General features: G+C 48.0%; 1 protein-coding gene across 1 annotated transcript; it reads left to right on the top strand.

Moving 5' to 3' along the window:
• The first annotated feature begins 29,535 nt into the window (after positions 1 to 29,535).
• Positions 29,536 to 53,133, top strand: METRN (meteorin, glial cell differentiation regulator). Its single transcript, XM_007069693.4, has 4 exons — positions 29,536 to 29,969; positions 39,103 to 39,530; positions 46,723 to 46,782; positions 49,293 to 53,133. Exons 1-4 carry the CDS (start codon positions 29,881 to 29,883, stop codon positions 49,607 to 49,609), a joined length of 894 nt encoding a protein of 297 aa, XP_007069755.3. The 5' UTR covers positions 29,536 to 29,880; the 3' UTR covers positions 49,610 to 53,133.
• The last annotated feature ends 18,647 nt before the right edge of the window (positions 53,134 to 71,780 follow it).

Below are 71,780 nucleotides of genomic sequence, written 5' to 3'. Positions count from 1 at the left end.
TGCAAGGGTGGGGGTCTGGAGGCAGGGGTTGAGGTTCAGTGGGGTGGGGGTATAGGTATAGAGGGCTAGGAGGGTTCTGGATGTACCTAGTGAGACTTGGCAGGAGTGTCTGGGTATGGGAGGCCCGGATGCATGGGGGTTGGGTGAATGGGGGAGCAGCTCCCGTACAGTGACCCCTCCCTCACAATTAAGGAGCGATGTGGGCAGGGAGCGGGAGGATGCTGAGCTTCCTGCAGTTTCTGGGGGTGGGTCTGACACAGCCCCAGACACTTCAGGGGAAGAGGAAGTCTTGTCCCCTCCTGCCTCCAACCCAGCCGGCACTAGCAGCTGATCCCAACTCATGGTAGGAGCCACTGGCTGAGGTGTCCCCAGCCCTGCGGTGATTTACCTCTCCGCCGGCTGCTCCGGGAGCCTGAAACAATGTATCTGCTCTGCTAAGGAGTGGTGCATGACTGATCTTGCAGCTTCCCTTTGCTTCCCTGTCAGAAAGTCTTTTTTTTTTTTGCAGGAAAGCAAATAAATCTGCAGGGGACATGAATTCTGTGTATGCACAGTGGCGCATAATTCCCCCAGGAGTAATATCAGTCTGTGTGATCCTGCACATGTCATTATCCCGAGCTTGTATGTTATGCTCTTTCACACTCCCCTCCCAGGCACGCGAAGATCCCACTGGCATAAGTTCCTAAATAGGAGCCTGATCTAAAACCCACCAAAGTCAATGGAAAGACTCCCACTGCTTTGGATCAGGCTCTACTTGCTTGGCACAAACTTACTTCTCTGTGGTGAAAGATTTGCTGAAAGCCACCACTTCCCAAGCATATCCAGGGCCTGTCCCCAGGCACCAGCACTGCAGCCTCCTGGCACTGACAGGAGCTGGCTAGCACTTCACAGGCCTGACCAAGGCATCTGTTGCTTAACAGGGGTCAAGAGACATCACCCACAGGAAGTGTGTGAATCATTTCCCACTTCATCACCTCTCAGTATTTAGCCCTTTCAAAATACATCTTACTCTTTGATCCCCTAGGGAGGCAGCTTTGTCATGGGTTCGGTCACAGAGACCCCCTTGGGACTGTCACCTGATGTGCTGAAACTACCTCTGATCCCATTTTCCACTGCCAGCTTGGGACTCCAGAACCCTGTCTTGTTGAGCCAGACATGCTAGTCTGCTACAACACAGACCAAGGTCTGGTCCATGCCCCCAGAGCTGCAGACTTTAACCAAAAACTGCTCAGCAAGTCACCTATCTCCAGCACCCAGACACCCAGCTCCCAATGGGATCCAAACCCCAAATAAATCCATTTTACTCTGCATAAAGCGTATACAGGGTAAACTCATAAATTGTCCATCCTCTATAACACTGATAGAGAGATATGCACAGTTGTTTGCTCCCTCCAGGTATTAATCACTTACTCTGTGATTTTATTAAGTATGAAAAGTAGGATTTAAGTGGTTTCAAGTAATAACAGACAGAACAAAGTAAGTTACCAAGCAAAATAAAACAAAACACACAAGTCTAAACTTAATACATTTAAGAAACTGAATACAGGTGAATCTTACCCTCAGAGATGTTCCAATAAGCTTCTTTCACAGACTAGACTCCTTAGTATGGGCCCCAATCCTCTCCCCTGGCGCAGTTCTTGTTAGTCTCAGCTCAGGTGGTAAGTAGGGGATTTCTCATGACAGGCAGCCCCCTTTGTTCTGTTCCACCCCCTTTTATAGCTTTGGCACAAGGCAGGAATCTTTTGTCTCTCTGGGTCCCAACCCCTCCTTCTAAATGGAAAAGCACCAGGTTTAATACGGATTCCAGTACCAGGTGAGATGGTAAGACCTTATTTTCCATTCTTTCAGGGCTGGCCTGCACATACCCAGGAAGGTTTGCAAGTAAATAGAGCGATTCACAACCAATTGTCCCAGTTAATGGGAGCCATCAAGATTCCAAGCCACCATTAATGGCCCACAATTTGCGTAGTTACAATAGGACTTCAGAGTAATACTTCATATTTCTAGTTTCAGATACAAGAATGATACATTCATACAAACACTCAGTAGATTATAAACTTTGTAATGATACCTTACAAGAGACCTTTTGCATAAAGCATATTCCAGTTATGCTTATGAGTGTAAATACAATGTATTTCCATAAAACATATGGAGTGCAACGTCACAAGCTTGGCCTAGTCTGCTCTGCACAGATACGGGGGTGAGAAGCTCCTGAGGCTAATCTTGGCTCTACTGCTGACTTGTGCGGTGATCTTGGGCAAATTACCCTCCCTGCCTCAGGTCCCACCCCTGTAAAATGGCGATAGTAATAGTTATTTGTCAGCCTCAAGGGGGTGTTGTGAGGGTTACGTTAGTGAACATGTGTAACATAGGGCATGGACTGTCTTCCTGTTCTGTGTGTGTACAGCGCCAGCACAATTGGGTCCTGGGCCAAGACTAGGGCTCCTGAACACTACTGCAAAATAAATCATCATTTTTTATTTAAAGCACTGACTATTATTATATTACCAGCTAAACCCACATCCCTGCATGTGAGAGACCCAATACAAAATATAGTCACATGGTAGGTGAGGTGGCACTGGTGTATCACATTAAATGACATAGGCTGTACTGAGTCAGCCCACTGGTGACATCCTGGTCCCACTGATGTCAATGGCAAAACACTTGTTGATCTCAATGGCATCAGAATTTCACCCATAGGTCTGTCTACTTTGGTATCCAGACTTGGACAGGGGCCAGTAGCTGATGCTTTGGAGGCCAATCATACAATGCTGTACATGGAAGGAATCTCCCTAGGAACCCCCCAGGAAATCCTGACTTACAAAATGAGGCAATGTATCTAACTGTATGGGGCAAATGTCAAAGCAGGACACCACAGTTGTGCAGTGCAGGCATTTCTGACCCTGTCAGCCTGGGCCACGGCAGGCTATTAGCTAGATACCGGCACAGCACATGAAAAGGTTTAGGGAGAACCCTGTTGCAGATGAATCAGACTGTCAGCCGCATTTGCGAGAGAGGAAGAGCAGGTGTATAATAGAGCAGGGTAGTCATGAGTGAAGTGGGCTCTGCCACAAAATGCTTTTCTATGGCATGCACCATTAGTGTCTGAGCACCTCCTAGACCACGAGTGGGCAAACTATGGTCCAAGCCATTTGAAGTCGGCCCGCAAGCTCCCGCTGGGGAGTGGGATCTGGGGCTTGCCCCGCACCGGCGCTCCAGCCAGGGCACAGGGTCGGGGGCCGCACCACGTGGCTTGGCCCCGCTCCAGCCGGGGTGCAGGGTTGGGGGCTGCACCACGCAGCTCCCAGAAGCTGCGGCATGAGGTGCGGCATGGCTCCGCTCTAGCTCCTAAGTGCTCCAATGGGAGCTGCAGGAGCAGTGCCTGCAGATGGGGCAGTGTGCAGAGCCTCCTGGCTGCACCTCCACATACAAGCTGGAGAAGGGACATGCTGCTGCTTCCGGGAGCCGCTTGAGGTAAGTGCCACTCGGACCCTGCACCCCTGAGCCTCTCCCCAACCGCCTGTCCCAGCCCTGATCCCCATCCTGCTCTCCAAACCCTTTGATCCCAACCCAGAGTGCCTTCCTGCACCCCAAACCTCTGATCCCCAGCCCCACCCCAGAGCCCGCACCCCCCAACTAGAGCCCTCACCCCCTCCTGCACCCCAAAGCCAATTTTGTGAGCATTCATGGCCCCCCATACAATTCCTATTCCCCGCTGTGGCCCTCAGGCCAAAAAGTTTGCCCATCCTAGACACTACCAACCCCCCTCCATGGGAGGGGAGTCAATGTGGTTTTCCTGATTGTACAGATTTGTAAACGGAGGCAACAGGGCTGGATTGGGCAATTGCCACAGACCCTGAGTGAAGGGCAGTGCCCAGCTGCACCAGCCACCCCAGAAACCAACATTCTACTGAGGCTATGTCTACACTATAGACACTACAGCAGCACAGCTATGACACTGCAGCCGTGCCCCCATAATGTAGGCATTCGCTGCAGTGACAGAAGGGGTTTCCCCATGGCTGTAGTCAGTCCATCCCTCTGAGGCTAACACTACCCGGCTGCAGCTGAGCCACTGTAGGTTCTTCCTACAGCGATGGGAGGGTGTCTCCCTCTGCCATAGCAAGTCCACCTCCCCAGGAGGTGGGAGCTACATCAGTGGAAGAATTCTTCCATCAATCTAGTGCTGTCTACATGTGGACTTAACGTGGCTTAACTACATCTCTCATTTTTCACACCCCCTGAGCAACAGAGCTAAGTTTTAGGTGTACACCAGGCATCAGAGAGCCCCCTAGCACAGCAGACATGGATAACTTCCCCCTCTTCCCCAGCTCAGCTATGCTGGCTGCTGTTAAGGCTCTACACACAACCACATGCATACACTGCTCTCTCCTACCTTGTGTGTGGCTCATGCAGGGGAGTTCGTTTCACTTCCTTGCTCAGGCAAGTCCCATGTGTCATAGATTGGCCTTCGCTGACCTGCCCAAGGTGACATAGGAAATTTAGATCAGAGCCAAGAATTGAAGCCTGGTCTCCTGCAGGCCTTTGCCTTAACCACAAGACTCCCCTTCTTCCCCCAAGAGCCCTAAGAGCACATGTTCTCCTAAACCACAAGGAAGACAAAACTCAGTGGCGTACAAGGTGGGTGGCTTTACTGCAGATGGGCGACACCTGGCTTAGTCCTGTGTACAAAGTCTTAAATCCTTCCAGGCTGCAGGAGATGCACTGAAGAAATTCAGGTAACAGGCCAAAAATAAAGCTAATCTTAGGTCCCAAAAGTCAGATCAGGACCTAGATCCAGATTTCAAACACACTAAAATTGGATCCAGACTTTTGCTTCAAGCCATTAAAAAGCAGGTGATTTGCAAAATTCAGTTCTAGGTTTGGCTTCTGAGCCACTCAATTGTGATGATTAGATCTGCTGGTCTGGTTTGAATCTTCTCTAGTCAAAACCATGAAGCGAGTTTGACGTGAAAGGGGTATTTTAGCAGATCTGCCCAAGGCAAACTGAAGGGAGACAGGCTGAGATCCTAAGTACAGTAAGCCAGTATTAGGGGGACACAGGCCAGGTTTACACCAGAAACTTTGGCTGGCATATTAATGCCTGTTAAGGGTGATTTTTTACAACTTTTCGATACCGGCAGAAGCCCTCGCGTAGATGTAGTTATACCAGCATGAAAGCTGCATCTACTGATATAGCTGTACCAGCAAACCTCTTCTAGTAGATATTAGCTCAGATACTCTGACGGTGGGGTGTCATAAATATAAAAGGAAGGGTAACCACCTTTCTGTATACAGAACTATAAAATCCCTCCTGGCCAGAGGCAAAACCCTTTCACCTGTAAAGGGTTAAGAAGCTAAGATAACCTTCCTGGCACCTGACCAAAATGACCAATGAGGAGACAAGATACTTTCAAAGCGGGGGGGGGGGGGGGAACAAAGGGTCTGTCTGTCTGTGTGATGCTTTTGCAGGGAACAGATCAGGAATGCTCTTCATAACTCCTTAAGTTAGTAAGTAATCTAGCTAGAAATGCGTTAGATTTCCTTTTGTTTAATGGCTGGTAAAATAGCTGTGCTGAATGGAATGTATATTCCTGTTTTTGTGTCTTTTTGTAACTTAAGGTTTTGCCTAGAGGGATTCTCTATGTTTTAAATCTGATTACCCTGTAAGGTATTTACCATCCTGATTTTTACAGAGGCGATTCTTTTACTTTTTCTTTAATTAAAATTCTTCTTTTAAGAACCTGATTGCTTTTTCATTGTTCTTAAGATCCAAGGGTTTGGGTCTGTGTTCACCTATGCAAATTGGTGAGGATTTTATCAAGCATTCCCCAGGAAACAGGGTATAGGGCTTGAGGGGATATTTTGGGGGAAGACGTCTCCAAGTGGGCTCTTTCCCTGTTCTTTGTTTAACACGCTTGGTGGTGGCAGCATATGGTTCAAGGACAAGGCAAAGTTTGTACCTTGAGGAAGTTTTTAACCTAAGCTGGTAAGAATAAGCTTAGGGGGTCTTTCATGCAGGTCCCCACATCTGTACCCTACAGTTCAGAGTGGAGAAGGAACCTTGACAGGGGTTTTAGTCTGTACAATTATGGATGTTGAGGGGAGGGGAGTTAGACTAAAAGGAACAGTCTTTATCTTGATTTTCTTGCATGATTAAAAGTCTGGTTTGGGGGTATCCATCTGAACCATCTGGAGCTTCTTTACAAAAGCACAAGTAATAAATGGCATTTGGGGTTTGGGAAGGAATGATTAGGTTCTTTACTAGTTTGCTGGAGCTCTATGTGGCTATATCATTGCTGCCTCAGTAGTATTCATCCCACTGGGCTTTAGGCAGTGAGTAATATTGTTCTGAGATGAATTGTTCTCTGCCATATAGATTCTTTAAAGGGATATGCACATGGAGCGAGGGGGGGCCTGATTCTCAGTTACATTTAGGGTGATCAGATGTCCCAATTTGGTAGGGACAGTCCCAATATTTGGGGCTTTGTCTTATATAGGCAGGTATTACCCCTCACCCCGCGTCCTGATTTTTCACACTTGCTGTCTAGTCACCCTAGTTACATTAAGGCCCTTTTATGGCACTCTAGCAGCATAAAGGAGCCATCAACTGGGCTAAGAATACTACCTGTGCAGAAGGCTTCCCCAGCCAGTGCAGAGCTGTCATGGCGTGCTATTATGACCCTGCTTCTGGACCCCTGGTGTAAGGGGTAGATGGAGGGTGTGGCTGGAGTGCTCTGTGCTATGATGATTATCTGCTTTCCAGGGCCACCGAGGCAGAGAATAAGTTAGAGCAGCCTCAGGGATGATTTAACTTATACCAAGAGCCAGGCAGTCTCCTGCTAAGCCCCAAACTTGGCCGTGTTCATTTCGACAACATGAAGAGTTGAATTAGTCAGCTCAAGAGAGACTGTCCTACCTAGGGAACTGCCAAATCCATGCCATCAGGCCGACTCCATCAGCATGACTCCTCTGTTACAGGATATCTCCTCTGGCCTACAGATTGTTCCCATGGCTGTATTCAGGTTGCAGCCAATGATTTTTTAGTATTCATTTATCATGTAACGTGACAATTAATATGTTATATTACATACATTCATTGTATGTTAATTAGAGTTGATTTGTAGAACTATATATAGGGTCCTGCACTTAGGACGGAAGAACCCAATGCACCGCTACAGACTAGGGACCAAATGGCTAGGCAGCAGTTCTGCAGAAAAGGACCTAGGGTGACAGTGGACGAGAAGCTGGATATGAGTCAACAGTGTGCCCTTGTTGCCAAGAAGGCCAATGGCATTTTGGGATGTATAAGTAGGGGCATAGCCAGCAGATCGAGGGACGTGATCGTTCCCCTCTATTCGACATTGGTGAGGCCTCATCTGGAGTACTGTGTCCAGTTTTGGGCCCCACACTACAAGAAGGATGTGGATAAATTGGAGAGAGTCCAGCGAAGAGCAACAAAAATGATTAGGGGTCTGGAACACATGACTTATGAGGAGAGGCTGAGGGAACTGGGATTGTTTAGTCTGCAGAAGAGAAGAATGAGGGGGGATTTGATAGCTGCTTTCAACTACCTGAGAGGTGGTTCCAAAGAGGATGGTTCTCGACTATTCTCAGTGGTAGAAGAGGACAGGACAAGGAGTAATGGTCTCAAGTTGCAGTGGCGGAGGTTTAGGTTGGATATTAGGAAAAACTTTTTCACTAGGAGCGTGGTGAAACACTGGAATACGTTACCTAGGGAGGTGGTAGAATCTCCTTCCTTAGAAGTTTTTAAGGTCAGGCTTGACAAAGCCCTGACTGGGATGATTTAATTAGGGATTGATCCTGCTTTGAGCAAGGGGTTGGACTAGATGACCTCCTGAGGTCCCTTCCAACCCTGATATTCTATGATTCTATGATTAATCAGGATTTACAGGAACCAAGTATTAGACATAAGTAAGACAAGCTGAAATGCAAGACCTGTAGTCCAAAGCCTGCAAGACTTTAGCTTAGCTATTTTAGGCCTTGGAGACAAGAAATGATGGCGCAAGACAATGACCAAGAAATAACCCAAGAGTTAATGCCTCTTTTCCATTATTCGGTAACGTTGCAAAAGTATAGCTGGGAAGATTAAAATTAAATCATTAAATTCTGTAACAAATACAGTCTCTAACACATGCCCTCACCGCTGAAAGGTGGTACATCAATATTGACCAGAACTTACCCAGCCTATAAAATTTGGGGTCCCTTGTGTTTCCAAGGGACAAAGCAATAAAAAGAAGAGAGGGTTGACACTTTCATGTACATGCACAGAATATAGGTATAGATAAACTCACAGTATAAAAAGGGATGCCCAGAGCAGAAAATTGGGCTTCCTACGGGAAACTCCAGCAGGAGCCACTCTTGTATTGATGGTCAATCCATGAAAGGGCCAACAGACTAACACCATCTAGGAGGATGTGAGTATGTCTGTAGGTATAACTAGTTCATTATATGTGTCTATAAGAACTGTATATGCTGTAACATTTATAGCTTTGTTGGTAACTTTAATAAAACTTTTAAAAGATAGATGCTCTTGTAATTGTATGTGTTATTTGCCTATGGTTTCATGAGTTCCTATGAACTCTAAATCTAGAGCTAACTGAGGGGATTCTGTTGAACTTGAGACTGTAGCCGCCAGAGTCGAATTAACATTAAATAAAATAAAAGGCTACAGGGTCCTAGCATGACTGGTGTCTCTAGAAAAACACAGGCCAAAGCAGAACCAGCAAGACTGAGGAAGACATGCTGATGAGCCAAATGGAGACCAACAAATTGGAGGAGGCATGGGAGTAGCAGATAAAATACAGCCCTACATCCTGGGTTAGCCTGAGTGACACTGTGCCTTTGAAAAGGTTGTAGCTTTGCTGTTTCAATATGTAACCAAATTCTATGGGGAGGGAATGGTTGGCTGAGTTGGCCCATGTGTTGTAATGAAGGCAGAAGTCAGGCACACATGGAAGCTGATGCTCTGCCTATATGGTGTGCATAGGAGCTCAGAGTCCCTGTACCAAAAAAGGACAAGGCTTTGGGGACACACTAGTGTCATGTTGATAAAGAATCACCAAGGACATAGCTGCTAGGTGGCATACCACTGACTTCAAAGGAGTGACACTAGGTGTCAATCCAGAATCAAGTCAAAATCTGGCCCTCAGCGATTAGAGCAGAAGACTGCCTGGGTTCTATTGCCAACTCTCCCACTGCTGTTTAACTTTAAGCAAGTCATTCTAAACATGTTGTGCCTCAGTTTACCCTATTGCAAAATGGGTTCCCATGTACTCTTTCTCCCAGAAATGTTGTGAGGCTTAATTCATTAGAGTGCTTTGAGAGGTTCAGATGAAAGGTGCTTTGTGAGATTTAAAATATTAGTTCTATCATCCAAACAGAGTGTGTGTGAAAAGTAGAATTAATTGTTGTTGTTGCTGTCAGATATGCTAAGATAAGACATAAGCTGCAATATAAAAGTAGGATACTGTATGGGCAAAACAGGAGGAGGAATATTTTACAAGGGGCATTTGTGAGTGGTCCCTAATAACAGTAATACCTAGCTCTAATATAGCAGACAGAAGTGGCTTGCCCAAACTCATACAGCATGTCAGTGGCAGAGGCTAGAATAGAACCTAGAGCCCCAGCACTGTGCTCTACCTACTGACTTCCCAGAGGAAAAATAAACCACTTCCCAATCTTCCCTAAGGTTGGACATTTGTGGTTAATCAATTTCCCTCTGGAACAGAGATTCAAAATGTTTTCCAAAGCAGCAGCACAGAGGTAAATGAAAACAACAAATACCCAACTACCAGCCTATCTGGGCTGCTTTCCTGATCACAACCCTCTGAGGATATTCACAGCTCATGTGCATCTCAAGTCACTGGGAAACGGGAAACGGGAGAAGGTGGGAGTTTGCTTTCACTTGGGCATGAAGTGCTGGAAAAGCATTTGACTGTGCTGAGTGGAGCGTTGCTCTTCAGGTTCAAGGCGCTGGCAACAAGGGGCTGATCCGGATCATTCGTTTGCTGCAAGAGGGACACAATGGTGGAACCCCAAAGTTCCACTGCTGCTGGCAATGCAGTCAGAGTAGTTGGCAAGAGACGAGTAAAGCCCAGGGAGGCCCTGAATTGCCTGTGGCAGCAGCTTGCTGTAAAAGAGCTTGAAAGACACTTCCTAGTGATCTACTGCATCCCTCTCCCCAAGGTTACCCATGCTCCCCACTACGTCTCCTCTTGTAATTCTTTTCCATCCACCATCACCGTCTTTATTGTCCCTACTAACGCAGAGGTAGGTTGCAGCAGGGCACTGAGAAGAAGGGATCAGAGTCAAGGAGTCAGGGTTCACAGGGTCAAGATCAATATGGGGTGCTCAGAGCTCCTCCTCACAGCTTGTTATCATAAATGACTGCCAGTCTCGCTTAAGATCAAAGCGCTCCATCTTCACAGAAAGCAACCAGCAGGAGATTCATACAGCCCCCTTCCTCTCATTGCCCTTGGGCCAGCCTGCCAAGTTTGTACAGTTGTGTGGTTTTCTCACCCTTTGTGACAATAACATAAAATGCCTTTCAAAAGGCACAACAATAGTACTTTAAAAGGATTTACCAGTGCCACAGATTTCTCTTTCCAGCATCTAAATGCCTTGAGAGGGGCTCAGGAGAAGCAGAACTATTTCAGCAGCAGCGACTATCTCCCCTATCGTATGCACACTAATTATATACATACAGAGCCAGCCAATGCCATTGGGGAAACCCTGCATGGAACAGTTTCTTTCAAGCCCACATCAGAAAAATAATACATCTCTCAGTGTATTGTTCTGAGCATTGTTAAAGATCTCCTGTGTATCTAACATAGCAAGCCCAACATGGGCATACGCTATTTCAAAATAGGTCGATGGTGATTTGAATGTACAGTAGAACCTCAGAGTTACGAACACCAGAGTTACAAACCGACCAGTCAACCACATTCCTCATTTGGAACTGGAAGTACACAATCAGGCAGCAGCGCAGAGAAAAAAAGAAGAAGCAAATACAGTACAGTACTGTGTTAAACATAAACTACTAAAAAAATAAAGGGAAAGTTTAAAAAAAAAGATTTGACAAAGTAAGGAAACAATTTCTGTGCTTGTTTAATTTAAATTAAGATGATTAAAAGGAGCATTTTTCTTCTGCATAGTAAAATTTCAAAGCTGTATTAAGTCAATTGTAAACTTTTCAAAGAACCATAACGTTTAGTCCAAAGGTATGAACATTTCAGAGTTACGAACAACCTCCATTCCCGAGACATTCCTAACTCAGAGGTTCTACTGTATAGTACTTATGTCCATCACTGCCCTCCACCAGGTGGAAGTAGAACTGCTTAGCTATGGGTCATACATCCATGAGCTGCACAAAGGAAGCCATCTGCGGTCCACTAGAACAGTATGTGGTGACGTGTAGGAGGGGCACGAAGGGTCACATGCCCCTTTTCAGATGCCTTGGAGGGGGCTGGGAGGAGTCACATGGGGGTCATGTGGGGAGGTCATGTGTCCCCCCCTTTAGCTGGTGCCCCCCTTTGTGTCCCTCCCATGAGTTGCCATTTCTTCAGTGCCATCTACTAGCACATATCTATTCACTGTCTACAGACAGACATCTCTCTTTCCTAGAGAACTGTCATAACAGTACGCTGGAGTAAGCCACTGAGCTCCTGCAGTTTTAACTGTTTGGTTATTACTTTCTTTAGCTTTGATTTAATTACAGCACTAGATGCAATGTTGATCTCTAATTGGTATTTTCTTCTCTTAAAAAGCTTGGCCTTTACTTCCTCCACCCCAATATGAGTTATTCCTTAGATGGATGCTTCTTCTGATTTGAATTTGACAGCAGCTATTCTGCAATGTTTTTGATTTACTGTTTTTAACATCAGTCATGAAATTTTAATATAAAATGGCTAGGCAGGTGGTGAGTGGGGACTGAGGCTGCTGATATATTTATCTTGAAAATGTGAGTTTGTGTGTGTAGCAACCTGCTGTGAACTTAGATGGAGGAGCACGGTTTGCAGAAAGGAAGTGTTTGGAGGGTGCACCAGGAAGTCAGTCTGTGTGCACATGGCTTGAATACCAGTTGCAGCAACTCTGTAAATATTTCTCTTAAGAGTGAGCCAATTTAGTGTTACAAGCATGGAGTCCTCATGTTGTTACCCAGAGCACACTTTATGGACAAACTAGCTGGTATATGCAAAAAGTGTCTTTGGTGTTCTGTTGCCCAGTCCAGCATCCCATTTGTTGAATTTGGGCTTGAACTTGGATTGCAAGCTGTTTTAGGTGGCAGAGATGATCCTTTAACTATGTGTGGTAGGGCACCTAGGGCAATGGGAGCCTGAGCTATTTGTGTGCCTCCATGATACAAATCCTTTCTGAGACCTACTGTCACGGGGTACTCCACTCACCACTTGTCTGGTGCCTTCTCCGAGTCACTCTGGGGATTAGCTCTCAAGGTCAACGCCCCTTCCTGTAGTCACACACCATCTCTCTCAGGTCTGCAGCTCGTCTCTCATCGCAGGAACTGCAGCATCCTCTTCATGACTCTCACTCCTCCAGCAAGTGTTCCCCCTTCTGAGGTATATCAAAGTCTTTCGTTCAGCAGCCCTAGGCAGTCTTCCCATTCACTGCGTCAGGTGCAACTCCTTCAGTGGCTGGTAAGGGCCCGGCTTGCACTATACTCTGGGTCAAGTCCAGGGACCCTCCACCCAGCAGTTCTGGGCTTCCTCCCCCATCCTTCACTGCTCCTTTCCTGGACTGCTCCTTCTTCCCAGGGAGTAACTGCTGCCTGTGTCTGGTGCCTGCTTCCTGGCTTCATAGGCCCCGCCTGTTCCTACCCAGCTGAGCCTGCTTGCCATCAATTCCCTGCTCCTTGCATCTCCCTCCATGTGCAGCCTGTGGAGTTAATAGGCCTACCTAGTCCCTTAACCCCTTCCAGTCCTGGGTGGGTGGACACCCCAACACATCTATAAATAAAAGAAAAGTATGCAGAAAATGTGTAATTCATATGTGTTTTATAGGGATGGTGTTTTGTTTCAATTAAGCTTTATTACAGAGAGACTGATGCCTTATTATTTTTATTTATGCTGTAGTATTGCTGAGGAGCCCCAGCCACAAACACGGACTCCATTGTAATAGGCTGTACAAACTGTACAAACACAGAACCAAAAAAGACAGTTCCTTCCCCCAAGGAGATTGCAATCTAAGCAGAAGACAAGAGCCACCAGGTGGGTGCAGGCAGACAGGGGAGCACAAAGAAGCAATCAGACAGTACTGGCCAGCGTGAAAGGCTGCGGTCTGAGCACCCCAGCAGCGCTGGCCCATGTTGTCAGTGGCCACCAGTGTGGTGCTCTGCTCTTGCTCGACGCGGATATCAGTCGGCTGCGTGTGTGCGTTTTTTTCCCTCTGTGTGCTGCCCTGGCTCTGCAGATCGCTGGCCCAGCAGGCCCCGAGAGAACCCCCAATGACCACAGATTCCAGTAAGGTACGAAGGCACCTCGGCCAGGTTTATTGTCGAAGAGAAACACGGTCTCTAGCTCCCCGGATTATATATCTACGGTTTGGTGCTAGTCCCTAGGTGCTCCCTGACAATGGACACCACTCAGTCAGTGGCGGGACTTTCCACTGCCCCCGAGGCTGGAGAGAGCACCCCCCCAGGGATGTATTCTTCTACACAGCTACAAACAAGTTACACAACGTTCCTGACGTACTGAGGTGCAACCCCTTTACCTAACAATGCCCCACCCTTCTACGCAGTGAGGTGCCGCATCTCACCTTGTGCATGTTGGTTCGAACAAAACAACTCTACTCTTCACACTGGCCTTTTGCCCCTGCCCCTGGTTACCTGTGGGGACGGTGTAAGAATGTTCTTGTGCCATTTGTGTACGGCTCTGGAATCCAATACACTTTAGATATGTGTTTGTGCAACATCAGCCCTTTCCTTGCCAGCTTCTGTGAGCAGGGCCTGCCTCTGGCTCGCAGCTTAACTTTGCTTTATGTCAGCAAAGTCTTGACCATTCCTTTAGTTCAGGCCTTAGGCCTCATACCGGGCCTCTGATGCCAGGGTTGGTGTTTCAGGGCCTCATCTTACTACAGCCAGCATGACAGGCAGTGGTCTGAGCGCACGAGCAGTGCTGGCCAGCATGACAGGCAGTGGTCTGAGCGCACCAGCAGTGCTGGCCAGCATGACAGGCAGTGGTCTAGGCACACCAGCAGTGCTGGCCAGCATGACAGGCAGTGGTCTGAGCGCACGAGCAGTGCTGGCCAGCATGACAGGCAGTGGTCTGAGCGCACCAGCAGTGCTGGCCAGCATGACAGGCAGTGGTCTGAGCGCACCAGCAGTGCTGGCCAGCATGACAGGCAGTGGTCTGAGCGCACCAGCAGTGCTGGCCAGCATGACAGGCAGTGGTTTGAGCGCACCAGCAGTGCTGGCCAGCATGACAGGCAGTGGTCTGAGCGCACCAGCAGTGCTGGCCAGCATGACAGGCAGTGGTCTGAGCGCACCAGCAGTGCTGGCCAGCATGACAGGCAGTGGTCTGAGCGCACCAGCAGTGCTGGCCAGCATGACAGGCAGTGGTCTGAGCGCACGAGCAGTGCTGGCCAGCATGACAGGCAGTGGTCTGAGCGCACCAGCAGTGCTGGCCAGCATGACAGGCAGTGGTCTGAGCGCACCAGCAGTGCTGGCCAGCATGACAGGCAGTGGTCTGAGCGCACCAGCAGTGCTGGCCAGCATGACAGGCAGTGGTCTGAGCGCACCAGCAGTGCTGGCCAGCATGACAGGCAGTGGTCTGAGCGCACCAGCAGTGCTGGCCAGCATGACAGGCAGTGGTCTGAGCGCACCAGCAGTGCTGGCCAGCATGACAGGCAGTGGTCTGAGCGCACCAGCAGTGCTGGCCAGCATGACAGGCAGTGGTCTGAGCGCACCAGCAGCGCTGGCCAGCATGACAGGCAGTGGTCTGAGCGCACCAGCAGTGCTGGCCAGCATGACAGGCAGTGGTCTGAGCGCACCAGCAGTGCTGGCCAGCATGACAGGCAGTGGTCTGAGCGCACCAGCAGTGCTGGCCAGCATGACAGGCAGTGGTCTGAGCGCACCAGCAGTGCTGGCCAGCATGACAGGCAGTGGTCTGAGCGCACCAGCAGTGCTGGCCAGCATGACAGGCAGTGGTCTGAGCGCACCAGCAGTGCTGGCCAGCATGACAGGCAGTGGTCTAGGCACACCAGCAGTGCTGGCCAGCATGACAGGCAGTGGTCTAGGCGCACCAGCAGTGCTGGCCAGCATGACAGGCAGTGGTCTAGGCGCACCAGCAGTGCTGGCCAGCATGACAGGCAGTGGTCTAGGCGCACCAGCAGTGCTGGCCAGCATGACAGGCAGTGGTCTAGGCGCACCAGCAGTGCTGGCCAGCATGACAGGCAGTGGTCTGAGCGCACCAGCAGTGCTGGCCAGCATGACAGGCAGTGGTCTAGGCGCACCAGCAGCGCTGGCCAGCATGACAGGCAGTGGTCTAGGCGCACCAGCAGCGCTGGCCAGCATGACAGGCAGTGGTCTGAGCGCACCAGCAGCGCTGGCCAGCATGACAGGCAGTGGTCTGAGCGCACCAGCAGCGCTGGCCAGCATGACAGGCAGTGGTCTGAGCGCACCAGCAGCGCTGGCCAGCATGACAGGCAGTGGTCTGAGCGCACCAGCAGTGCTGGCCAGCATGACAGGCAGTGGTCTAGGCGCACCAGCAGTGCTGGCCAGCATGACAGGCAGTGGTCTGAGCGCACCAGCAGTGCTGGCCAGCATGACAGGCAGTGGTCTGAGCGCACCAGCAGCGCTGGCCAGCATGACAGGCAGTGGTCTGAGCGCACCAGCAGCGCTGGCCAGCATGACAGGCAGTGGTCTAGGCGCACCAGCAGCGCTGGCCAGCATGACAGGCAGTGGTCTAGGCGCACCAGCAGCGCTGGCCAGCATGACAGGCAGTGGTCTAGGCGCACCAGCAGCGCTGGCCAGCATGACAGGAAGTGGTCTAGGCGCACCAGCAGCGCTGGCCAGCATGACAGGCAGTGGTCTGAGCACACCAGCAGCCTAAGTAATGGCAGGTTTTTTGTAGGCATCACAGTAAAGGTGAATCTTAAGGAGGGATTTGAAGAAGCACAATGAGGTCGCTCTGTGGGCGTTTATGGAGCGCTCCTCCCAGCTTAGCACAGGTTGACTGCTGGCTGGCCTGCTGTGCTGTCCCAGTCATCAGCATCCACACCCCATAGGCTTTGCCACATACTGCCCACATGTCGTGCTCCTCACTGACATACCCAAGCACTGCTATTCTCTCTGTAGTGTTGCCACCCTACAGCCGAGCATGCTGTAAAAGCCTCAGTCCTGCTGGTGACGGGAGCAGAAGCAGGCCCCTTATAGCTATATATGAAAGCCTCTGCTTCATCAAAGAGATACCAGCCCATGGGACTTTCTGGTGCTCTGGGGTTGCACAGGAGCAAATGGCACCTCTCCTCCACTAGAGCCCTAGCAGGGTGAGCGGTGGCGTGCAGCACACAGACAGAAGCATAGCATTGTCCTGCACTACTTCAACTCACATCCCACATCTGCTAACTCAGCTTTGTCAACACCCCCATAGCTAATCTGCTCTGCAAGGGAGGGGGCGTGGAGCAGTTTGATTCTGGGGAGGGGCAATAGAACCTCTGAGACCAGCTGGAAGGGAAAGTGAGAAAATGTGTCCTTCTGCTGCCATGAATGGAGCCAAAATTAGTCCCATCTGTGCTGAGTTTTCATGAGCAGTGCTGGCTCCTCTTACAGATCCATCTGTGTCTTCTTCCTGCCCCACCCACCCCCGGTGCTGGGCTGGTCCATTGTTTCTCGTTGAATCTCGCACACTTCGTTCTCCATTAAAGAATTTTCCCAATTAGCGAGACCCATGGGAAACTGGAATAAGAAGAAAGTTAAAAGGTGTCATTTCTGCATCACTGGGCTCTGGACTACTGGGGGCTTGGTGATCAGAGCTGCATATGGCTTGCCATGCTCAGAGAAAAGAACATAAGAATGGCCATATTGGGTCAGACCAATGGTCCATCTAGCCCAATATCCTGTCTCCCGACAGTGGCCAGTGCTAGGTGCCCCAGAGGGAATGAAAAGAACGGGGCAATGATTGAGTGATCCATCCCTTGTCGTCCAGTCCCAGCTTCTGGCAGTTAGGGACACCCAGAGCATGGGGTTGTGTCCCTGACCACTTGGCTACTAGTCATTCCCTTTCAAACACGCAGGAGGTCCAGCTAGCCGCCATGTTTCTGGGGCAAGAAACAACAGAGCCATTGTTAATGATGTTGACGTTGTAGAGCTCCTAATTAGGTTTCAAACTTAACACCCGGTTAAGATGAACTGTGGAATTTCACACCTCCAGCTACGGTTTGTGGCTGACAGCAAACTCAGAAGTGCTTCCATTCACATCCAGGCTTTCCAGCACCAGTAGGGCTAGGAACTCAGCTTGCAGGCTCGTGGGAATGGTTTAGAGGGCATGATGGCTAGATCCCACTTGGTGGCAGTGCCCAGGTGGTGTTATCATCTGATGGCAGCACAGTGGGTGGCCTGGATGACATGAGTTGGTAAGTCTCCTTCTAGGTCCCAATGGGCAGGCAGCCACGTCACAGCCACCACAATAGCTCGTTGGCTCCATAGAGGGGGCAAAGGAATGAATGGGCTGCAGGGACTGAACTCCCCACCTTCTCTCCCTCTGAATCTTGCTGGCAGGGCTGCAGAGAGTGCTTGCTGGTACTACCCCTCTTCTGAGAGAAAGGAGGGCTCTTTAGTCACCAAGTCTTCTCTCACCCCCAGCACTAAATCCACTTTTTAGATCTGTCAGAGAAGATATGGATCAGGACAAAGCCTGAGGCTGCTTCAGCTCTGAGTTCATGCTGCCAACTTCAGAGTGCTCCCTGCATTGGGAAGGGCCTGGTGTGTAGCTGCCATCACTGCAGAATGTGTGCTGAGAGCTCTCTCGGGAACTGAGTAACCACATTCCTAGGCAGGCTGTGAGTTGAGACTGTGTGGCTGCCAACTTGGAATTTCCCTGCTATGCAGTGGAACCAAACCTATTTACAAGGATCTAGTGCTCAAAACAACACCACTTCATATTTCCAGAGTGAAGCAGCCAGGCCTTCCACAATAAGAGCCTGTCTAGCTCTGGCAGAACTGAGGCTGTGTCTAATGCAAACACCACAGGACCACAGGAACATTTGGAATCAGGATCTGGGCTTCACAGCTCAGACCCCTCTAAACAAAACCACAAGAAAGTATCAACTCAGCTGGTACCATTACAAACACAATTCTATCTAGCTAAAGTTCTCATCTGACCCCAACTGCCAGAGCATCCAAGCAAGCTTGCAATACTTAATATATTCATCCTCACAACACCCCCTGAGGCAGAACAGTGCTTTTATCCCCATTGTACAGATGAAGAACTGAGTCACAGAGACATTAAGTGACTTACCCAAGGAAGTCTGGGATAGAGCAGGGAATTGAACCCAAGTCTCTCAGGCTAGCACCACAACTGATCTGTTCTCATAGAGCAGGAATAGGGCTGTCCTGTATAAGGTGCACATACCCCTCCTCCAGTGGACACTCAGCAGGCTGTTGTTTGGAGCCCACTTCATCAATCCCTGGATGCCCTTTAAGCCTCCTGAGTGTGAACAGCATCCAGGCACTGACCCCGGCTGGGGTCTTTAGGCACACTCTTGGAGTGCAGATCCTCTGTCTGACAGCTGAACAAACACAGCCCAGCTACCAAGCCCCTGAGACCAGTGCTGACCCAGTAGCTTAAAAACACATCTTCCTGCAGAGTTTGACCTTGTGGGCACTGCGGGGTTACAGTTCCACTGTTCAGAGGCACATGGAAGCAAAGCAGACACACAGATATTGCATAGGATTCTAAACAACATTACTCTTTACTTAAGTAGGACAAGAAATACACAGATCTACACAAAATAATAAAAACATCTACATACCTTTCCCTGCCTCAGTTTCCTCACCACTCTGGAGAGTGCTCTGGGCTTTGGCAGAGCCCTCCGAGCAGTCCAGGACCCCCCTGCAGCACATGGCTTCTATTCCGAATCATGCCATATCTCTCTTTCTCTGACCTCTATTGTCAGTCCCCTTCTACTCTCCTGCCCAGGCTTCCACTGTTTCTGCTTGTGGTCACTTGTGCTCCTTACAATGGCTGCTGAGGGACCCTCTAATCTATAACCATACACCCCCTTTGTCAAGCGACGTTCTGTTCACTCTCAGCAGGTGATCAAAATCCCTCACCGGGTGATCTGTTGCTTGGTTACCAGCCCAGACTGGTTCTTCTGGGCAGCGGCAGCTCTATGTCCAAGGGTGCTTCTGTTTGAATAGAAGATGATCAAGATTTAACAACCCTTCAATGTTAGACCCAGGCCCCCATACCTTGGAATTTCAGTCCAACATGGAGATGAAAGGACAACAGCGAATGCAGCAAACCATCCAAAATGGAGTTTGCAGCCTGGCACAGAGCCATACAGAGTGTTCATAATCTCACTCATAATTCATACATTGTACATAGACAGATCCCCACATCATCTCATAGGATTTGCTGCTCCAGATCAAAGCAGTGCCTCTATTGATCCATTTACAAAGTGCTCAGTCATGCCAACCTCTATATATAGGAGGGAGGGTATTTTTAGCTAGATATATTCATCATTGTTCTTCTTAGTCCCACCAAAAAGCTCTCCCAGTCCAATGCATTTCAAGGAAAAGAAAGGCCTTGTCTCTGTTTTTTTCTCCCCAGATGTTCCCATTTGTAGCTTTCTGATGTTGGCAGGTGTATCTCTGGTCCATCTAGTCTGGTATCATACCTGGTATTCCTGAGGAAAGCTGGAGAAAAAAACAACAACCAATGAACCTAATTAATCCCTGCTGTAACTCTATAGACTTCTACAGGATTACACCAGTGATGCATTTGCCTCAATGCACCTGTGCATGTGGAGGACCATGTCCTTCATGACCCCCTTTATTTATCCCCTGAAACATGAACTTAGACCCAGATCCTCAGATGTATTTAGGCTCCTAAATTTCATTGAAATCAATGAAAGTTAGGAACCTAAATAACCTTGAGGAGTCTTTTTAACTCCCTGCCACAGCATTTGACTCAATGACCTCCTGCAGCAGTGAGTTGCACACACCACGCAGTGTATGAAGGACTTCCTTATATCTCTTTTAAATGCACCTGCCATTATTTTCTCTGAGTGACTCTCTTGTGACTCTCTCTCATTACTGCTTAACTCCAGGACCTTTTCTCCTATGTGCCCATATTTACCCCCAGGTCTCCTTGTGGTACCTTGCTTAGGTGAAGCCAGCCATCTTGCTCTTAGCCTATGACCAGGCTGTTGCTCTTCATTTGACCAGAAGACAAGAATAAAGTTCTCCCTGAAACAATCAGACAATGTCTCTGACCCCAGATAAAGTAACAACAGTGCTCTAGTTTTCTTAAACAAGTTAGATTTCTAAAATCAAGTTAGGTGGCCGAGGAAACAGAAACCAAAAGCAGACTGGCTCACTGAGCCAAATGCAATCTCCTAGAGACCTAGACAAGACTTATAGGAACTGATGGCTTGACAAGAGCAAATCAGACCAGCGGACCATATCGTTTAGCACCCCATCTCTGACAATAGTGAGCCGTAGTGGAAGCGCAAGAAGCTGCCAGAGGAAATTATGAGATAATCTATCCTTAGGGAAGGCTCCTCCTAACCCTAGAGATTGTCTTAAACCTCGATGCAGGAGGTTTTGTGTCCCATCCAGAATCTATTTACTATTATAACTCACATTGACATCAATGGGAGAAAGACTGAGCCACAGAACTCTGAAAGTAAGACTCCTCCCCGTAGAAAGGGATCTGTGAGAGCATTATACTTAGTTGCTAAAGTACAGTGCATGCTGTCTCCCCAAGCATAGCTTAAAGCTGCTGTCTCTCAGCGCCCCCAAGCACGTGGTAGCTCCTGGAAGGAACATGCCCCTCTAAAGAGAACTTGGCTTAGTTAGCGCCAAGTTCTCTTTGAAGATCTGGAGAATGTATAAGGGCCAGCTTGATGGAATATTCATATCTACTCTGACTTCAAACACATCCTTTTCTGATACTGCCATCTCTTTAGGATTAGCCGTAGTCCCAGCTCACACACATACTCCACTCCTCCTTAGTGTAGGAGCTGCCAACATCAGACATTTCAAAATGCTAGCCTGCTGGCAGGGAGTAGCCTCAGGAGTCTGCTTGGCTGGCTTACCTGCAACTGTCAGCATGCTGCCATGTGGCCAGCGTCTTCAGCAGCTGCTTGCTTATAGCCTAGACAGTATTAATCTCTTATTGATTTTCAGTAGGGATTTTCCTGAATGAGGGCCAGAGGATGTAGGAGCTACTCAGGATGTAGGTGTCCCATCTTTACATCTCAGGTTGAGTTGAGAAAGAAGAAGGTAAATTCTACCCTGCCTGACACCTGCAGGTCCAGGAACTAGCAGCTGCAGTAATATGTAGCTCTAACCTAGCACTCTCCCGCCACAGATTTCAAGGCACTTTGCAAAGGAGATTGATAGCATTAACCCCATTTCATAGATGGGGCAATTGCAGCACTGAGAGATTAAGTGACTTGCCCAAGACCAGTGACAAATCCAGACATGGAACTGAGGCCTCCTGCAGCCTGGCCAGAAGCTTTCTGCAGCTCCTCATTCACATTCCCCAATGTGCCAAACACATGTAACAACCACACCTCAGTCCTGCGTCTCCTCCACACCTTGTCTGGATGAAATGCACCACATCTGGGGGACTGTGGGAGTGGAATGCTGGAACAATGCACACACTTCTTCCCCTGTATGAGAGCCGTGGCCACCCTCACCTATGGAAACACATCTGCTCCCAGCCTGGTGAATAACGTGTTATACAGCTACTTTTCAGTCCATACTGGTGACATGAGGCTTGTCATTCCATCTGCAGACAGATGCTCACTTTGCTGAGTCAGCTTCACCTATTCGTGGTCAGTAAACAATAAGTTGGCCCTTCTTGCTTGTGGTTCTTCTTTGATAAGCTCTATATATACCTCCAGCTGTAAGTGCTGCCCATAGAGATCAGGGATCTCAAGAGATCTCAAATTTCTCAGTGGTGGAGTTTGAGCAGTTGGCGCGAACCGTTCATGCCTTGGGAGGCCAAGGAAGAGAGAGCCAATCAGAGAAGCAGGGAGGCACCTCAGAACTGAGCTAACACAATGACTAGACCCCCTTCTTCCATTCAGAGAGGGTGATTTCTTCACACTGGACAGCATGTGGAAGCTCAGAACTGAATGAACATGGCACCTGGTTTCCCTTCTCACTCCAAGAGAGGGTGATCCTTAGGGTCTGCATCAGGGTTGGGAGATCCATTGTCAGAGGAAGGCGAAACTTGGTTCCCAGAAAACATTTCATGCAAACTTCCACCCCTAACACCCTCCATGCCCAGATCTCAAAGCACTATACAAACACTAGGCATTCTCAACCCAACTGGCCAATCAGGAGAAACTGCCACAAAGTGGTTACGTCATATGTAACCTATAAGATGGCACAAGTTAAGAAATAAGTAGTCTAGATGTAGAGGAGTATAGGAAATTAAAGTTGCTAGTGTGAAAAAGTTAGAGATAAATTGGAGATACAGTGTAATGGCAAAGTAAGAGTTAGCAAGGTTCTGACCCGGTGTTATGTTAAGGTTATAACTGTTTTGAGCAGGATTATTAAGACTTGTGAATGTTTTATTAACATTCTAGCTATATTTATAGTATGGGAAGGGCACTGGTGCAGATGTTAATTGAAATACATATAATGTAAAGAGCTATTAAAAAGGGGCAGAAATATAATTATGGTAAAGTGTAGTTTAATATTAATTTATATTATAATGGGTCAGAAAAGGAATTGGTTTGCTAAATTGAGGAGTGCTCCAATTAATACGCAAAGGGTCCCATTAGGTTCCCGGGTGATAAGGCTGTACTTCACTCTGTTGTCAGTGGAGTGAGCACTCCTTGATACACTATTTCATAGTTGAGTGTCAGTGGTAATTGCATGCCCATCTGCTTACCTAATCATTTTCCTTTTGAATAAAGTTTGGATTCATCACTCAAAGTGTCACCTCACGGTCCTCTACTGAACACATTTTGTGTAACTGACCTAGAGGCTTGAACCTGAGGTTTTATGCATCCTTGTCTTTAACAACTCAATACTAATTGGGAACATTTCAACCTAAAGGTTACCCACGTGCCAAAGGGCACACCCACTGTTGACCAATAGATGGTCTCGTAGTTAGGGCCAGAGGCGGATTAAGATGTCCTGGGGCCCTGGTCACAAAGAGCAGTTGAGTCCCCCACATCCTGGGGACTCAGAGATGCTGGAACTGGGGGAGGGCAGGGGGGCCATGCCTGCCCACTTGTTAACATGGGAGTAGTGACCTCAGGTTGGTGAGAAGCGGCGGTGTCAACAGGGGCTGCCTTTGTGGCGGTAGAGCTGATAAGGTGATCAGCTCCCCCGCTGCAAAGGGCAGCCCCTTCTAGCAGCACATTCGCTGTGGGGCCCCATCCCCTGCTCCTCTTCTCCCCCAAGGCCCCATCCCTGCCAGGTCAGAAGCTGGAGCTCCCCACAGCGGCAGGGGCTCCCTGGGTGGCTCTTACCACAGCCCGGCTCTGGCTTCTGCCCTAGCCAGTGGGCAGGGCCTTGGGAGGCAAACGGGGGGAGAGAGGAGGAGGAGGGGGCAGAGCCCCGGGGGGAAGAGGAGGAGCAGGGGTCGGGGCCACAGTTCTGGCACCAGTGCCCCCCCCCCACTAGTTCTGGGGACCTGCTTAGACTGCACTCGACTACACGCTCCCTGTAGGACTGTACGATAGTCACTTCAGCCCAGCTCCTCAGAGGTATTTAGGCACTTAACTCTAATTTAAATCAATGGGAATTCAGCTCCTAAGTAATTTTGAGGGTCTGGGCCTTAATATCTCTGCATCTCAGTTCCCCACTTGTAGACTGGAGAATAATACTCATTCCTTTCTCCCACACATTGTCTGCCCTGCCTCTTTAGATCAGAAACTCTTTAGAGCAGGGCTTGTCTCTTACTGTGTGCATGTACCATGCCTAGCACGCTGGGCCCTGCTCAGACGTTACTTTAATGTCAATATAGGGTTGATAGGCATCCGGTTTTTGATGGGAACACCCAGTCGAAAAGAGACCCTGCCGGTGACGCTCAGCATTGCTGACCGGGCCATTAAAAGTCTGGTTGGTAGCACAGCAGGGCTGATTCAGGCTCCCTGCTTGCCCTGGCTCCATGTGGTTCCTTGAAGTGGCCAGCATGTCCCTCTGGCTCCTAAGCAGAGGCACAGCTATGGGGGCACCGCGCGATGCTCCCGGCCCTGAGCGCTGGCTCCACAGCTTCCATTGGCTGGGAACTGCAACCAATGAGAGCTGCAGGGGCAGTGCCTGTGGACGAGGGCAGCACGTAGAGCTGTCTGGCCGCCCCTCCACCTAGGAGCTGGAGGAAAATGCCAGCCACTTCCAGGAGCTGCCTGAAGGAAGCAACATCTGGCACCTGCACACCAAACCCCCTCCTGCACCCCAACTCCCTGCCCACAGCCCCAGCTAGAGCCCTCACCCCCCATACCCCAACCCCCTGCCCCAGCCTGGAGCTCCCTGAACCCCTAATTTCTGGCCCCACCCCAGAGCCCTCACTCCCTCCTGCACCCCAACCTCCTGTCCAGCCCAGTGAAAATGAGCAAGGTTCGGGGAGAGTGAGCAATGGAGGGAGGGGGGGCAGGACTACAGAGAAGGGATATGGCAGGGGTGGGGCCTCAGGAGGGTGCAGGGCAGGGGTGTTCGGTTTTCTGCAATCAGAAAGTTGATAACCCTATGTCAATAACAAGAAAAGTGGCCAAGCAGGGGCCGGAGCCCAGATTCTCCTACCTTTCTGGACCATGCATGAGACATAAATCCATACTTGTACATGATTCAGCTAGGCCCACCCCTTTGTCGGGGATGGGGTGAATGGAGTGGGGGAATCTCAGGTTCAGAGAGGCTGTTAAGTGAGGATCCAGGAGACCCAGATCAGAATGAAGGGGGGATGGGGGTTTAGCCTTGGAGATCACAAATCACCAGCCTCCACACTTGTGTTTATGGGTAGGGCTGGTGGCTGAGGGAGGGGCCATGTCCACATGCCAAGGCCCACCAGAACATTCAAACAGAAGCTCGGGTTGCAGGAGATCAGGGGAAAACCAGAGAGTATTTTTGTGCAGGTTGTTGTGGGTATCCGGGTGGGCGTGACGTTGTGAAAGGGACTTGTGCGGGGACTGCAGCTCCTGTTGCATGGCTGCTTTCAAATAAAGGTAGCTGCCTCCTTGTGACAAGGGAAATGCCAGGAGGCAAGAGCACTGCCTAGCCCTGAAGAGCACAGCTGTATCAGCTCCGGGCCGGAGGTTAAATAGCTAATGAAAGAGCCCTGGTTACAGGCTGCCGTCTGGGAATACCGGACACAATAGGCGACTCAGCAATGAACTAGGGGCGCGGGGGAGGGGGATTATACTTTGATAATAGAGGCTTATGGGCCCCAGTGGGCGTCACCACATAGTAGCAAGGCTAGTGTTTCTTGGGGAGCCTGGGCAAATGTTCTCCCAGGGGGACACAATACAGTCTGAAATAAAACATCTGCAGGAGGAACCTAAAACCGGAGCAGCAGCCAGCTTGTCCAGCCCCTCATCACCCATGGAGCTCCTCTTCCTCTGGACTAAACTGAGCAAACCTAGTGGGCCCCACCTGGCAGATTGGGGGGCCCCGGAAAAATGGGCGCCCCTGCACCCCGACCCACTCCTCCTGCCCGGCGCTCCTGCCGGGGAGCGGGGTCGGGGTGCAGGGGCTTGTCTCACTCTGCCTGGCTAGCGCTCCTGTCAGGGAGTGGGGCAAGCCCCTGCACCCTGACCCCGCTCCCCGGCAAGAGCACCAGGCAGGCAAAGTGGGGAAAGTCCCTGTGCCCTGACTCCATTTCCCCAGCAGGATTGCAGAGGGGAGAGGTGGGACCTCAGGCGGAAGGGGTGGGGAGGGGCCCCCTCTGGCTCTGGCCCAGGGCCCTGCAAAACCGTAATCTGCCTCTGGGTGAGTGGGGGGATTTTTGTTACAATACTCTGGTCAGCACTAAGCAAGGCCTCACCAGCTCCTCCTGTGACACGGAGTAGCACAGAGACAAAAGGAGCCATTGAAAAAAATCAGTTTGATGTAGAAACCCTTCTCTGTCTTAGCCACGGTGTGACCCAAAGGATCTCCCAAAGGTCAGTGAGATCACAGGAAGAGGGGCTTTCCTCTGGGCATCACTGCCTCATGCCCAGGGTGTGCAGATCATTTCAGAGCCACTATAGCAATGGGACCTGTCAGCATTTACATTAAAAAAGGGCTGTACCTCGGCCATGTTCATTTGCTTGGAGAAGCGACTTGGCCCAGAAGGCAGCATTAGGCCTGCCCTACCTGTCCAGCCCTCTCCTACCCCAGGATTAATAGACACATGCTTAGGAACTTGGGGAAGAATGGAGGGGCATAACCCTGAGCCATGGGGCTCGTTTGCGGGGCAGCATTGTCAAGTTGATTGAAGTTGAACACAGGACACTCATTCATAAGTTTCTGGCATTTAACCCCACTCTGCCACTGCCTTTGTACTGTGACCTTCAGCAAGTCACTTCGGGTATGGCTACGCAGCAATGAGATACTCGCAGCTGCCCATGCCGGCTGACTCGGGCTCACGGGGCTCAGGTTCCAGGGCTGTTTAATTGCAATGTAGATGTTCAGACTTGGGCTGCAGCTTGAGCGCCGGGACCCTCCCACCTCGCAGGGTCCTAGAACCCAGGCTCCAACCTGAGCCCAAATGTCTACACACTACAATTAAAAGTCCCTTAGCCCAAGTCCCATGAGCATGAATCAGCTGGCATGGGCCAGCTGCAGGTGTCTAATTGCAGTGTAGACATATCCTTAAGCTCTTAGTTTCAGCTTCCCCATTAGTAAAATGAGGCTAATGCACACCTCTGTTATATGAGGTCTCAGTTGTAAAAAGTAACGTTTGAGGATGTAAGTATATGCATGTTAAGTGTCATCTTTTCGTAGCTCTTAAATTATTTAGTATTTTACATTGGCTGTAGTATACAATTGTGAAATGAAAACACTGTGATGAACTAGCCACTATGTATATGTGCTGCTGCCATCTAGTGGATGGAATCAGAACTGCTCAATGATATATCATAGGCCCTATACTGCTAAGAGAAACTCGCCGTCAGCACAAGTGGTCAAGGGCTTGTGTTTTTGGAGCAGGAGGTCTGAATTCTCTCTTTGCCATCACAGTGAAGGAAGGAGCAGCTGCTGTGACAACCTTAAAGTGGTAGGTTGTCACAGCCTGTTGCAAAATATACCTGCTTGAAGACAAACAACAGTATTGATATAGACAATGTTTTCATCAGACGCATGAGCTAAACCAGTTGTACTCACTAAGGTTTGGCCAACAAGCCAATTATCCCAAGGGGCAGTGCCAACGGCTGTGTCAGTGGCACCCTTGTCTGAGGCTGCTAAATAATTCCTCTCTTAAACAGAGAGAAGTCTGGACCCAAATCCCTTTCCCTAAAGTGTGAGAAATGTTTGGCTCTGAATCCAAGCTTTGTGGCTCTGGCTGTTCTTAGCTGGGTGCAGGTTACCTAAACTGTCAATAGAAGTAGGGGAAAGGTGGCCTTGTGGATAGGATACTGGGATTATGAGACTTAGGTTCAGCTTCTGGCTCAGCTGTACACTTTCTTTGTGACCTTAAGAAAATAATTTAATCCACCCCTGCGCCCCGTTTCCCTATTGATCAAACAGTGGCTAGATAACATAACCCATTCTCACAGGGCTGTTGTGAGTATAAAATCCTTTAATGATTGTGAGGTGCTCAGATTCTATGGGGATGTGGGCCATATACAAACCCAGACAGATGAACGTGAAATGGGTTTTCCACACTGAAGGAAATCTTGATCAGATCCATCCACTAAAAAGATCTTACCCAACAAACATGCCAGCTTCTGGGCTGACAGCCACTGTGACTGGGGCAGTGTTTCTGGCATACCTAGACACTAATTTTTACAACAGCGTCCGTCTGTGTGCATTTCTCCTCTGGCTCCTTTCTACTCACAAGCTTTCCCCCAGGACTTGTTCCACCTTAAACTTCTTCTGCTGCTGGTTTATTATCAGACAAGAGCATAATAATGGACCATGCCATCGCTTTCAGACTGGATTCATTTTCTATGGATTCCAACAGATTGACTTCTTTCAGTATCATTTCATGGCCTGAGGGCTCTGAATCCAGATTGCAGCCTCCTTTCCCTACCCCAACCCCCCTTCCTTTTCTTTCTTTCTTCCATCCAAATTTACAATCCCTCATTACCATTCTGCTCCACCCTCTCCCTAGAGACTTTGTTCTCTTGCCTGTATCATTGCATTGCAATTGTTCCATGTTTATTTCAAACATTTTGGCGGGCTATAACTCCAATGGAAACTTAATTAATTGCAGGGCTTGTGGACCGGGGACAATAGCGTCTGAAAAAAATAAAATCATTAGCAACGGCTTTTGCAAAAAAAATAAAGGAGTTTTATGCTATGCTGATGAACAGGCTAATAACAGCAATAACTGGGTAATGGGGAACGCATTCCCTGTATGTTTTCAGAGCTCTTAACAAATCTGTAATGCAATTCTATTCCATTGCTACAGACAAAAAGAAGGGTTGGGTCAGATACACGGTGGGCCAAATTCTGAAGTTCTAAGTCCAGGCAAAATACCTGTTACAAAGTTAGATGATCAGATTAAAAGAACCTTTTTTAAGATTGTACACAGCTCCATTGGCTTCATGCTCTGAATAAGGATGGAATAAAAACTGAGCAGGGACATCAAATTTGGCCCTTTATGCATAATTTGATATTATTTAACTTATATTGTAAATACCATTTATAATTCAAACAACCTGCATCCTGATTAGATCTACCCAAGCTGGCATTTCCTGTGTAACTCACCTCAAAACCACAGATCTGACAATTACATTTTCCAAGATGAATATTAGTCCTAGGGAGGTCAGATCCTATGTGCAAAAGGCTCATTGATTCAGTGTTTTATTCATGTTGTGTGTCTGTATAATAGAAAGGGGTTTGTTTACAAGTTGTGTTCATGTATATTTTACCATTTAATCAATCAGCAGTATATATATTTCCCCAAACCTTTCTCAAAAATTAAGCATCCTCCTTCCCTCAAATCACTGTGCAAACCATCAGCTGTCTGTGTGCTGAACTCCTCGCATCTGGACAACAATCACTTCAAATCAGCCTTTTCACTCTTTTTTTCTATTTCATTATATTGTTCTCAAATTCTAGTTGTTAATGGGGAAAGGGAGCCCACCCCTCATCCTTCTCTCTGCTCCGATTGGCTGAAAGTTTCCGAGCCCTGCTCCGATTGGAGAATGGCAAATCATCTCCTTCCCCCCAGCCCCCCGCGCATTCACCCCTTAGTCCACCGTCGTTGAATCTGACCAGCAATCTGTGGACACCTTAGTCAATTTCACAATGAGCCTTCTGGTCACTTTCATCTCGGCTGCTTGTCCCCTGGCTCTGAATCACAGCATCACTCCGGACTAGCAGGAGGAAGGAGGGAAATCCTGCTTTGCATCCTGACAACTTTTGCGGCGGAGGCCTGGGGAGATGGATGGCGGAGACATGCAGGCGTTAACTCCCCACGCACATTCCAGCATGGTGTCTGTTGGGAAAGGATTTACTCTAGTCTCTGGCATTTGATTCCTCCTTCTGCTTTATTGGGAGACGAAATCTCAGAGAAGATGCCTTTGGTGCTGTGGGCTCTTTGCCTTGGTGTCCTGGATACGGTCCTTTGCAGTTATTCAGAAGACCAGTGCAGCTGGAGGGGGAGGTACGAACTTCGGTCCTCAATTAAAAATAAGTAACCATTGGCAAGGATCGCCAGAGATCGCACTGTGCTAAATGTGCCCTATGGTGGGAAACTATCTGCTTTGTCCAGAAACTCAGATAACTTTCTGTTAGTAATGCAGGCTCATATCTTCCAGCCCCATTGTCCTCAGTGGGAGTTTGGACGGCCGGGTCGGTATTCATGAAAAGGGCTGGTGCAGCAGAGTTTCGGGTGTTTAGGAGCTGGTGGATGGGGTAGTGCATGTTCTGGCTGAGCTGTTATAAGTATCAAGAGGGGGGCCTGATTCTGTTTGCACTTATCCTGGTGTCAATCAGGAGTAAACCCACTGAAGTCAATGGTGTAAAGGAGAGGAGCTTTTAACCAGAAGTTTGCATTCTTCTTACTAACCTATGCCCAGGGAAATATTGAGTTTCCACTTTATGTTTGAGAAAAGGAAAATTCCAGTTCTTGTGGCTGCCATTTTTAGTCAATTGAGTTTAACTTTCACAGAGCCTCTGGGGAAAATAGATTGCTTTCCTCTAAGGAGGTGATGGTTTGTGTTCTGTCCTCTACCCCCCATTCCCTGACTGCTATCAGAGGGGGAAAGTATCTCCCTCAAAGCTAGCTAGATGAAAGCTTACAAGGTTTTAACTTAAATCCAATCTGAGAGAACAACATCCATCCTCCCAAACCATCTCTCTGTGAGGGGCAGCATCTTGTGTCCTCCGGCAGAGGTTATGGTCTCTGCATCACATAAACCCTCCCGCTGGCTACCCCGGTTTTCTGTGCTCTGTAGTGGTGGGTTTTACCTGGTGTGATGATTGTTTTATTGCATCCTAGGGCTGCAGGCCTCTTATTGTTTCTTTGTAAGATGGCAGGAGGGGAGAAAGGAGTAAAGAAGTGAAAGTGCTGGAGTTTGTTTAGTTTTTCTCATCTTTATGGCATGCCCCCTTGCAAGATCAAAGCTGCCCCCTAGAATTAAACAGTGATCTTACTCCCTGCAGTGTTATAGGGACATGTGAGAGTTACAGACCTCTGCCACTTGCAGTTTCTTGATTCCCTGTCCTCTCCAACCTAACCGTTTTGCACTTCATAATAATATCAATAGTGAACGATAAAATCGGATGCAGTAGTAACTAATCCTTTCCAAATACACCATGCTGCCTGCTTTCATAGGAAAATAACTCAAGTGAAAGCCTCAAAATAAAAAGCCTCTGAGCAGCCTGCTTTAATACATGAGCCAAATTGCTCTTTGACATGATTTTGTTGGGAGGTTGCAGAACTCCCAGGCCAAGGAGTCATTTAAAACCACAAACATTGTTCAGATCCGAGAACAAAGCAAGGTTTGTCAAGCAGTTACTGTAAGAGCCCTGGGGCTTGGAACACCTTTTCATTGTGTGGGTACAGTGCCTAAGATAGTGGGGCCTGAAGTGATGAAGTGAGCTGTAGCTCACGAAAGCTTATGCTCAAATAAATTTGTTAGTCTCTAAGGTGCCACAAGTACTCCTTTTCTTTTTGTGAATACAGACTAACACGGCTGCTACTCTGATACCCAAGATAGTTCAGTGGCAGCATCTGTTTCTCAGTGTTTTTGCCTATGTGCAGTTCTACAGATGAGTTAACTACAAAGGAGCAAAAACAGGTCAAGTGACTGTCACTGGTTCAGTCTAGATTAAAGACCCATGCCCTTCTACCTCCTGCTGAGACTTTTGCTTGCTTACTAGTGTGATAGTGCAAAGAATGGAGAAGTACTCATATTATCACACTCTTACTGCTCCAAAAGCTTTGGAACTACTTTAGAAAAGTTTGGCTGTTGCTTTTACAGCAGAGATTTAACAGAATCAGTAGCCCTGAAAAGGTTTCTAAATAAATGACTTGGTCCCTCTTTTGGATGATACGTGAATATCTAGTGAATGACTGAACTAGTTTTTCCTGCCAGGCTGTAACTCTGTAGATTTCACTGTTTTGTTATGGGGCCTGGTTACAGATTCACAATTTTGGGGGACCAACCTGGGCAGATATTTCTCTTCCTCCTTTCCCTGGTCAAAGACTCAACTTGTATTAGAATAGAACACTGGGGAAGACTTGCTGGCTAGTAGACTGCAAGCCCTACTAGCTTAATGTATGCACTTTCTCAAACGACACAGAGTTGGGCTGGGTCAGTACTTGGACGGGAAACCCCATTGAAAAAACCTAAAGATTATTCTTCTTTCTTAAGCCTCTTAGCACCTTTGAGATAAGACAGCAAACCAAGATCCTGGCCACTTGTTCTCATTAATGATCCCCTGGCATTCTTTGTCAGCGTTGTGTGTATGGACCAAATTCCAAAGCAGGTAATTAGCCTTCCAAAATCTTACCTATAGTTTAAATCAGATACAGCTACAGGTTTCTGCACTTCAACTAACAGCACACAGTCACACTATAGCTTAGCCACTGTTGTGTTTCATATCAAAGGTATTTCAATACAGGTGTGAAGTGCTCCTTATATATCCCTGACTGCTTTGAGTTCTTTGGGTGGAAAGCACTATAGAACAACACATTAGTTTTATAATTTTTTTTGTTTAAAAAAAACCCAGGAGGTAGACTAGATTGGACACTAAACTATGACTAAGAAGACCTGGTTCTATTCCTGTCTCTGCTACTTGGCAAGTCACATCCCTGCTCTGTGCCTTGGTTTCCCCTGCAATCCTTTGCCTGTCTTCTCTACTGCAACCACTTTGGGGCAGAGATTGTATCCTGCTATGTGTTTGCTCTAACGGTCCCAGCTGGGTGCACTATCCATTAGTACATGCTGCCTCTCAGAGCCTCCATTCTGTTCTCACATATGGGATTCTAATGTATCTTCATTTGCGTTATAGATAAAAGATGGTCTTGTGGGTCAGGAACGTGATTAGGAGCTGGGCTGCCTAGGCTGTGCTTCAGGCTCATGGTGTGACCTTGCACAAGTCTCTCTGTGTCTCACTTTACCTGTCTAACCCATCTCATCGTGGGGGAAGGGGGACCGATGATTAATTGTTTGATTGCTTAATGCACTTGGAGATCCTTAGCTAAAAAGGGCTATCAAACGCCAAAGGAGAGATACAAAATACAATCATGGAGCCTTAAAATTCTGCCTTCCCTGCAGGGGAATGTCGCTGAAGGACACTGAGTTCGTGCACCAAATGGTTGTTCCAGGCCCACAGGGAGGGGCTAGGTTAAGGCGTCAAGAGTGGCTATAGATTCTAAACGCCAGCATGGAGAAAAGTGGAGGCCATAGGCCATCCTCCAGGAAGGGGGACTCCCCTCTGCACTCTCTGTTGTTTATACTGTGCACACTCCGCGTGCCTAGAGATGTATACAAGGCAGCAGCGTAGTAGAGCAGCAGGATGACTTTGCCCACAGCAAGCATCTGCAGGCCTGCTTCTCAACTAAGTTTACTCTGAATGGCCTCAAATCTCTTCTTGCACAAGGAAAGCAAAGTAAATCCCATCTCGGATTCAGGAGAAAGCTGGGCTTTAATTTGTAAAAGACAACAGGCGGGCGCAGGGGCAAGCTACGCCCACTGTCCCCACAACCTGTCCTTCCCTGTGAGCTCCCTCTGCCTTTCGATGGACACCTCTTAGGAGTTTGCCCAGCTGTATGGGGCTCCAGCCTTCTCCGTCTCTTCTCAGCCAAACCCCTTGGGTTCACCTTTGAGTAAGGGGAATACTATACATTGCCATTTATTCTGGAAGGAAAGGCTCTGACCATGAGTTGGTTGAGTTCAGGATCCTGACGCAGGGAAGAAAGGTAAGCAGCAGGATACGGACCCTGGACTTCAGGAAAGCTGACTTCGACTCCCTCAGGGAACAGATGGCCAGGATCCCCTGGGGGACTAACATGAAGGGGAAGGGAGTCCAGGAGAGCTGGCTGTATTTCAAGGAATCCCTGTTGAGGTTACAGGGACAAACCATCCCGATGAGTCGAAAGAATAGTAAATATGGCAGGCGACCAGCTTGGCTTAATGGTGAAATCCTAGCGGATCTTAAACATAAAAAAGAAGCTTACAAGAAGTGGAAGGTTGGACATATGACCAGGGAAGAGTATAAAAATATTGCTCGGGCATGTAGGAAAGATATCAGGAGGGCCAAATCGCACCTGGAGTTGCAGCTAGCAAGAGATGTCAAGAGTAACAAGAAGGGTTTCTTCAGGTATGTTGGCAACAAGAAGAAAGCCAAGGAAAGTGTGGGCCCCTTACTGAATGAGGGAGGCAACCTAGTGACAGAGGATGTGGAAAAAGCTAATGTACTCAATGCTTTTTTTGCCTCTGTTTTCACTAACAAGGTCAGCTCCCAGACTGCTGCGCTGGGCATCACAAAATGGGGAAGAGATGGCCAGCCCTCTGTGGAGATAGAAGTGGTTAGGGACTATTTAGAAAAGCTGGACGTGCACAAGTCCATGGGGCCGGACGAGTTGCATCCGAGAGTGCTGAAGGAATTGGCGGCTGTGATTGCAGAGCCCTTGGCCATTATCTTTGAAAACTCGTGGTGAACGGGGAAAGTCCCGGATGACTGGAAAAAGGCTAATGTAGTGCCAATCTTTAAAAAAGGGAAGAAGGAGGATCCTGGGAACTACAGGCCAGTCAGCCTCACCTCAGTCCCTGGAAAAATCATGGAGCAGGTCCTCAAAGAATCAATCCTGAAGCACTTACATGAGAGGAAAGTGATCAGGAACAGTCAGCATGGATTCACCAAGGGAAGGTCATGCCTGACTAATCTAATCGCCTTTTATGATGAGATTACTGATTCTGTGGATGAAGGGAAAGCAGTGGATGTATTGTTTCTTGACTTTAGCAAAGCTTTTGACACGGTCTCCCACAGTATTCTTGTCAGCAAGTTAAGGAAGTATGGGCTGGATGAATGCACTATAAGGTGGGTAGAAAGCTGGCTAGATTGTCGGGCTCAACGGGTAGTGATCAATGGCTCCATGTCTAGTTGGCAGCCGGTGTCAAGTGGAGTGCCCCAGGGGTCGGTCCTGGGGCCGGTTTTGTTCAATATCTTCATAAATGATCTGGAGGATGGTGTGGATTGCACTCTCAGCAAATTTGCGGATGATACTAAACTGGGAGGAGTGGTAGATACGCTGGAGGGGAGGGATAGGATACAGAAGGACCTAGACAAATTGGAGGTTTGGGCCAAAAGAAATCTGATGAGGTTCAATAAGGATAAGTGCAGGGTCCTACACTTAGGATGGAAGAATCCAATGCACCGCTACAGACTAGGGACCGAATGGCTAGGTAGCAGTTCTGCGGAAAAGGACCTAGGGGTGACAGTGGACGAGAAGCTGGATATGAGTCAGCAGTGTGCCCTTGTTGCCAAGAAGGCCAATGGCATTTTGGGATGTATAAGTAGGGGCATAGCGAGCAGATCGAGGGACGTGATCGTTCCCCTCTATTCGACACTGGTGAGGCCTCATCTGGAGTACTGTGTCCAGTTTTGGGCCCCACACTACAAGAAGGATGTGGATAAATTGGAGAGAGTCCAGCGAAGGGCAACAAAAATGATTAGGGGTCTAGAGCACATGACTTATGAGGAGAGGCTGAGGGAGCTGGGATTGTTTAGTCTGCAGAAGAGAAGAATGAGGGGGGATTTGATAGCTGCTTTCAACTACCTGAAAGGGGGTTCCAAAGAGGATGGCTCTAGACTGTTCTCAATGGTAGCAGATGACAGAACGAGGAGTAATGGTCTCAAGTTGCAATGGGGGAGGTTTAGATTGGATATTAGGAAAAACTTTTTCACTAAGAGGGTGGTGAAACACTGGAATGCGTTACCTAGGGAGGTGGTAGAATCTCCTTCCTTAGAGGTTTTTAAGGTCAGGCTTGACAAAGCCCTGGCTGGGATGATTTAACTGGGACTTGGTCCTGCTTTGAGCAGGGGGTTGGACTAGATGACCTTCTGGGGTCCCTTCCAACCCTGATATTCTATGATTCTATGATTCTGGTGCAGTAGCTGAGCTGGTTCTGTCACTTGTCCCCCAGGCTCACTTTCCCTCCAACATGCCCACTATGGCCAGCCTGAGGCATTCAAAAATTGTGAGTCAGGCACAAAAAATCAGGATTTTTTTTTTTAAATAATAAATTTTGGGCTCTTTGCATTTGCCTTCTGGTTTCTGAGCCTTTAAGCTGTGCTCCCTTCATGTTTTCAAGCTTTGCTCTGCAGCCTCAAGAGATACAAACATCCTTTTTAAAAAAAAGAAAAGAAAGCTGGGAGTCTCACATACTCACTTGGCTCCAGGAGCTGGGGTGCTAAGAAAATCCCTCAGTATCACAAGAGTTGGCAGCAGGTCACTGAACATCACCATATGGCAACTATTAGGGCCTGGTGGACTCTTTATAATCTGTCAGTCTGGTGGGTAAGAAATGGGTCAGTGATTAACCGGATGCTGCAGCGGGATCTAACCCAGCTTAGTCATCGGACAGCTTTCAGACATGAACTATAGGGCAGACACAACTGATGCCACAAGAGGCTGTGGTGGAGTTGGTCCTTCAGCCTGATACCTCCCCTCTAGAGCCATACCCACCGTGGAAGGCACGTGTATGCCTGCCAGAGCCCTTGCTGAGCAGGGCCCCATGCAGACTCCCTGTACCAAGCTCCTGTCCTCTCAGTTAGCAAAGCAAAAGCCAGGAGACAACAAAAGCTCCTGAGTGGTGTCTGAGGCCTGGGATATGCAGGAGATAAGACTAGATGATCTGGTGCCCACTTCTGGACCCAAATCAATGATTATGACAAAACCTCAGGCCAAAAATGTCACAAAGGCCAGTGATTTGCAGGTACCCTCTAGAGCAGTGGCTCTTAACCTGGGATGCATGCATCCCCTGGGGGTGCGAGACATGCCAGATTTTTTCAGAAGGTAAATCATCGAAAACACAAATTAAGCACAGGCACGTAAGTACAACTACTTTGTTTCATCAAACCTATGTATTGATTAACATTATACATTTAACAATTACTGTAATATACAAACAAAAATATATCTACGTTTAAAGAACTGACCTACTTCAACGATCTTTGATAAGGGGTGTGAGAACATATTTTGATTTTTGATAAGGGGTGAGAGAACATATTTTGAGAACCAAAGGGGTGCAGGCTGCAGTAAAGGTTAAGAACCACTGCTCTAGAGGCACCTTGAACAGGAGGTGCTGAACATCCACAAGTGAAATCTGTACAAGCTTCTGGGGCCCAGTAGCTCAGACAATGAGGTTCAAGATATTAGCCCCCCCCCCAAAAAAAACTGAGGGCCTCCCCTCACAATCAGAGGCCAGGCTTGAAAATTCTGGCCATGGGAAGGAGGAGTTTGGTGGTGGCCAGGCAGACAGAAAGAAGATAAAGTCTTAGGGAAAGAGGAGGATGTTCATCTCTTGGGAAGATCAGGCATAATTTGGATAAAGAAGAGCATGAGAGGTCCAGGCCTGGAGCCTGGTATGCCATGTATTCAAGCTTAGTGGTGTCTTTGGTTGGGAGATGCTGATATAATAGGCATTCCAAACCCATTGGGATAAGAGCAGCTTCATTTCCTGGAGCCTTTCCACCTCATAATGCTGCATCTTGGCAGGGGGTTAGACTAGCTGACTCTTGCAGTCCCTGCTAGCCTAGGATTCTATGATTGTCATGCTGCTTCTGCTTCTGCAGTGAGGTAGAGAAGGGGGTCCCCAGCACTGCATTTGCGTCTGAACTTCACCAAAGCATCAGGGTGTCCGGAGCCAAGGTCTGGGTTCAGCACCCAGAGAAAAAATGAGGAACAGCTAAGAAATTTGGATAGGGGCGGTGGATTTGGGGATCCAGGGTCTGACTCAGGTCCATTTCCACCTGGAACAGGTGATCTCCAAGCTGGTCGCACAGTAATTGAGCAGGCTGCTCCACAAGGAAGGAGCGAGTAAGCATGAAGTCAGCCCAGAACTGGAGGAGGAAGACAAAAGGAGCAGTCAGGAAAGTGTTGAGCCTGACTCTTTGTTACAAGCCCACATTTTAGCTCCGTCATGGAGTGCCCCAGTCACTAAAACCCACATCCTGCAAGGGAGTTAAGCACTTACATCCATTTGATTTGAGTGGGAGTTAGGCATCTAACTTAAATACCTTAGAGGATCAGGGCCTAGTCCTACTCCCAAGGCTCTTGGCAAGTGGAGTCAGTGCTGGTAGCTGTGGCCATTGGATGCTAGTTTAATCTGCTGCATGGCGAGACCATTGGGAGCTGAAGTGGCCCTGGAGCATGCTGGGATAGAGAGCCTTGTGCCAATGGGCTAGTACAGTGGTTCTCAGCCCAGGGCCGTGGCTGCATGCAGTTCAATTAGCACACAGCTGTGGCCCAGCTCAGCTGTGTGCTAAAGTCTGCCTGCATGCCAGGGTCTGCCAGGTTCTTGGTGCGGGATCCGGGCTGCCCACCGCCTAGCGTGGCGGGGTCAGGGTAAGGGCTGCCGGCCCACCCCATGTGGTGGGAGTCCGGGGTTCAGGTTTCCAGCCAGCCCTGCGGAGTCAGGTGTCCGGGGCTGCCAGCTGGCCCCACAGGGTTGGGGCCTGAGGCAGCTGCCTGGGCCCGCAAACTCTGGGGTCCAGGGCAGCTACAGGGCGGGGGTCCGGGGTTGGGGCAACTGGCCAGCCCTGCACGGCAGTGGTCCAGGGTCGGGGAAGCCAGCCCGCCCCACGCAGCAGGGGTCTGGGGTTGGGGCAGGCGGCCGGCCCCATGAGCTCCAGGGTCTGGGGCAGCCAGCCGGCCCCAGTCCAGGGAAGCTGCATGGCAGGGGTCCAGGGCGGGGGTCCAGCTTGCCCTGTGGGGTCCAGGGCTGCCAACCCGCCTCATGGGGTCCGGGGCAGCCGCCTGGCCCTGCAAGCGCTGAGGTTCAGGGCAGCCATGTGGTGGGGGTCTGGGGCGGACAGTCACCCAGCCCCACAAGCTCTGGGGTCCAGGGCAGACATGTGGCGGGAGTCCGGGGCAGCCATACGGCAAGGGTCTGGGGTGGGAAGCCGGCCCCACATGGCAGGGGTCCGGACTGCTGCTGCCCTGCCACCTGGCCCCTGCGGCCCAGCTAACACATTGTGGACCACATATGCGGCCCACAATGTGTAATAAGTTGAGAACCACTGGACTAGTAATATGGTAACATGCGTTTGTTCTCCCCTCGCAGTGGCCTGTCCCAGGAATCGGGCAGCGTGGAGCAGATCTCTCTACACTGTGCTGAGGGCTCACTTGAGTGGCTGTACCCAGCCGGGGCTTTACGCCTCAGCCTCTCCCCCCGCCTCCCCATGAGCACTGCAGCCAAAGGGAAGAGCCCCAGGCAGGTCACCACCTGTATCAAGCCCTCCAGCACCTTCCGAGGAGCTCAGATCTATCTGGAGAGGAATGGGATCCTGGAGCTGCTGTTGTCTGAGGCAGATGCCTCCCTTCGCCGCAGGGTGCGCTGCTTCACCTGGCTGCCCCAGGAGAAAGTGGCACTGTTCCTTCAGTCTACCCTGCACCAGGACATCAGCCGTCGGATTGCCGCCTTCCGCTATGAGCTGCGGGGAGACTGGAACTCACGCCTCTCACTGCCCTCCAGCAACCTCAGCATGGAAGGTAAATAGCCAGTGGCATGGCTCCACAGGGTGCAAGTGTAACACTGACAGACCCTGGCCATCGGTGGGCGGGAAAGAACCTGGGACCTCTGGAGCTAAATGCATGAGCTCTACTGCATGACCTAAAAGCCATACAGCCAAGTCTGTAAAGAAGACTCATTAATCTCTCTCTCTAAGTAGTCTCGGTGCCACGAGAGGGAACAGAACACCACACCCAGGAGGTGTGTGGGTTACACCAGGACTATTAACCAATTCCGCTGCTAATCTGTATTGCTCTCCTGTCCTATCCTGTGACTTTGCCAGTCTCCTCCCTCACTGGGCAAGGAGGGTGAGATCCACCACAACAGTGCCCTCCTGACATGAGCTGCTTCTCCAGCAGGATGAGATTTCTTACTGCATTGTTCTACCAGGGCCAGGTAAAAATCTAGGCTTGTGCGCATCCTTTTAGAGAGGGAGGCTGGCTGGAGCAGGACACAAGGACCCAGGACTCCTGGGTTCTATTTCTGATTCTGACACTGACTCACTGCATAAGCTTGGGCAAATTGCTTCACCTCTTTGTACTTCAGCTTCCCTCTCTGTAAGATCAGGGTACCACTGCTGATATACTTCACAGGATAATTAGTTATTAACAGACCAGTCCTCAAGGCCTTACTTAGTTTGCATTCAGGCAAAATTCCCCTTGATTAATGAAGACAATGGGAAGTTTTGCTTGAGTCAGGGTGCCAGGATTGGGCCCATTATTGACTGCAATAGCAGGGCCCTGAGCCACGCAGCTGTTACACAGTAGGAGCATTTTGGTCAGTGGGAATCTTCTTGGGTTTCTTGCTGCTCCAGGCTGCAAAGAGGCACAGGCTGTAGGAGGTTCCAGCTACTGGCTGCTAAAGGACCCGCATGATGTGGGCCTCCTGTCAGGGACAGGGAGGGGATGGTTACCCAAGCTGGCCTCTTTTCCTGAGCGGGTTTAGAGAGCGAAGCCAGGAGCCAGAGGAGGATCTCAAAGCAGCTCCTATCGACATATTTAATCAGTGCCATCTCGCTCCACGGCTGAGCTAACAAAAGTCCACTCTGCGGCCCGTGAGGGACATCCCTGCCATTCAGCCACCCCAGAGATAAGGGGCTCTCCTGGTTGCCATGGCAACCCTGGCATTCTCCACATGGGAATGGCAAGGGTTGCTCTCTTGCAGCACCCTGTGAACCCTAAACCCGGGATTAGTGTGACTGGTTTTTCAGGAAAGGGGATTTGGAAAGAAATAGCCTGGCCCTGCAGCAATGGTGCTCCTCCCCCCTCTTCTCCTTCCCAGCCATAGGAACACCTCCGATGGCAGCAGAGCTGACCCCTGGGTCAGGGAAAGAGCACAAAGATCTGGAAGCTGTGGGCTGGGTGAATTAGCAGTATTTTGCCACTGAGCTAGCATACCCCTCCCTGCCTGGAGAGCTAGTCTGTCCTAGTCAGGTTCATCACCCCATGTAAAGGTACCATAACACCAACACCTGCCACAAGGGCTTGTCTGGGAACCTTGAGCCTAGAGACAACCTGAGCCTGTCTGTATAAGAGGACAGAAACCGACTGTTGAATCCCAGGCACCTTGAACACCAGGAAAGTTCTCCTCCCACTCTGGGTTCTCAGCTCGAAAGCTCAGCAGTGTTTGAACCAGGGAGGGACATGCATGTGGTAGGGGTCATTCAGACCAAGGGAAACTTGGGTTCAAGCCAAATCCCTGGCTCCATCTCTAGCCTATATCACAGAAGGGGAGCATGTCATTGCCTTCCTCCTCTGCCAGCTGTCAATCACTGTGTATTTCTGATTATTAAAGAAAACTGGTGTTGGGGTAGAGGAAACATTTCCCCTTGGTGAGAAATAGCATTCATGGCCCTGTTCAGAATGTCCCAAGAATGGATAGGGCTGCCCCTCTCCCCTAATGGCTGTTACCAGTTCAGTTTCATTTGGCTCTTACTTCCCAGTTTGTACGGGTAGTACAAGAGGCTCCTCCTCAAACGGCACACGGTGGTCCCGTGAGTGTGCTCCGAGTCAGGGACTCTGTATTCTGTTCCCAGGGCAAGTCACTGAACTGCTCAGTTTCCTGCTCTCTGCACTGGGGATGCCAACAATGAACTACCATGCAGGGGAGGGGCAAGGATACATGAATTGCTCTTTGTAAAGCGCTTTGAGACCTTTAGATTGACAGGTTAGGGGAAGGATAAACTGTACTGGGAGGAAAGATGGTCATGTGCTTAACACAGCACCCTGAGAGTCGGTTCAATTCCTGGCTCTGCCACAGACTCCTCGGCTGACCTTGGGCAAGTCATTTAAACACTTTGTTCCCCAGCTGTAAAGCAAGGGTGGTCATGCTTGCTTTCTCCCTCTCCTTATCGATCCTGTCTGTTTAGCTTGTAACTGCTTTAGGTCAGAGCTGTCTCTTGCTATGTGTACTTACAGCACCTAGCAGAATGAGGGGTCTGTGAACATAAGAATGGTCATACTGGGTCAGACCAAAGGTCCATCTAGCCCAGTATCCTGTCTGCCAACAGTGGCCAATGTCAGGTGCCCCAGAGGGAATGGACAGAACAGGTAATCATCAAGTGATCCATCCCCTGTCTCCCATTTCCAGCTTCTGGCAAACAGAGGCTAGGGACATGATCCCTGGCCCATCCTGGCTAATAGCCACTGATGGACCTATCCTCCATTAACTCTTCTAGTTCTTTTTTGAACCCTGTTATAGTCTTAGCTTTCACAACATCCTCTGGCAAGGAGTTCCACAGGTTTACTGTGCATTGTGTGAAAAAATACTTCCTTTTGTTTTAAATCTGCTGCCTATTAATTTCATTTGGTGACCCCCTAGTTCTTGTGTTATGAGAAGGAGTAAATAACATGTCCTTCCTTACTTTCTCCACACCAGTCATGATTTTATAGACCTCTATCATATCCCCCCTTAGTCATCTCTTTTCCAAGCTGAAAAGTCCCCGTCTTATTAATATTTCCTCATATGGCAGCAGCTCCATATCCCTAATCATTTTTGTTGTCCTTTTCTGAACCTTTTCTATTCCAATGTATCTTTTTTGAGATGGGGCGATCATATCTGCATGCAGTATTCAAGATGTGGGCGTACCATGGATTTATATAGAGGCAATATGATACTTTCTGTCTTATTATCTATCTCATTTGTAATGATTCCCAACATTCTGTTCACTTTTTTGACTGCTGCTGCACATTGAGTGGATGTTTTCAGAGAACTATCCACAACTCTCTTTCTTGAGTGGTAAAAGCTAATTTAGACCCCATCATTTTATATGTATGGTTGGGATTATGTTTTCCAATGTGCATTACTTTGCATTTACCAACATTGAATTTCACCTCCCATTTTATTGCCCAGTCACCTGGTTTTGTGATATCTTTTTGTAGCTCTTTGCAGTCTGCTTGGGACTTAACTATCTTGAGTAGTTTTGTATCAGATTTTGCCACCTCACTGTTTAGCCCTTTTTCCAGATCATTTATGAATATGTTGAATAGGACGGGTCCCAGTACAGACCCCTGAGGGACACCACTATTTACCTCCCTCCATTCTGAAAACTGACCATTTATTCCTACCCTTTGTTTCCTATCTTTTAACCAGTTACCAATCCATGAGAGGACCTTCCCTTTCATCCCATGACAACTTACTTTGCTTAAGAGCCTTTGGTGAGAGACCTTGTCAAAGGCTTTCTGAAAATCTAAGTACACTATATTCACTGTATCCCCCTTGTCCACATGCTTGTTGACCCCGTCAAAGAATTCTAGTATATTGGTGAGGCATGATTTCCCTTTACAAAAACCATGTTGACTCTTCTCCAACAAGTTATGTTCATCTATATGTCTGACCATTTTATTCTTTACTATAGTTTCAACCAGTTTGCCTGCTACTGAAGTCAGGCTTACTGGCCTGTAATTGCCAAGATAACCTCTGGAGCCCTTTTTAAAAATTGGCATCATATTAGCTATCCTCCAGTCATTTGGTACAGAAGCTGATTTAAACGATAGGTTACAATCTACAGTTAGTAGGTCTGCAATTTCACATCTGAGTTCCTTCAGAACTCTTGGATGAATACCATCTGGGCCTGGTGACTTATTAATGTTTAGTTTATCAGTTTGTTCCAAAACCTCCTCTAATGACACCTCAATCTGGGACAGTTGCTCAGATTTGTTGCCTAAAAAGAATGGCCCAGGTTTGGGAATCTCCCTCACATCCTCAGCCATGAAGACTGATACAAAGAATTCATTTAGTTTCTCCGCAATGGCCTTATCGTCCTTGAGTGCTTCTTTAGCATCTCGATCGTCCAATGGCCCCACTGGTTGTTTAGCAGGCTTCACTGTGACCCAGGGACCACTTGATGCCAACTGGCAGAGGTTGCAGAGGGGATGCATAATAATACTATTATAAACTGGAGGTCAGGCAGGACCAAAAGTCATGCGTGTGTGGACCGCCCAGCCTGCAACTCAGGTGTACACAGCTTGGAACATCACCAGACAGCCTGTACACGAAAGATACTGTCGTACTGTAGGATGATGGGGCACAACACATCAGCCTGTGAGTGTGTTTTTGGGGGGCACCATGCCACAGAAATGAAGCAACTGTACGAAGTTTTCCATGGGGAACATGATACACAGAAGCTATGTGGTCTAGTGACTTGAATTCAGGGTTAACAGTCAAGAATTTGTCAGCTCAGTTCCCGTACTCTGCTGCCAATTCACTGTGTTGCTTTGGGCAAGTCACTTTACCTCTCTTTGGGGCCAAATGGGATAATGCTTCCCTGGGTCCTTGGGAAGGGAGATGCAAAGATAAATTAATGTTTGAGAAATATGAATGCTAAATATTATTCCCCTTTTGGCTGAGTAATGTGTGGCCCAAGCAGGGTTAGCCTATGAGATCTGGCAAATTTCAGAGAGGGTTATGAACAGCAGTTAGTCCTGTTGCACTTGCCCAGCCCCACGGCCTCAGCCTAGGGGGCAGCCTGGCTCAAACAGATGTGCACCTCAGCTTAAGAATTCCTTTCAGTCTCTGCTCCAGAGTGAGAACTCCAGGGGCGGAGGGGTGGGCAGTGGTGTCTTGACTTGTTTTTCTGGTTCCAGCGGCCAGTGCACCAATTCTGAAATGTACTTTCTCTGGTCTCTTAACTCCTTATGCTCTCTGGAGGGGCAGTGGAGCAGTCTCAACAGTGCCTTACACCAGAGGTTCTCAGTCTTTTTCTTTCTGAGGCCCCCACAACATGCTATAAAAACTCCACAGACTACATGTGCCACATCAACTAGTTTTCTGCATATAAAAGCCAGGGCCAGCATTAGGGGAAGCAAGCAGGGCCACACCACAGAGGACCCTGCTAAGGTAAGTTGCTCAGGCTTCAGCTTCAGCCTCAAGTGGCGGGACTTGGGGCCCCGGGCTTCAGCGCCATGCAGTAGGGCTTCGGCTTTCTGCCTTGAGCCCCAGCAAGTCTAATGCCAGCCCTGCTTGGCGGGTCCCCTGAAACCTGCTCACAGCTCCGCATGGGGCCCTGGACCCCTGGCTGAGAACCACTGTCTTACACAGCCATTTGCTCAGTGGAGACTGCCCTGCACTATGGAGAAAGGAGGGGTTTTGCTGAGAGTGACCTTTGCCAGTGGTGGATTACCCTTGCCCAGGGGGCCCAGCCAATTGGGGCACCCCGGAAAAATGAGCACCACAGCAGAAATCTGCTATGGGGCGGCAGAAGCCAGGAGCCCTGGCAGAAGCCGTGGGGCAGGCAGGGGAAGCCCCAGCACCAAGACCCAGGTCCCCAGGAGAAACACGGGGCAGCGGGGAAAGTCCCAGCACCTGGAGCCCTTGCTGTAGCCCTGGGTCTCAAGTAGCTCTCACTCGCCGCTGTGGTGCTGGGCCTGTGGTAGGAGGACAGAGCTTCTCTGGTCTTGAGGCTGCAGTGGGGGCGGGAGAAAGGAGCGAACAGGAGGTAGGGGTGGGAATGGGGGCGAAGTGGGGGAGCAGAATGGGGTGGGACTGTGGGCGAAACAGGGGCAGGGCTGTGGGGGAAGGGGTGGAATGGGGTTGGGCCATGGGCGGGGCCCCAGTTCTGGCACCAGGGTCCCTTCACTTGCTCTGAACCAGGGCCCCAGGAGACCTTAAGCCGACTCTGCCTTTACATACCATGTGCAGAGCAGGGGTGGGCGGGAACGGGAGGATCTGTTGTCTCAGCGAAGCTTGGGACAGTAAGGAATTGGGATGCAGTCTCCCAAACTGGTACTACACCAGAGATGGAAGTCAGCAGCTAGAGATCTGGGGAAAGGGAGCCAGGCTAGAATGGAAACCAATACGCGCAAACACGGACCCGGGGTCATCACCTTCCTCTGGCAGAGCGGTTGTATTTTGACTGAAGTGTAAAGCTGGACTCTTGATCTAACTCTCACAGGTGTTGCATGTGTGAGCACAAGCTACGAAGTACAGAGCAAGGCAGGGAGAGCGCAGCTGCCAACTTTCGGCTGCCCAGGAGCAGGAGTGAGGCCTAAGAGAGGAGAGTGTAGCTAAACAGCTCATTAGCATGATGAGGATCACACTTCAGCCCACATTTCCTCCAACACACTTGTTCTCTGCCCACAGAGGGCTCGATGCTCTGTCCCTCAGTGCAGAAGGTACTGTCCAGCACTGCTTATGTTCTGCATGCATAACCTCTGCCTGCTATGGCCCACAAGCCCCTTGCACATCCTGTGGAGCACCATGGAAGCACTTGAATACGGGATACCAGCAACCCCTATCTTGGTCTTCCCTTCTCCTGAGCAGTTCATTGCAATTCCTGACTCAGCCAGAGGGGTCACTGCAGAGCTCCCTCAGAGCACATTGCCTCTGCAGCTTTCCCCACACAAATCCAGAAGCTCTGAGCTTGCCTCTGGGACCTTTGTATTTTCTCTGAAGAATCCACATCCTTTGTGCATGGTGCTATTGCAGGGGAAAGCTGCATTCCACCAGGCCAGCTTCCAAGTAGAGAGAGCCCTGAGAGGGCACTGGGCAGCAGAGCAACCCTTGTGAGAACAAAGGCAGAGCCCCAGGCACCCGATGGTCTGAGGAGGCCAGATGGCGATGCAGTGTGGCACCTGCAAACAAAAGGGATTAAGCCACCATTCCCGCCTTGGGAATATCTGAGAAGGAAGCCTGGGACTCACTTCTAACACACTTTTCTCTGTTTGAATGCTACAGGGGCATGCCGGCCATGTAATAACACGGAGATCTTGATGGCCATTTGCACTAGTGACTTTGGTGAGTAAGCTTTTGCCATTTCTGCATTTACTGTTGCCCTCTTCTGCTTCACATTCTCTTTCCCCAAGGGTTCTTTTTCCAGGAATCGGGGGTGTCTGACATCAGTGGATCCAAGAATTAAACACAGAACAAAGAAAAATCCAGTCTCTGATGTCCCCATGATAAAGAGACATGCTAACCAGCACATAATACACAGTACTATTTACCACTGGCCTCTACTAGAGAGAATGAGAACAGCTCAGTTATGTGTCGTAGGCCTTATGACAACTAAGGAGATTCTTCCTTATCTCAAGTGGTAAGGAACTGTGCTGGTGGATTAAAAGGCCTTGAAATCTATTCCCTGTCTTACCAAGGAGTTCTGGGAGATCTCTGGCAAGCACTAGAGCTGTGCAGAGTGCAACAATTTCATTCCGGGGCAGTTCTCAAGGTTCTGAACTTTATTTTTGTTCCACATTAGAACATTTCACACGTTTTAGCTAAACTGAATCATGTTGAAACATCTGTTTTTGGATGGAAAATGTGAGCTTTTCAATCTGGGTCCCCTTCCCTCATCAGATGTGACCAGAGAGCCCTTGGCCAAAAAAAGCCTCGCCTATGAAAGCAGGCTAAACCAATATGTTTCTGCAAAACGTTTCCTCTTTGACAAAACTGCATATTTCAGTCAAAGTCATTTGGTCAAAAATGTTCCACCCCGCTCTAGTAAGTATTGGAATGAAAGCTGGAGTACTATGTGGCCAGATTTGTTACTTAATGTACTCTGTGTTGAGTCTTTCATACACCCCTGTATTCCACAGGTCTTCGCAGTGAAATAATTGGTGCAGAAATAAAAGAGGAAGAGGGAGAAATTCAACAGCATAGGCAAAGCAGAAAAGCTCCTTCCCCTGCAGCACAGAAGCCAGGCACTTGAAATGGGAAGGAGGGGCCATCTTTTCATCCTCGCCAGCCCCTGCACGCACACACAGGGTTGGGCATAGTCCAGATCTGACAGAGCATGTGCATGGGAGCTATTCGCAGTGTGAACTTTCCATATGCTGAGCAAAACAAGGGGCAGTTGGTGTGGAATCACAGAGAGCCCAGTGTGGCAGCTTTACAACGGCAAACAAACCAGCCATTGCCCTTTGTTCCTGCCACTTAATTAGCTGACTCATAGCTGGCAGGCCAGGCCATGGCAAAATTAATACCATCAGCAGGTAGCCTGTGGTAAGTGCTGCCGACAGAGCTAAGCCAAGGCATTTGCTCCCAGGCTGTGACCATGCAGCCGAAAACAGCCTTGCTCCTATTTAAATGTCCACACATGGCTGTGCCACAGTGGGCAGTTGCCAATTATTCCTGCACGTGTTGTTAAGCTCCTAATTTGCATCTCTAAACAGTAGAAGGAGGGTCAGGGGTCACTGGCTGTCCAGTCCAGAGTTGCCATGCCAATGAAGAAGTCAAACGTAAGAGCAAGGGATTTGCCATGCTAGATCAGATCATAAATCCAGTGGTCTGGCAGAGGCCAATACCTGCTGATTCAGGGAAGACCAACCCCCCTAGAATGCACCCAGCTAATTGTGCAGTATTACACATAATATGTGCAGGGAGGGGAAAATCCCTTCCTGACCCTCACAGGTGATCAGTGCATGCACTGAAGAATGGGGCTTCATAACCTTTATCTCAGTACATAACTGTGAATGCTAGGAAATGCCCATGAGTATCCAGCCTATGTATTCAATGACCCCCAGCAAAAGCACATTCCCCAGGTTGGCTGTCCTCTGTGTGAAGGGGGGTATTCTTTTATGTTCTTTCTAAACTTACCAGCCATTTCTTTCATGGAGTGACATCCCAACTAGAACAGAGAGAGAGGGGTGGTGATGATCCCTTTAGAATACAGCACTTGACATCCATTATCTGCATTACAAGGGGATTAGCACAGGAGAACCCACTGAGCACTGGTCTATACTAGACTTCTGCGGGGGATGCAGCTCTAGCCGTGGTAGTAAGGATAAGAGCACTGGCATGGATTGAGCATGGGTGTTTTTGCCACTGTCCCCTAGACTTACTCAAGTATCTCCCCTTCTTATTTTGGCCAGTGAACCTCAATTCTCTCCTGCAGCTCCCCTGCCCACAAAGCACTGGTAACTGGGCTCAGTGCAGGAATCCCTGAGAGAGGTTCTCTGGCCTGTGTTATGCAGGAGGTCAGACTTGTTGCTCACAGTGGTTCCTTCTGGTCTTACAAATCTATAATGCACCTCCATTGTGACCTGCAGTCCCTTCAACTATTCCAGCACCACATCCCCATGCAGAGCTGCCAGTGTGCTGAACATGTAAATACATCAGGCTTTGGGCCCAGGTCTCCAGAGGTAAGAGGCTGGTGCAGTGACCCCGTGGATCGCCTGTGCCACCTGGACCTAGTCAGTTTTTACCAGATAGCTAAGTGTTCCCAGTTAGGGATGCAGAAGTCACAGCAGTGCAACAGTTCCCAGCTCTGGATCAGTGAGTAATTGTGTCTGTCCTACCACCTTTCCCCTCAGTCATTCGTGGCAACATCCGGACCGTCTCCAATGATGTTGAGATGCAGGAATCCGTCATCAGCGTGAGTGCCATGCGCATTCACCGGCAGAAATTCACTTTGTTCCCGCCTGCCGGCAAATCCAGCAAATCCATGGGCAGCATCCACACTCTGCTGCAGTGTGGAGTGAAACCAGGACCTGGCAGCTTCCTCTTCATGGGGTGGCTGCACTTTGGGGAGGCCTGGCTTACCTGTGCTCCCCGTTACAAAGACTTCCGGCGTATCTATGAGGATGCGCACCAGGCTCATGAGAACCCCTGCGAAGTCTCGCTGGACTGAGCGATGAGGGCAGGGGCATTCAGCCTGACCCTTGGGAATGGGGATCACCAGCAGCAACAATGGCGCCACCAAGGGCTCGCATCCACCAGCCTGGAGCTAGCAAGAGTTCTCCCCATCCCATACAGACCTGCAGTGGTCCCCATTCCTGCTTCACTTGCTCTGTGCTGAAGAGAGTTGTAAAGCACCTTCTGTGCTAACAGGAACCTGGCCCCTGGGGTGGAGATCCCCAGACTAATGATTAGGAGCGGGCACACACTGAGTAACATAAAGGGAATTAGACCCTCCCCTTGTGGGGAACAGTAATACACATAGGACTGACTAATGGACAGCAGGACTTCTAGTCAACCCTCCCTTTAAGTAGCTTGAGGGGACAAAAAATGCCAGTGAAATGACACAGTCTCTGCACAGTTGCTAAGTCAATCCTTGCTATCCCAAGATTCATTGCCAGGCGAGTCTCAGCGCTGAAGGACTTTCTTGCTGTACTGTGACTGTTCAGACTAAACATGGGAGTGGGCTGAGCGCGTGGATCATCAGAACTGGAAACCAATGCATGAGCAACTCTGCTTCTCATTTTGCACCGAAACACACCCACACCTCATGGAAAAGGCTTTGGCAAAACCAGCCAATGGCATGGGAGCCTGTCTGTGAAAATCCTGCCTGAAGAAAGAGGCCATTCTAACTGCACCTGGTTTGACCCATAGAACCTGATTCAGCAAAGTTCTTGAGCACATGCTGTCAGTCCGATTGACTTCAAAGGGACTAAGGCCTAGAGCCTCAAAGGTATTTAGGCATCTTGTGCTTTGTAGAACTGGGGCCTTGTTGCCCTGACAAAGTTTGGTTCTGAAATAGCCCTGCTCCTTCTCCTTCCCCAAGAGCTTCACCCCTCCAGGGATGGGAGGAAAACCCAGGGAGTGGCAGCTACCATTTTTACATTCCATTTAGTATTTGTTTGGGTAGAAATGTGAAGACACTGCTTTGTACACAGCATGGGAAAGTGGGGGATAGCTGAGTTATGGGGGAGAGTCAGAGCAGGGTTGGGGATATCCCCTGGATGGGCTCTTGAAAGGACATAAATTAATGGATCACAGCTAGAAGTTTGCCTATCCCTGGCTCTGAACTTGGCTGCCAAAAAGTTGCCCCATAGAGTCCTCACAGGTATCTTGTGTCTACTCTCATTGACACTTGGGGAGTGTTCCCTGGAGGGGCCCCAGCTTTACACTACAGTAGCAGAGCAGAATGTGGGTATCAATCTGTATCTGCCAGGGGAGGAGGAAGCTTACCTGCTATGGGTTTTGGGTGCTGGGGAAGTTGTTTATATCTGCCAGCAAGGAAAGACATAAGCAGCCCTAAGACTTTGATTAAACCGTTATGTAAATGTATACACAAGCTCAGTGCTGCTCTTCAAGCTCCTGCCAGCGGAGCCCTCACTCAAAGCCCCATGCACAGACTTTGGCGCCACCTCTCTCCACACATTTACCTCCATCCCTCAAACCTGGCATTGTCCTTGCCTTCAGCAACACCCAAAATGCAGAATCACCAAACAGCTTCTAGAACACTTTAAAAGAGAGGTGGGCCCAGGCTGAGATTGGCTCTAAACTTCCCCCGAGTTCTGCTTCAGATCCAGATCCAGGGTTCTGGTTCTGGTGTTCCAGTCTGGTTTCCATCTCTGCACTAAAGAAGCTGACACCATTTTAGCATCACTTTTGTGCTGTCTCTGGTCTGTGATCATCATCTATGGGCCTTGACAGGACAAGAGGGGTGGGAAGAACCTTTGCGAAATTCAGCCTGAAGTGGTGCAGAAGACAGTCCAGTATAACTCTTGTGTGTACAGCAGTGAACTCTCACCAGGGAAATTTTTTTAAATGAAGATTTGGGTAGACTGTAGTTTGAAGAAAAGGTTCCCATATAATAGACCCCATAAACTAATGGCACCTGTGGGAGCCTGAGTGCATGGCGGAGATGTGACTGGAGAGCACAGGTTTTTCTTTCTGCAGCTTGTGTATTTCTGAGCGGATGGAATCTCAACACACTATATAGATATACAGTATTGTCAACCATGTGTGTATTGAAGGAGATGGATTTGCAACATTGTGAGGAGTCCCTACGGAGAATCTGTACATGTGGAACAGAGATTGCCATGCCATCCCAGATCAGTGTGCTTCAGCCACCAGTGGTGGAAAGTAGGCAGGCAACAGCTGCTGATGGAAGCATTCAGGCAGAAGCAAAGACCTTGGGAGGAGAGAGCAAGAAAGCAGAAGCTTCTCATTGGAGAACAGGAGATAGGATTAAGGATCAAGAGATTCAAAAGACTCTTCTCTTCTAGATCATTGCTTTACAAACAGTTGGAACTTGGACAACTGCAGAGAAGAATAATCTCTTGGTTTGATTATTGGGGTGTGTGGGTATGAGATCTGGGTTTTCAGTTTTAAGCTGACACATCCACTTTGGGGTGCTCAGAAGCTGTAGAACAGAAATTTTGAGTTAAAGGGACAGGGCTGAGGGGAGTTTGGGACAAAGTCAGTCACACCAGTTAACTATCAGCACACTCCTAATTTCATGTGGAAACTGCTGCTAAAGCCCAGGAGTTTTAGACCTTGGCTACACTACAACTTCCAATTGAGTTTGTAACTCATTAGTGGCACAGCTGACCCTAACCATGGCTTGTGTCTACATACACGACACTATTAACACTCAGTTAGTAATCATGGCAGCTAACTAGGTAGTTTTGGCTCAGTTCAGATCTAGCCTGGAACATGGTTGGCTTCTTGTAACTAGTTTATAACATGTTTTTTGCTGTGCAGGTGAACAGCCCAGCATGCTTTGGTCCCCCTGCTGCAACATGTCCTCTACTCTAGACCCTGTTGAGGTGTCATGAGAGCTGCCCAGATTTTCCCACAATGCACTGTTACAAACCTAGGGTAGGTGTGAACACATAAACATCTGTAACATGGTTGCACTGTGAAAAAATCTGCAGCACGGAGACATGTCTGTTGTAAAGGGTTAGATGAGACAGGTTACAACACCATTGTTTCATATGAAGTGTGGATGGGACCTGCGGCCAGTGAGTGACGGTTCACATGATTCTGCCCCACTTCCTATCCAAAAATGCTTATTTGGGAGAGGAGCGATATTTGACAATGGAATGGGGACACCATATGTGCACTAAAAGTTATAATGATACCAAATTTGTGGGTTTTTTTTAAAGACTAAACTTTTATGTGTAAAGCATGTTTTGTTTTGTTTTTTTTTAATTTGAAATCTTAATATAAAGTGCATCTCCACAGCTGTAAAACACTGCCTGGCACATTAGCTGTTGCCATTCTGTAGGGTGTAGTCAATGGCCGTGAGAATCTTTGTAATTGAGTTTGTACATATAACGTCTATTTACAAGGTAAGGAAGGAAGCCCTGATTCTGTGTAGTTTGTAACAATGAGATTTCTTCTTGTTATGGTTTGAAATAAACAATTGTATTTGTCATCTGTGGTTTTGAAACACCATATAAAAAAAATGAGTATTTCTAGCAACTCTTGCGTCCGTGATTTTTTTCTGGGGACACTGGGTCAGGCTGTGTTCTTATCTCACTAGTTTTGAAACAAAATTGAGTTTGGGGAAAGTTAACAAAAACTAATAACTGAGATTTTGTAAGAGCTTAACAAGTTGGAGAGAGGCTTTCACAGGGCTCTCCAGGTGGACAGCAGCTAACAAGCTTAGCCCATGAAACACCGAGGTAGAAGCATCGTGTGATTGGAGCAAACTCAGTGCCAAATTCAGCCCTGGTGTATCTCTGTTTAACTCAGTAGCCTTGGTCCTTTGGTTTAATCTACCCTGATGCCAATGAACCTGTCTGCTCCGAACCAGAAAAGGAGTCAGGGTGTAGCTGTAGTGCAGCATTCAGACCTCCTCGGCATCCCAGTGACAGCTGTGTTGGTTTCATTGTATAGTGTAGGTAGGACCTTCACCTTGTTCCTGAAATATGCTACAGCCTTAGGCTTTAGCATGTTCTATGGACATTGCTTTGGTCATATCTACATTACAAACTGGAAGTCACACTTTATATTAAGGTTCTTTTAATAAAGGGTAAATAGACATTTTAATAAATAGTTGATTGTTATGGAGTCCAAGTTACTTATAACCTGACCTGTTACCCTCTGTAACACCTTCTTTTGATGTGCTTATAACCATCAATAGCACAATACTATGCTGTAACATGCTTATACCTCTACCAATAATTTATTAACCCTTTATATACAGAAGGCTGCATTGTGGAGCTGTGTTATAACACAGGAATGCCCTGACCACCTGTGTAATAACATGGATTGCTTTGGCCCTTGTAGATTGAACCAACCCATAGGAGAGTTTGGTTACAGGACTGGAACTGGTAATGAGGGGGACTCGTAACCAGTGGTTACACTGGCAGAGATTCCAGCCATAGAGTGGCAGCTAAGTGCTGTCCCCTTAGATCTGTTGTCTGTTGAAAGGAATGGTTCTGTATGAGAGGCTAGTGAAGTATATGGCCAGATACTTCGCCCCATGGCATAGGGCTGCCATTCTCTTAATCATCAGGTCCCCTTACCCTTCCTGCAGGAGCATTTGCATTGAAATTTCTGCCTTTTTAACACAAGGTATTGGCCAGGCCTTAAACCCAACAGAAGTGAAATGAGGGAGCAGGACAAGGACCTTGCCCCCTACATTTCTGATCTCACCCCCCCTCCCCCCCACACACACTTCTAACAGGGCTAGCTGCCTGGCTGTGGAAAACATATTCTCTGGACGTGAGCAGCATAAAGGGGCAGCTTGGAATTAGGTTAATGATGGCAACTTAGCAGTGCAGAGAGCCAGGCTCACATTGCTGAAATAGCTCTGGTGGAGGAAGGGTGGGCAAGAGGCTAGAGAGACTCCCATCAGAGGTGCTGTCAGGCCTAATTCTTGTCATACATCACAAACCACAAGGCCTCATTGTGCTGGGCTGTTAAACCCAATTTTCCCAGCAAAGTACAGAGATCATGTCTTGACACTTCCATGCTCCCAGATTTCCAGCCTTCCTTTGTCCTCTCCCAATCTTTTCTGTAAATGAATTCATACCCCTAGTTTTTGCTCTCTCCTTCTCTCCTTCCCATACCCTTCTCCCAAAGTAGCTGTTTCCCTTGGACATGACTTGCTGGGCAGGGTGGGCAGGGGTGTCTGTGGAAGAACATGGTTGTCTGATAGCACTCCCACTCCTCCTTGCCCCTTTCAAGTTTTCCTTCTGGCTGCATCAACCCCCTTGACCCAGAACTAAAAAAGCTGCAAGAGAGATTTGTAATGATTCCCAAACGCTTTGGCCTCCCCACATTCTCATGTGCTAGCACCAAACGCTTGCTCCTCTGGTCAGCCCCTCAGCCTGACAATTCACTTCCTGGACCATCAATTCTCTTAACTGGGGCTATAACCTGCTCCAAACTCTCTCACACAGATAGGCCAAGTCCACTGTCCCACAGCCATTCACACAAGGAAGGAATAAACAGAGGCTGCTTTACCTTTGTAAAACAGAGAAAACCAAATCATTCCCAAGCCTCCAACATACCACTCCCAGGATGGGGCAGAGGGGCCTCTATGGGCAGGAGGGACAGGGACACCCCCTCCCAGGGTGGGGCAGAGGCACCCTCTCCTGGTGTCTGCTAATAGTTATTATCATCATTTGCTTTGTGGAACTGCCTAAGAACTCCATGGGGCCAGGTGCCACACAGCCAAGAAGCCAGTATTGCGGTATTCCATGTGCCATACAATAGTCAGATGTACGGAGCTGGTGAAAGGGACTGGGCCAACAGAAGCCCTCTAATAATCATCAGATCAGGTACAGCATTGGCAGCAGTAGTCCAGTCCCTGCGCTGTTGGCAACATGCCGCAGCCCTGACTCAGCCCTGACTATAAACGGCAGGCTAATTTGCTCTCTGTGGCCCATTAGTTCTGTGACCTCTCTGCTGAGAAACTACCACAGTAGGAGCCAACTATTGCCACGTGTGGAGTGCTGTTTGGGATGTGGACACCATGGGTCAGATGCTCCAGTCCTCTGCTCAGCTCAGCACACCAATGGGGGAGTATGTGGCTTTAAGCCATTGTCTGCCAAGGCCTGCATGGTTCCTGATGCAAGTTGCCATAGGGCTGCTTTAGCTTAAGCTCTGGCTACAGTGGTCTTAGGGGCTGTCCAGCAGCCAAGACCAGCTGGACTCAAGCCATCCCCCTCTCCATAGGACATGCCTACACTGGGAACTGCAAATATGAGCAGCATAAAGCCATTGTGACAACTCTAAATTGTCCATGGAGCCCCCTTAAGCTGAGGCTATTCCCCTCTGAGGAGGAGGCTCTTTTACACTGTCCCCTTTACACTAACAGAGGCCAGAATCAGGGCCCCTGTGTATTGGGAACTGAACAGAAAATGCCAAAACCATTTTGTACCAGGCCCAACCCACAATCAAAAGGTGGCTTTGAATTGAGACCCAGGAGGTGAAAGACTCTGAATCTCACTAACAATTGGAAACCAAGTTTTATCCTATAGAAGTGACACTTCCGCTGTCTTCCATAGAGGCCAGAGAGAGATGTGCGTCTCTGGTAGGGAATAATTCAGGTGATTCAGGTGGTGCCTTTGGAGAAGGATGATCTGAGTTCTGGTCCCACTGCTAGCACCAAGTGGCTGTTGTGCAGCACAATGACAACACATAAGAAGTTCATCTAGGACTGCAGATTTGCAGGGGCCCCACCTTTCATCCATTAATCTCAAAACTCTTTACAAACAGGAGTGAATGAAGCCCTGCATGGCAAGGTAAGTCTGTATTAGCCCCATTTTACATGTTGGGCAATTGAGGTGACATGAATTGTCTGATGTCATAGAGTGAGTCAGTAGAAGAACCAGATAGAAAATCCAGTACTGTTGGCACCTAATCTCCAATTCTAAGCAGTAGACTAGACATACACCTGTGACGCATGGCTAGAAAGGGTTAAACAGCTTGCAGGCTGAATGACCCAAAGCCCACCTTTAAAGTCATGTTAGAATGGTATGCAAATGATAATTAGGACCATTAATGCTAAATGGGCTAGAACTTTGAAATGCAAACCTATCCCTCCTCAGGCCCTACGCTACCAGCACTCCCAGCTATCTTCGAGACACCACTGACTTCCTGAGGAAACTACAATCCATCGGTGATCTTCCTGAAAACACCATCCTGGCCACTATGGATGTAGAAGCCCTCTAGACCAACATTCCACACAAAGATGGACTACAAGCCGTCAGGAACAGTATCCCCGATAATGTCACGGCAAACCTGGTGGCTGAACTTTGTGACTTCATTCTCACCCATAACTATGTCACATTTGGGGACAATGTATATCTTCAAATCAGCGGCACTGCTATGGGTATCTGCATGGCCCCACAGTATGCCAATATTTTTATGGCTGACTTAGAACAACGCTTCCTCAGCTCTTGTCCCCTAATGCCATTACTCTACTTGCGCTACATTGATGACATCTTCATCATCTGGACCCATGGAAAAGAAGCTCTTGAGGAATTCCACCATGATTTCAACAATTTCCATCCCACCATCAACCTCAGCCTGGACCAGTCCACACAAGAGATCCACTTCCTCGACACTATGGTGCTAATAAGCGATGGTCACATAAACACCACCCTATACCAGAAACCTACTGACCGCTATTCCTACCTACATGCCTCCAGCTTTCATCCAGACCACACCACACGATCCATTGTCTACAGCCAAGCTCTACGATACAACTGCATTTGCTCCAACCCCTCAGACAGAGACAAACACCTACAAGATCTCTATCAAGCATTCTTACAACTACAATACCCACCTGCTGAAGTGAAGAAACAGACTGACAGAGCCAGAAGAGTACCCAGAAGTCACCTACTACAGGACAGGCCCAACAAAGAAAATAACAGAACGCCACTAGCCATCACCTTCAGCCCCCAACTAAAACCTCTCCAGCGCATCATCAAGGATCTACAACCTATCCTGAAGGACGACCCATCACTCTCACAGATCTTGGGAGACAGGCCAGTCCTTGCTTACAGACAGCCCCCCAATCTGAAGCAAATACTCACCAGCAACCACACACCACACAACAGAACCACTAACCCAGGAACCTATCCTTGCAACAAAGCCCGTTGCCAGCTGTGTCCACATATCTATTCAGGGGACACCATCATAGGGTCTAATCACATCAGCCACACTATCAGAGGCTCGTTCACCTGCACATCTACCAATGTGATATATGCCATCATGTGCCAGCAATGCCCCTCTGCCATGTACATTGGTCAAACTGGACAGTCTCTACGTAAAAGAATAAATGGACACAAATCAGACGTCAAGAATTATAACATTCAAAAACCAGTTGGAGAACACTTCAATCTCTTTGGTCACTCGATTACAGACCTAAAAGTTGCAATTCTTCAACAAAAAAAGTTCAGAAACAGACTCCAATGAGAGACTGCTGAATTGGAATTAATTTGCAAACTGGATACAATTAACTTAGGCTTGAATAGAGACTGGGAGTAGATGGGTCATTACACAAAGTAAAACTATTTCCCCTTGTTTATTCCCCTTCCCTCCCCCTTCCCCCCCTCCCCACCACTGTTCCTCAGACGTTCTTGTCAACTGCTGGAAATGGCCCACCTTGATTATCACTACAAAAGGTTCCCCCTCCCCCCCCGCTCTCCTGCTGGTAATAGCTCACCTTAAGTGATCACTCTGGTTACAGTGTGTATGGTAACACCCATTGTTTCATGTTCTCTATGTATATAAATCTCCCCATTGTATTTTCCACTGAATGCATCCGATGAAGTGAGCTGTAGCTCACGAAAGCTTATGCACAAATAAATTTGTTAGTCTCTAAGGTGCCACAAGTACTCCTTTTCTTTTTACAAATGGTGTGTATCTTAGATGCTACCCATAAAAAGGCAGTTCCTGTCTGTCACTATAACTATTGATTCAGAGATCAAAAGGGAATATTAACATTTGGATGAATCTTGGGTAAAATACTGTCATTGTCTATATGTCTCTTTGAAATTTGTAATCGACTGCCTAATGGCTAAATTGCCCTGTGTTAATTTGTGTAACTAATTACTGGTGGTCTTTAGAAAGCAAAAAGTTACATCAAAAGCCTATTGTTTAACCAGGACTGTGTGATAAAATGGATGCTAGGACACTTAAAAGACCCTTGGGTCCTGATCCTGTTCATCTCAGATCTGCTTAAGCTTCAGCAAGGGGAAGTTTGAGTTACAAGACTGAGGTCCCAGTTATGTTGGTATGCCCTGAATATGATATTTGGACTTTAGACTATAACCTATGAACTGAATTCTAAAGGAACTCTTTGCAACCACAAAGTTCACCATCTCTGCTATGAATCAGTGGATTGAACTCATGTCTGTATGTATATTGATCTTTTAACCATACTCTCTCTCTTTTGTTTTTTAATAAATTTTAGTTTAGTTAAGAATTTGACTGTAGTGTGTATTTGGGTAAAATCTATAATATTCATTAACCTGGGAGGTAATGTGTCTGATCCTTTGAGATTGGTAGAACCTTTTCTTTTAAATGATGAAATAAGATTTTCAGAAATCATGATATTTGACTTAGGTACCTGGATGGAGGCCTGAGGCTGAATCACTTTAAGGGAACTGTGTTGTTTGGACTTCTGAGTAACTAGTAAGGTAATAAAGAAACTGTTTTATGCTGGCTTGGTAAATCTAAGTACTGGAATATCCACCAGCTTTTTGGGGTTTGTCTGTCCCGTTCTGTGCAGTTCACCCTAATTGAGTGACCATGGCTGGCCCCTGCTGGAACCCTGTGTCACGGACTCACAGCTTGAGCCCACTCTTGGCCCATACAGTCCCTAGGGGCAACCCTCTTCAGTGTGACAGCCCTTCTTGGGGGGTCCACTCTCTTTCAGGGGTTAAGCCCCTCCGTCTCCTGGAACTGCACCTCTCTGAGCCTTAGCATGCCTGTCTCTCGCTGTGGACCCCCTCAGAGAGTCCACTTGCTCTGGACCCCTGGGGCCTCCACTCCCAAAGGAAATAATGCAACCCTGTTCTCTAGACCCGAGCGACTCTCAGCCAGCATAAAATAGGTGGGTTTATTGAGCATCTGAACACAGCACAGGAAAATCTCAGGGTCCTCAGGCCTGGCTCCCTCAGCACAGTACATCTAAGTCTCTCCTGCATCCAGGTGGGCTCTGCCTGCTCTCTCTCTCCAGTCCCGAGCCTCCCCGCCCCCGGTGCTTTCCAGCTGGGCATCTGATATCACTTCCCCCAAGTCCCGCCTCTGCCCATTGTCTTCTATGCAGGTAAACAGGGTCTCCTCTCCTCTCAGGTGTCCTTTGCGCCCCTCTGGCTGGAATCTGCTGGTCAGGTCACCGGGGTCCTCTCTCAGCATCCTATTGTCCTCCTACTGGCAAGAACCAGCTGTGACTCCCGAGCTTGGCCTCCCGGTCATCAGTTGTTGGGGTATCCATTCTCCAGGCGATTGGCTGGGGTCCCAAGTTCCGTCACTGGTCCTCTGCAACAACAAACTCCCTCTCCCATCATCTCGTTAAACCAGTAACACCCAGGGAAACTGTGTCCCACCTCCTCTGCATGCAAACCATTGAAAAAAACAAGAAAAAACCAAGAGAACCCCCCACTTTGTCACATCCTGGTCATAAAACCCCTATGACATCTAAAGGCTGGCTGGACATTGAACCAAATAGACTGCTCCACAATCTGAAAATGCATGTGGCAATGTATAAAAAACAACAACAGTGTGCCTCCATGAGGGTTAAATCACACAAGCCTAATGACTTATCCAATTCATGAGGCAGGCGCACGCACACACACACACACACACACACACAGTGGCTTGTTACTAGCACACTTAAGCCACAACTGGCCTTTTGTCTTGAAGCAGAACAGACTGCCAGCTGGAGCACTCACAGCTGGTCTAAAGGACAAAGCAGATGACAGAGAACAATGGGTTGGTGCAGTGAGACACAAGGAATTCCATTAGAGGATTCTTGTGACATAAACCAAGAGCGCTGAGCCAAAGTCCCCATAATAAAGATGCTCACAATATGGAAGTGGGAGACCCTACTGGCCACAGATACATGCAGAAAGGAATGAAGGCAAGTGGTGATTAAAGAGCTGGTAATCCTATGGGAAACATTTTATACAATCTCTTTTAAGGATGCCTTACCCAGGTGCAGACTGGTCCAGGACAAGGAGGATGCTAAAAGCATCTGATGGGGAAATTACCTGTATTTTTCCCTGGTCTGTTCAAAGCCAGTTAATGTTGCTAAGTGACAACAGTGTCCTTATCTATCACATCATTTACTGAATCCACGCACTTAAAAATTATTAAGGCTAGTATTATTCTTATACTGACTATATAATGAGCAAGCACATTCTTCTTATGAAGTAAAGTATAAAGAAATCTCTCATGACAACACAATCACCTTAATTCTGACCCCAGGGGTGCTGTTTTGTATTGATTTGTTCTTCAGAGTATTTTTGTCATTTTGATTTAGGTGTTTGCATTAATTTTTCTTTAAGGGTTACAATTAAATAGGAAATATCAGTTTATATTTATCAACCAGCAAAAGAATATTGTGGTAAAGCCCTTGCTATTACTGATCTTAAGAATGATGTTGTATATGTAGTTTAAAAGGAAAGTGAGTAAGGTTATCAATTTATGATAGATTATATATGTGGTCTTGCATTTGAGATAAATATGTTTATTACACACACACGGGTTTCAGAATTTGTGTGCATATTATGAGATTACAGAGGAAAGAATGATATTTATTTTGGTTCAGAATTAAGGCTGTTGTATTATGATAAAATATGCTCTGCTTGGTGCATCAGAAGAATGTATGTTTTTATTACAAAGGCTGGATCCTGCAAATCTTTACTTAAGCCATTCTCACTCCCTGTTGGCTTCAACAGGACTCCTCACATGGTAAAAAAATGTAGGGTTGGGCCCAAAAACTGATGTCATGGTACTGGAATCAAACTGGAAAATGATAGAGAGACATAGGGACAGAGGCCTCTATACTTTAGACGCATAAATGTGCTTAACACTACCACCAGATCAATGGGGCTACTCACAGTAGTAACATTAACCAGGTGTCCATGTTTGCAGGATCAGGGCCAGAAAGAGAGGGAAAAAGGTGAAAAATTTGTTTGGAAAGAGTAGGAAAGAAAGGGAGGAGGCTGAAAGTGAAAATGGAAAGAAAAGAAATGAGAGGCACAAATAAAGGGAAATGTACTATTCATGTAGCCTCTTATTTAAACCTTTTATAAATGTTCTTTGACCCCTACCTCTATCTAATACATTCCTCTTGTTTAAATGATTGTACTTAATGTTTAGAACATCCGGTGGGGTTTCTGCCCAGGAGAAGAATATATTGTTTTTCTTTAAATACAGTTATTTGGCCAAATCAGACTGTTTGTCTTTGGCAGAAAAGAATGTTATTCTGCTTTTTCACCAATGGAGATTTTTCATGTTGTTTTTGGTGCCATTTGCTCTTTGTCAGAGTCAGTCTCCCATCCCCACTTCCCCCATCTCTCTCATTCCAAAGGCGTTTGGGAAAAGGCCAAAGCTGCAGTGTTACAGAAACGCTTCCTTACAAGAGCTCCAGAGGAAAGGAGAGAAAACAGAGTGAGGCCCAGGAAGGCTGCAAACTTGGAACAAAATCAGAAAATAATTATACCATAGGCAGAGAAATATAGTCTCCAAATGTATACAGTCCTACAGGAACTTAAGAGACATTAGGGGAGCTCCCTACAGCCTGGGGTCCTACATCATTCCTTGCAGTGAGTCTCACTGGGACCAGTGTAGCCATCAGCTAATCTGTAGTCAGAATTCCTGGATCGTTCTTTCTGTAATGGGGAGAGGAGGGTCTAGTGGTTAGAGTGCTAACCTCAGACTTGGGGGATCTTGGTTCAATTCCATCCTCTACCACAGACTCTCTGTAACCTTGGGCCAATAAATTAGGCATAGAGCCTTAGAGTTATTTAGGGGCCTAACTGTATCGCTCTGTGCCTCAATTTCCCCATCTGCAAAATGGGGATAATAGCACTGCCTAGCTTCATAGGGGTGTTGTGAGGAGAAATAAAGTAAAAGTTAGGAGGTGCTCAGATCTACAATTTTGTCAGCCATACGAGTACATAAAATCTAGAGATAGATGAGAGGCCTGAAATGTGAGCTCCCTCATCCCCTACAATCCCCCTCCCCCCAGCATAATCAGAATGCCTGTACCATTCCCTATTGCTGGAACTGGAATTACTATGACTCCCATGCTGCCAGAATGTATACAGCATTCCCTACAGCACCTCCTGCTGGCAGAGAGTGGACCTGTGTATAGCTGAAAACTCCCTACAGCCAGAGCTGTTACATCATTCCCTTGACGCACCCAGTACGAAAAAGCTGAAACCAGAATAGTGGTGAGCTCCCTACAGCTGCTGTATCAGGGTTCAGCTTGGACTGAACAAGCTGAATTATTACACCTAGAGAACCTTCTGAACTGTGCCATCTTGGCACAGAATGTCAACACACCTATTTAAAGAGAAAAAAAGCACATTGAAAAAATACAGGCCAGTTAATATTTCCTCAGCAGGATGAAAAACAATGCGTCAGCCACTGCAAGCTGTTAGGAAAGAAAAAGAAAAAGAGAAACAACAACAGAGTAGAGAAGGGGCTACTTTTGTATAAACAAGATAAGAAAAGGGCTTTCTGAACCGGGTGACTAGCCCCATTCAGATCAATCTACACAGGATGGCTAGCAGTCTTAAAAGTTTGGTCTGAGAGAGAGGAGCAGTGTTTGAAAACCACTTTTAACTACAGCTTTGTTTCCTAGTACAGCCTATAGCTGTGGCATAGATCTCAAAGCCAAACTCCATCAAAGTTTGGAGTTTTCTGATGGTTCTGGCCCATTGCCACTCCAGACACACAAGCCTGGCAGACTTTGCTATTTAAACTAAAATATCTTCCAGTAAGGAAGTAAGGACTTGTCTAGTAAGCAGGATTCTGTGCCCAAAGGCTGATGGCCCTCTATAATTTCTGGGTACACTGTGCATCTTCATTCAGCCCCGGGCTCTTCCACCTTGCTCTGCCAAACAGACCCTAGCCCTGGCCCAGAGTAACCACCGTCTCCTACAGTGAGAGGAGACTTTCACCTCCAAACTCATTCAGTTGCATCAAACAACTACATATAAACTTAAGGCCAACATGGAATCTAACCAAACTTTGAAACCTGAGTAAGATAACAGTATTCCATTCAGCCAATGGAAACGACTTTCTCTTTGCATCCACATTCAGACTAGGCAGCCAGACCCTGACAAAGGAATCCATCTTCTCGCATCAGGCCTCCCATTGTTCTCTTACAAGAACCAGGATTCCAGGAAGACAAGCAGCGAGGTAAACAGACACAGAATCAAATCTCATGATATATACATGCCCATGGAGGAGTCCAGACATTAGAAGGTCACCTCCAAACTTCCCTGTTTAAATACCTTTAAAACAACTGAGTCAGGATCCAGAAGGAGCCAGAATGGTTCCAAGAGAAACCAGAGAGAGTATCATGCTGAGAAGTCTCCACCTATCAGGTTCTCTGTGGACAGCCTGAGAGTTTGTTGAAGTGTCTAAAAGCTTTTAGTTCCTGATTAACTTTTCTTCCTTTTTTTAAAGCACATTGGTAACCATAGCAACAGTTGCTGGCAAAAGTGAAAACGCATTTCTGTCCTTTATTAGGAGCCGTTCCCTTCAATTACCTCATTCTGCTCACCCATCCCTTCAGCCCAAGGAATTGATGTCTGTCTTTTACAATAGACCCAGAATTGTGTCAGGGACCTTCGCCTACTAAAACTCAGGAGGCTCTGTATGCTCTCACACACATGGCCCCTTTGTCCACCCTGCCCACCTGGAATTAAACCACAGCCTACTTACCGACTCTAGGGAGAGAGTGTTCTCTAGCAGTTAGAGACTGAGACTAGAAGTCAGAAATGCTTGGTGTCATTTTCCAGCTAAACCGCAGGCGACCTGCATGACTTCGGGCAAGTCTAACGACAGTACCAGGCAAATTAGTTGAAACAGTAGTAAAGAATAAAATTGTCAGACACATAGAAGAACATAAATTGTTTGGCAAAAGTCAACTTGGTTTCTGTAAAGGGAAATCCTGTCTTACTAATCTATTAGAGTTCTTTGAAGGGGTCAACAAACATGTGGACAAGGGGGATCCAGTGGACATAGTGTACTTAGATTTTCAGAAAGCCTTTGACAAGGTCCCTCACCATAGGCTCTTATGTAAATTAAGTTATCATGGGATAAGAGGGAAGATCCTTTCATGGATTGAGAACTGGTTAAAAGACAGGGAACAAAGGGTAGGAATAAATGGTAAATGTTTAGAATGGAGAGGGGTAACTAGTGGTGTTCCCCAATGGTCAGTCCTAGGACCAATCCTATTCAACTTACTCATAAATGATCTGGAGAAAGGGGTAAACAGTGAGGTGGCAAAGTTTGCAGACGATACTAAACTGCTCAAGACAGTTAAGACCAAAGCAGACTGTGAAGAACTTCAAAAAGATCTCAGAAAAGTAAGTGACTGGGCAACAAAATGGCAAATTAAATTTAATGTGGATAAATGTAAAGTAATGCACACTGGAAAAAATAACCCCAGCTATATATACAATATGATGGGGGCTAATTTAGCTACAACTAATCAGGAAAGAGATCTTGGAGTCATCGTGGATAGTTCTCTGAAGACCTCCACGCAGCGTGCAGTGGCAGTCAAGAAAGCAAACAGGATGTTAGGAATCATTAAAAAAAGAGAGAAAATAAGACAGAGAATATCTTATTGCCCTTATATAAATCCATGGTACGCCCACATCTTGAATACTGTGTACAGATGTGGTCTCATTTCAAAAAGATATACTGGCATTAGAAAAGGTTCAGAGAAGGGCAACTAAAATGATTTGGGGTTTGGAACGGGTGCCATATGAGGAGAGATTAAAGAGGCTAGGACTTTTCAGCTTGGAAAAGAGGAGAGTAAAGGGGGATATGATAGAAGTATATAAAATCATGAGTGGTGTGGAGAAAGTGAATAAGGAAAAGTTATTTACTTGTTCCCATAATATAAGAACTAGGGGCCACCAAATGAAATTAATGGGCAGCAGTTTTAAAGCAAATAAAAGGAAGTTCTTCACACAGCGCACGGTCAGCCTGTGGAACTCCTTGCCTGAGGAGGTTGTGAAGGCTAGGACTATAACAGAGTTTAAAAGAGAACTGGATACATTGATGGAGGTTAAGTCCATTAATGGCTACTAGCCAAGATGGGTAAGGAACGGTGTCCCTAGCGTCTGTTTGTCAGAGAGTGGAGATGGATGGCAGGAGAGAGATCACTTGATCATTACCTGCTAGGTTCACTCCCTCTGGGGCACCTGGCATTGGCCACTGTCGGCAGACAGGATACTGGACTGGATGGACCTTTGGTCTGACCCAGTATGGCCATTCTTATGTTCTTATGTTCTCAGTTTCCCCTCTTGTAAAATGGGGTGATATCTCTCTACCACATGGGTGGCGGGGGTCATAGTGAGATTTAGCTAATAATTATAAAATGCCTTCAAAAACATCAGATGAATGGTGTAGTAAAGTGCAAAGTATTATTGTGTTTTTAAGGTGATGTGCTAACCTGCTGGGTATTCCACTAGGATCTTGAGCATAATGAAGTCTATACACCATCCCTTGGGAAGGGGAAAGCAATCAAACTACAGTGGCTTGAGCACAGTACAAATGATATGACATTACTGAGAGCCAGTCTGGTCCGGTAGCTAGAGCACTAGGATAGAATTCAGAAGACCTGCCTTCTATTCCCAGCTCTGCTACTGGCAACCCACTCTGGTTCCTGTCCAGTCCTTTGTCTACTGAAGTTTTCTGCAGCATGGACTACCTTTCACTATGTGTACGTACAGCACTCAACACTCAATCTCAGTTGGAGCCTCTAGGTACTAATGTAATGTAATATCACTCCTGCTACTATCAGCATGTCTTAGCAGCAGAACAGCTTGACTGTGTGTCCCAGGATCTGTGGTGCAGGGGCCTGTGCTTGTGGAGCAGGAGGGTGGGAGCTCTAAAAAGACAGTTACCTTTTCCATAACTGGTGTTCTTTGAGACATGTTGCTCAAGTCCACTCCATATTAGGTGTGTGTGCTCTCCACATGCACTGGTGCCGGAAGTTTTCCCTCAGCAGTATCTCTCCCCACCCTCAGTTCCTTTTTGCTGGAAACTCTGACAGTGGGGAAGGAGGGCGAGTTATGGAATGGACATGAGCAACACATCTTGAAGAACACCAGTTACAGAAAAGGTAACTATTTTCTTCTTCGAGTGCTTGCTCATGTCCATACTATATTAGGTGACTCGAGAGCAGTACCCCTGGAGGTGAGTAGGAGTTCACGGACGTGTAGATTGCAACACAGCTCTGCCAAACCCAGCGTCATCTCTTCCCTGCTGAGTGACGGTATAATGAGCGATAAAAGTGAACAGAGGACCACATTGCAGCTCTATAGATGTCCTGGATAGGGATGTGCACCAGGAAGTCCACCGAAGATGCCTGCGCTCTCGTCGAGTGTGCTCTGACAATCAGAGGCGGCAAAACCCCTGCCTGGTCGTAACAGGTCCTTATGCACGAGGTAATCCAATTGGAAATCCTCTGCGAGGACACCGGATGGCCCTTCGTCCTATCCGCAGTAGCGATGAAGAGTTGAGTTGATTTTTGGAAAGGCTTGGTACGTTCTAAGTAGAAAGCCAAAGCCCTTCAGACGTCCAGGGCGTAAAGACGCCTCTGCTCACTGGTCTTGTGTGGTTTGGGAAAGAACACTGGGAGGAAGATGTCCTGGTTCATATGGAAGGTGGAGACCACCTTTAGTAGGAAGGCTGGGAGGGGCAGCAACTGAACCTTATCTTTGTAAAAGACCATGTGGGGAGGTTCTGAGGTCAAAGCTTTAATTTCAGAGACCCGAGCTGCCGACATCACCACCACCAGGAATGTGACCTTCCATGACAGGTGGGAAAGGGAGCAGGAATCCAGCAGCTCAAAGGGCAGGTCGATGAGCCTAGAGAGGACCAAGTTAAGATCCCACTGTGGGACAGGAGTCAGTACCTGTGGGAACAGTCTCGAGAGCCCTCTCAAGAATCTGACCACCATGTCATGGGGAAACACCGTCTGTCCTTGGATCATCGGGTGAAAAGTGGAGATGGCTGCTAGATGCATTCTAATGGAAAAGTGTACCAGCCCGTTTCCTCAAATGGAGCAGGTAGTCCATGACAGCCTGTATGGAAGAACGCGAGGGAGAGATACCACGCTCAGACACCCAGTAGGAAAATCTCTTCCACTTGGCCAGGTAAGTCAGTCTGGTTGAGGGCTTGCCGAGAGCAAAACCAGTGGCATTTCCTGTTCTGTCTGGTAGTGAAAAGGTCCACTTGGGGAGTTCCCCACCTTTGGAAGATCATGCAGGCTACCTCTGGATGGAGAGACCACTCGTGGTGAGAGAAGAAGTCGCTGCTGAGATGGTCTGCCCGCGTATTCCTGACACTGGGAAGGTGACAAGCTTCCAGGTGGATTTCATGGCTATTGCAGAAGTCCCATAGACGGAGTGCCTCTTAACAGAGAGTCAACGAGTGCGCTACCCCTTGCCTGTTGATGTAGAACATCAAGGCTGTGTTGTCCATCAGGTCTCATACCACCTTGCTTGACAGGTGGGGCAGGAAGACTCCGAACACCAGTCAGACTGCTCGGAGCTCTTTGACGTTTATGTGAAACTTCGCCTCCTCCAGGGACCACATCCCCTGCGTCTGGAGGTCACCAAGACACGCACCTCAGCCAAAGTCCAAGGCATCCAACACCAACTCGATGGAGTGAGGGGGGTTGTCGAACGGAACCCCCTCCAGGATTGTCCACCATTGCAGAGAGGTAAGTATCACCTGGGGAATGGTAACCATCTTTTCGAGGGCGTCTCTGGACTGGGAATAGACCATCCCCAGCCATTGTTGCAGGGGCCGCATCCAGAGGTTGGCATGGCGGACCACATAAATGCATGCTGCCTTGTGACCCAGGAGGCACAGAGAGGCCTTGGCTGTAGTCAGAGGGGACTTCCGCAATGAGGTTCATCAACGTGTGGAACCTTTCCAGCGGCAGGTCGAATCAAGGAACGCGCCGATGAACTCTATCCTCTGCACCAGCATTAATGTTGACTTTTTGTCATTTACCAGTAGACCCAGAGAGCGGCACATGGCCTGAAGCACCGTGACATCCCTTTGGACTTGAGACCTGGAGCTGCCCTTGACGAGTCAGTCATCTTGGTACGGGTAGATCTGAATACCCCAGCGCCTGAGGTAAGCCACTACCACCGACATGCACTTGGTAAACATTCTTGGTGCTGCTGCCAGGCCGAACGGGAAGACTGCAGACTGGTAGATCACTATGTGTAAGTATGCATCCTTCAAGTCGAGGGTGGCATACCAGTCTCCTGGATCCAGGGAGGGGATAATAGAAGCCAGGGAAACCATGCAGAACTTTAAATTCTTTAGGTACTTGTTGAGGTCTCACAGGTCCAGGATGGGCTGTAGACCATCCTTGGCCTTTGGGATTAAAAAGTACTGGGAATAGAACCCCTTGTTCCTGTACTCGCAAGGAACTTCTTCCACTGTACCCAGCTATAGTAACCCCTTTACCTCCTGTGCGAGGAGACTCTCGTGAGAGGGGTCTCTGAAGAGGGATGGGGAAGACGGGTGGGAAGTGGAGGTAGAAAGGAACTGGAGGGTATAACTCTGTTCCACTGTGCTGAGGACCCATTGGTCCATGGTTATAGCCATCCAGGCAGGGAGGAAAAGGGAAAGGTGGTTTGAGAACACAGGGAAGGACTAAACTGGGAGGAGAGGTAGATACGCTGGAGGGTAGGGATAGGATACAGAGGGACCTAGACAGAATAGAGGATTGGGCCAAAAGAAATCTGATGAGGTTCAACAAGGACAAGTGCAGACTCCTGCACTTAGGATGGAAGAATCCCATGCACCTCTACAGACTAGGGACTGAATGGCATTTCTGCAGAAAAGGATCTAGGGGTTACAGTGGATGAGAAGCTGGATATGAGTCAACAGTGTGCCCTTGTTGCCAAGAAGGTCAATGGCATTTTGGGTTGTATAAGTAGGGGCATTGCCAGCAGATCGAGGGAAGTGATCGTTCCCCTCTATTCGACATTGGTGAGGTCTCATCTGGAGTACTGTGTCCAGTTTTGGGCCTCACACTACAAGAAGGATGTGAAAAAATTGGAAAGCGTCCAACGGAGAGCAACAAAAATGATTAGGGGACTGGAACACATGACTTATGAGGAGAGGCTGAGGGAACTGGGATTGTTTAGTCTGCGGAAAAGAAGAATGAGGGGGGGATGAGATAGCTGCTTTCAACTACCTGAAAGGGGGTTCCAAAGAGGATAATCTAGACTGTTCTCAGTGGTAGCAGATGACAGAACAAGGAGTACTGGTCTCAAGTTGCAGTGGGAGAGGTTTAGGTTGGATATTAGGAAAAACTTTTTCACTAGGAGGATGGTGAAGCACTGGAATGCGTTACCTAGGGAGGTGGTGGAATCTCCTTCCTGAGAAGTTTTTAAGGTCAGGCTTGACAAAGCCCTGGCTGGGATGATTTAGTTGGGGATTGATCCTGCTTTGAGCAGGGGGTTGGACTAGATGACCTCCTGAGGTCCCTTCCAACCCTGATATTCTATGATTCTATGATAGATCCAGGGAATAGTCTGGTAGGTTGCCCTCGGGCCCACCCTCAAAACGACCATTTGGCCCTGTCATAAACATACAGCTAAGGGTATCATAAAATCCCTCCTGAGCAGCTGTAGTGAATCTTTACCTGTAAGGGGTTAAGAAGCTCAAATAACCTGGTTGGCACCTGACCAAAAGGACCAATAAGGAAAGAAGATACATTCAAATCTGGGGGAGAGAGAGGTTTTGTTTGTGCTCTATTTGTTCGTTCCCTCTATGGACGGAGAGAGAGAGCAGGCAGGTAAAACATCTCCTGAAAGCATACCTGAAATGATCCATCTAAGATTATAAAAATTGTAAATAAGGGCAAGGAAATGTGTTAGATTATTTTTTGTTTTAGCTTGTGAATTTTCCCTCTGCTAAGAGGTAATTTCATTCCTGTTTTGTAACTGGGAAGCAGAGTCAGAGGGGAATCCTCTGTATTTTAAATCTTTTTATTTACCCTGTAAAGTTACGTTCCATCCTGAAAAAGAAAAGGAGTACTTGTGGCACCTTAGAGACTAACCAATTTATTTGAGCATAAGCTTTCATGAGCTACAGCTCACTTCATTGGATGCATAAATGTGCACGATAACCAAGGTGGGCCATCCTGATTTTGCAGGTGTGATTCTCTTATTTTTTTATAAATAAAATTCTTCTTTTAAGAACCTGATTGATTTTAAGTGTCCTAAAAACCAAGGGGTTTGGTCTGTGCTCACATTGTAACCAATTGGTTAGTATATTATTCTCAAGCCTCCCCAGGAAAGGGGGTAAAGGGACTTGGGGGAATATTTTGGGGGGATAGGGCTCCAACTGGTTTTAAAAGCTTCTCTGATGCACAGCGCACCCTGCTGTGCTCTTCTAACTGCCCTGGTGTCTGGCTGCATGTAATCAGTGGCCAGGCGATTTGCCTCAACTTCCCCCCCCCCCATAAACGTCTCCCCCTTACTCTCACAGAGACTGTGGAGCACACAGCAAGCAATAATAACAATGGGAATACTGGTTTCGCTGAGGTCTAACTGAATCAGTAAACTGCACCAGCGTGCTTTTAAACATCCAAATGCCCATTCTACCACCATTCTGCACGTGCTCAGCCTATAGTTGAACAGATCCTGACTACTGTCCAGGCTGCCTGTGTAGGGCTTCATGAGCCATGGCATTAAGGGGTAGACTGGGTCCCCAAGGATAACGATAGGCATTTCAACATCCCCAACGGTTATTTTCTGGTCTGGGAATAAAGTCCCTTCCTGGAGCTTTTGAAACAGACCAGAGTTCCTGAAGATGCGAGCGTCATGTACCTTTCCCGGCCATCCCACGTTGATGTTGGTGAAACATCCCTTGTCATC

Source organism: Chelonia mydas, chromosome 10 (genome assembly GCF_015237465.2).
Source record: "Chelonia mydas isolate rCheMyd1 chromosome 10, rCheMyd1.pri.v2, whole genome shotgun sequence".
Lineage (NCBI taxonomy): Eukaryota > Metazoa > Chordata > Testudines > Cheloniidae > Chelonia > Chelonia mydas.
The sequence above is the reverse complement of the archived record's forward strand: the minus strand, read 5'-3'. Positions and strand labels throughout refer to the sequence as shown.

Bases quoted from the DNA above. Each gene is read 5' to 3' on its own strand.
- METRN (XM_007069693.4), top strand. From the start codon at position 29,881: ATGCCTTTGGTGCTGTGGGCTCTTTGCCTTGGTGTCCTGGATACGGTC. The intron at 29,970-39,102 runs GTACGAACTTCG...CTCCCCTCGCAG, and splicing joins CAGTGCAGCTGGAGGGGGAG to TGGCCTGTCCCAGGAATCGG. The intron at 39,531-46,722 runs GTAAATAGCCAG...TGAATGCTACAG, and splicing joins CAGCAACCTCAGCATGGAAG to GGGCATGCCGGCCATGTAAT.